General features: G+C 38.2%; 2 long non-coding RNA genes across 2 annotated transcripts; both read left to right on the forward strand.

Moving 5' to 3' along the window:
- The first annotated feature begins 15,724 nt into the window (after positions 1-15,724).
- On the forward strand, positions 15,725-19,748 carry LOC127180238 (uncharacterized). The gene is made up of 3 exons (XR_007829604.1): positions 15,725-15,801; positions 18,813-18,881; positions 19,417-19,748. It is a non-coding gene; the product is annotated as an uncharacterized LOC127180238 (long non-coding RNA).
- A 20,535-nt stretch (positions 19,749-40,283) lies between these two features.
- On the forward strand, positions 40,284-40,673 carry LOC127179295 (uncharacterized). Its single transcript, XR_007829515.1, has 3 exons — positions 40,284-40,348; positions 40,452-40,485; positions 40,638-40,673. It is a non-coding gene; the product is annotated as an uncharacterized LOC127179295 (long non-coding RNA).
- The last annotated feature ends 25,903 nt before the right edge of the window (positions 40,674-66,576 follow it).

Consider the following 66,576-nt stretch of genomic DNA (forward strand, 5'->3'; position numbering starts at 1 on the left):
GGTTAACGCGTTCTCTGCCACTCTTGCTACAAGGAAATATATTACTTCATGATCATTAATATATTCTTATGGGTCTAGTCTTTTAATTTGTCGACATTTTATGAGGTTTATTATGAATAAAGTGTTCAAATGGCCGTGTTCTCAACTGGCAGCTTATTGTAGCTTCCACTGGCAGCTCAGTCAGCCGCGAGAGCGCTCCTAGTTTAGGCGAAGCGTCAGTAAGCAACCAGTCGTGATCAGGTTCATTTGACCGCTTTAGTTGTGGAAAAAAAAACTAAAACGTCAATCATACTAAAGAACAGAGTCATAAGAATACATTCATAACAATAAAATAGTGTATTTCCTTGCAGCGAGAGTGACAGAGAACGCGTTATACTCACAGATCTAAAGCGGTTGAGACTGCCAGCCACCAGCCCGCCACTGGCAGGTCCCACCAGGTCCCACCAGAATCAGACTGGCAGCTCCCACCAGCCACTGACAGGTCACATGACCTGTCAGTGGCAGCTCCTGCCAGCCAGTTGAAGATCGAACCCCTACTGAATTTTCACGTCATAGTTTAGACGCGGGACGGGATTCGGGCCTGTTTTAGGCTTCTTCTTATTTTTATATTTTAGACATCCATCAAATATGGCGATTTAAAAAATCCGCGCTGGTGGAAACAACACGAGACTTCACTTTTGCTTTCACTTTTGAGACCGGCTCGGAAGGCGTTTAGTGTCTCCTTCAGCGCAGCTGGAAATGTTCCGCGTTCAAGCGCACGCAATAGGCTTAAGTTTGCCGCAAAGCACCGGCAAAAGGTATTACCATGAATGTGTCGGGGGAAATAGTAAGGAGATTTTTGAATTTATCATTAATAAACTAGTGTTTTCTGAGTCAGTGTTGCAAGGATGAAGTTGCCGATCCTGACTCGCCATCTCCTCCTTGGATGCGCCTTTAGAGAGAAATGCATCCTTAAATATTACATAATGAAATAGTTTTTGTTTTCGATTTGCTTCATTTCGTTAAGTTATAATTTAAATCTTTCAATATATATATGTATCATGCCTGTGAGTTATGTATTCGCTGAGTTTAGTTTAATTTTTGTGAAGCGCTGCTGTTGAGACCACAGACAGCGCATCATGTTTGTTTTCTTTATGTTAGAAGCACCATTTGCAACGTTTTGTTGATATTGTGAGTGCACACAAATAAAAGTAGTTTGGAATGATGTATTATTCTTACTTTTATCAGCAAAAATGACGGAATATTTAAAATGGTTTCCACTGAAAAAAAAAATGCAAGTGATGGCGCTGGCGCCTCCATGTTCGCAAAGGGGCTTTAGCTTCCACTCTCCACACAAAGGATTGGATATGCGCCTAACAGCACACATTTATCTAGATTTAACGTTTAAACTAACACTGATTTATACTTGAACTGTTTTATATCTGCAGATATTTTATTTTAGGCAAGTCGTGACGATTTGAGAAGGCAAAATTAAATCAAACAGACTACCCACCCAGCACCAGACGTCATCTGGACGTCGTTTTTTGGGCTAAATCAAGTCGGCCCGTCATGGACTTCTTTTAGCCCAAAAATCGACGTTGAAGATTGGTCCTTGTTTGGTCCGTCGGATTTAGGTCCAAATTGGTTCAACATCCGGGACATTTTCTCGTGTGCGCGTCTCACCCATTTGAAATATTTTTTACAGACGCCATTTTATTTCCTCGCGATGCGGAGCATATGAGGACGGGAAACAACGAAATAAAGTGTTTAATCTTACGGACAAAACGTGTTTTGTAATATCATATCGTTTTATACCGATATTAATGTGCTGTATGCCGCAAAACTTTCCTCAAAGACATTTTTTTCCACTCGCCATGCGGAACAGACGAGAGCGCTGTGCAGTTAATGTTACCCTTAAACTTTTTCTTTGAGAACGATATTTACTTTCACTCGCGATGCGGAGCAGACAGGACATTTTTATCAAGGAAAACACAGACGTGTTTTACCTTATTTACATTATGTATAATAATACTTTATGGCCACATTAATATGTTGTGTGCACCTAAATGTTTCTCACAGTGATGTTTATGTGCTGTGCTCTCCTGAACTTTTTCTCAGAGATATTTTCTTTCAATCACGACCCAGCAAACACAGTACGTTGTGACGACGTCGTCAGTTCGTCCTCCTTTGGTCAGCGCGACATTACTTTATGGCGACGTTGTGAGGACGTCGTGGTAAAGTTCCATTTTTTAGAATATTGGCTAACGTTCCAGAAACGTCGTGGGCACGTCCTCAACAGACGTCGCTAGTTGGTCCCATTGGGAACGTTGTAGGGACGTGATCCCATGGTGTCTACCCAGCATACACAGTATGTTGTGAGGACGTCGCCAGTTGGTCGTCATTTGGTCAGCGTGACATTACTTGACAACGTCATGAGGACGTCGTGGTAACGTTCCATTTTCAGAATTTTGGCTAAGGTCCCAGAAACGTCCTGTGCACGTTCTCAAAAGACGTCCCTAGTTAGTCGCATGGGAAGGTTGTAGCGACGTGGTCAGCTGGTCTATGCCGTCATTTAAAATGTATATATTTGTCATCAAATTAATGACAAAACAAAACCAAATAGTTTGTTAGCAAATAGCAATAATTTATGCTTGTGAATGACAGAAGAAATTTATTGAAAAACGGCATCCCAGCTAACAAAAAAAGGTCGCCACAACGTCCCCTGAATGGCATCTGCGAACGTCCCCTGGACGTCATCGTGTAGGGTTTTTTGGACGTCATGGGGACGTTGCGAGTTCGTTCGCGGGACGAAACGGGGACGTTCACGGAACGTCCGGAGGACGAAACGGGGACGTTCACGGGACGTACCACGGACAATTGCGGGACGTTCATGAAAACATTGTGGGGACCTATAGCGAACGTTCGCTACAGGTCATTTTAATATACGTAAACATGTCATTAGTCAGATCAGACAAAATTGATCTACCCAAGGAATAAACACACAAGCAATAGTACATTAACAATACATTTTTATTTGTTAAAATATTTTTCTTTTGTGTGTGTGCGTGTCTGTCTGTCGTCTGACGTGTGTTCCAGATGTTGTTCGTTATCCAGGTCTGATTCCACCCTTATGTTCGAAACCTAAAACAATATAAATGAACAAAAATCAGCAATGGTTTTAAACCTTGACTTCGTTTTTGCATAATGACATAATATTCTATCAAACTGAATCATTATCTGCGCGAATGACACCTGCGTAGAATTTCCCGATTGATAGCCAACCTCTTATGATTTTTAGGCCATTGTTCCTATTCTATGTGCATTTATCAAAAATGCACTTAACACAAAAGCACCAGCATATCGCTGTTTGTTCAATATTGAAGTTCAATATCTGTCAATATTGTATACGTTTAATCGTTTCAGCTTTACGAAAATCTGATATATGGCAATATATGTAAAACACATATATAATATATGTCGATGTATGGATTACACAGATATATAAAATAGCCGCTTTCAAATATGCGACATATATTTCCCTAAATACACACACATATGTCTTTATATTACATGTTCATATATGGGCAACAATGTATATGTAAATTAAATATATGTTAAATATATTTACATATATTTGAACTAAAAATTTAATGGCAAAATATAAATGGCAAAAACAGAATAAGGGTAATGTTTAAAAAACTTTTAATTAACTGATCAGCTACAAAACACAATAATATTAACACTTTTTTAAAAAGTTATTTAAAATGTATTAAAAGGGATAGTTCCCCAGAAATGAAAATTATTTAATTATTTACTTACCATCATGTTGGTCCAAACCTTTATGAGCTTCTTTCTTCTGCTGAAAAAAGACGATATTCTGAAGAATGTTTGTAACCAAACAGTTTTGGGGCTCCACTTACTTTTTAGTATTTTCCTATCATGGAAGTAAGTGGACAACAACTGTTTACAAACATTCTTCACAATACCTTTTTTGTGTTCAGCAGACGAAAGAAGCTCATTCAGGTTTGGATCAACTTGATGGCAGTTAAATAATACAACATTTTTATTTTTGGCTGAAGTTACAGTAAAACAATCAAGTGGCAATATAGTGACAACTACTTTAATTCTAATTTTTTTTTTTTTTTTTTTTTTTTTGCTGATGCAGTTCAGAGCTCTGCCATTTTGCAGTTCAAGGCTGTACCAATTTGGCCAGAAGTGGTTCCTGGGATGTATCATCATCAAAGCAACTTAAAAAAATGCAGAAAATTAAGTTAGAAGCACATTAATCCTAAAAAGGGCAAGAAATCAGAAAATAAATTCATTGCTATTTCCCATCTTTCTTAGGACACAAATAATACAATTTCATGATTTTTTTTTTTTTTTTTAAACATGATTTTTTTATTATTAAGTTTGGTTGACTAAAAATCATGTGATGGCATTATTTATGATTCTCAGATTTAAACTATCACCAACAGCACAACAACGCAAAAGGACGCTAAATTATGAAGGTTGTGTAACGTTGTTTTACTTTTCCCCTCAGCTCCCCTGCGACTAGCAACAAACCTTAAATATTGTAGAAACTGTTATAGCGACCTTCACGTCAGCACTGCATAGAAATTAATATCTATGAGAAATGTTTAGGTGCACACAGCATATTAATATCATCATGAAGAAATAATACACATAATGTAAATGAAGTAAAAGAGTTACTTTTGGCATTTCCTTGATATAACTAACTTTCCTGTCTGCTCTGTGTTGTGATTGAAAGAAAATATCTCTCTGAGAAAAAGTTCAGGAGAGCACAGCACATAAATATCACTATAAATCCATATGACGTTATAAAAAAAATATTTAAAATGAGATAAAACACTTACTTCAACTGTTTCCCTGTTAAAAGCAACCTCCACGTCAGCACTGCATAGCAATTCAGATCTATGAGAAAAGTTTAGGTGCACACAGCATATTAATATCATCATAAAGTAATATTACAAGTAAATGAAGTAAAACACTTACTTTCTGTGTTTTCCTTGATAAAACCAACTTCTCTGTCCGCTGCATCGCGAGTGAAAGAAAATATTGCTATGAGAAACAGTTTAAATACATAAATTTCGCTATAAATCCATATGACGTTATAAAACACTTACTTTCCCTGTTAAAAATGACCTCTACGTTAGCACTGTAATGCAAATGAGATCTGTAAGAAACGTTTATGTTGGTTTAGAAGCATACAGCTATAAAATATATATGTTAAATGAGGTAAAACACTTACTTCTTACGTTTCCTTGTTAAAAGCACTGCGTAACGTTAATATCGTCATAAAGTAATAACATCTTATAAAACACATATCGCAATTGAGGTAAAACACTTACTTCCGGTGTTTCCTATGCCCTGTCTGCCCCGCATTGCCAGCGAAAGGAAATAACGTTATCTCTCTGGGAAGAAGTTCAGGAGTACACAGCTCTCGTCTGTTCCGCATCGCGAGTAGAAAAAAAAAAAAAAAAATTGAGAAAGGTTTAGCGGCATACAGCCCATTAATATCATTATAAAACGATATTATATTACAAAACACATTTTGTGCGTAAGATGAAACACTTTATTCCGTTGTCTCCGCATCGCGAGGGAAGAAAATGGCCTCTGTGAAAAATATTCCAAATGGGTCAGGCGCGCACACGAGCAAATGTCCCGGATGTGGCTAATACGGATGAAAGGCCGTATTTACACTAACTAGTGTTCATCACAACAAGTTTAAATCTTTACTCTGAAAGTCCTTAACAGGCCATATATATATATATATATGTTCATATATGGCCATGTATCACATTTCTATATGGGTGCTAACGTTAGCTTCAAAAGTGTTTAGGCTAACGGCCAGCAGTCTTACACGACGGACAGCCTCAGCAAACGTTTTAAAAGGTAAACTTTTCATAAAATGTAAATATTACGAGATACGCAGTGGTTACGGTACTTAATGTCTACAAGTATAAAAGTATAAATACCTTTTCGACCGGACAAAAGCGAAAACTCAAGGCCATATCTGGGGAAATCACCATGACCGTTAACTGTCACTCAGCGTTGCCATGGATACATGCGCGTACCCTAAGTGACGTCACTCGATCACGAGCTCATTTGATTGGCTTTCACACTTTTATTTTTGCGCTGCATAACAGTCTTAAATGCAATAACTAAAAAAAAAAAAAGTAATTTTCCTTAATAACTTGTCTTGTCAGCTTACCAACAGCTTGATAGCCTATGTAAATATTAAAAAGTAAGAACTGATTTATTTGTCTTACCTGTGTTATTTTCCACTTTCTTTTCTATTCTTTATGTTTTCCTTGGCTGCATTCATCACTCTTCAGGGATTCAACCTTATTTTATTTATGTATGGGGAATACATAGGGCCTAATTGTAGCCTAGGTTCAATTACATTATTGAAGTGTATCTTGTTTTTGATGTCGAAATGCTGAAACAGACTCGTGATTTGATAATTACAGAAGTTACTTTTTCTTTTGCATAAATTAAAGTTATTTATTTTGCCACAAATTAAAATATATAGTTTATAGTATAGTATATAATAATAATAATAATAATAATAATAATAATAAAAATAATGCCAATCTTTCCATTTTTCATTCCATTATCACAGTTAAAAAAGGGATTTTGTTTTAAGGAAATATCCTTTAAAATCCAATATGGGTTTATTATTTGTTTTATTATTACTTGTCTTTAATTTAATGAACTCTGAGTTGCAAGGTGTCAGGTAAAGTCCAAGCATGGGCGACTGGATTTTTCATGTGTTGTTATGGAAATGATGAGGGGATGTTTGCAAACTGGTTCGGGCGAATGTCCTCCGAATGTCCGCCAGCGAACGTCAAAAAGAGAACCAAATGCGGACGTAAGTGAACGTCCTCAGAACGTCCGTCAGCGAACGTTAAAAAGAGAACCAAATGCGGACGTAAGTGAACGTCCTCAGAACGTCCGTCAGCGAACGTTACAAAGCGGACCAAATCCGGACGTCCTTAAACGTTCGACAGTGAACGTTATAAAGCGGACCAAATACGGATGTCGTCCAAACGTCCGCCAGCGAACGTTACAAAGCGGACGTACTGCGGACCTAAACCGACGTTCGTAACGTCCGGGGGACGTCCCCTGTTTGCTGGGATGGGACAAGTGAACATTTAAACCAGCGCACGTCACTTTTTGAGTACTGTGTAAGTGCGCGTGCCCGTCACTTTAACGGTCAACTTCCAGCAGACTGACACGAAGGAAAAGGTAAGCGCTATAAATCTATTTTTATTCAACGTTTTTGCTGATATAACGTTAGATATCATGTAAGATGAGTACTGTTTTGTATTTTTGTAGGTTTTCTATATTAATTTCGTAAATAAACACCATGTTTGGTTAGCTTATGTCGCGGTCTGAGGTAACGTCCCAGCTAACACAGTTACGTCGTGACAACGTTACTGGACCGGACCATATTCGTCGCAGCGACGTACCAAATAACATTCCAGCGACGTAACTTTGTGATTCCCATATTCGTCGTGGCGACGTTATTTCGTACGTCGCTGGAACGTGGCGAGTACGTCTCAGCGACCAAACTGGCACATTGTGAGGACGTGACTATAAAGGACCAGATTGGTCGCAGCGACGTCCCAAATAACGTACCAGCGACGTAACTTTGTGATTCCCATATTCGTCGTGGCGACGTTACAGTGTTACGTTGGTGGGACGTGACTAGTACGTCCTAACAACCAAACTACCACGTTCCTTATATTTTACATTTTTACTTCTCACCTTTAGTCTGGTCCAGAGGATGTGCTCCTACCACCTTTAAATCGGTATATAAATGACAAACTCATAAACATTTTCTGCTATAAAAAAAAAATAGAACACTTAATTCTAATGTTTTTTAATCACTATAGGAGATTTTAGTGAATATATTTAATACATACATGCAAACCATTACAAAATCATTACATTCTAAACATTAAATGAGCAAAAACAGTGCATTCATTTATTAATCAGCATTTATTCAGTGTTATTTCTACAAACACTAAGCGAATACATTTTGAACATTACACCTATTCTTTAACCATGCAAAGTGTTACCAAGTCATGAGCACAGATAATTCAACACATCAATACATAAATCATGTAAATTTTACTGAACTGTTTTAATTTTACGGAAAGGTTTCTCATTATTGATGGGTATAGTTAATGATTTTATCTGTAAAAATTAACAATAATTAATCAATACTCATTGACAACTCCCTATAATCTGGTACAAAAAAGACACTGATAAGAAAGAAAACAATTCAGTAGTGACTTCTTTATTACTTTAAGTTAATTTGTTTCCTGAGTGTCAACCATAGTATGACCATAGTACCCGAGTACTCCGATGTCAAACATGTTCTTCCTCCTCTTCGCCATCTTGAGCCTGTACTGCCAATATCATTCTCTGGCACCTGAAAGGGAGGATCACCCTGTTAATGTTGCTAATGTATGTACACAATCAGTCAAATATCTGCAGTCTTTATGTTTCAATGTTTTTCGATAGAAGTCTATTCAAGTCTATTTAATCAAACTTACAGTACAAAACTGTAATATTGTGAAATATTTTTAACTTAAAATGTTTTCTATTGTTTTTCAAATACACGTTAAAATGTGATTTCATTCTTGTGAGGCAAAGCTGAATTTTTCAGTAGCCTTAACTCCAGTCTTCAGTGTTACATGATCACTCATATGATGATTTGATGCTCAAGAAAGATTTCTAATTATCAATGTTGAAAACAGTTGTGCTACTTAATATTTCTGTGTAAATTGTGGTTTTTCAGAATTATTTTAGGAATACAAAAACAAACAAAACAAAACAAAAAAGCTTATTTTTTAAAAAATCTTTTGTAACATTATAAATGTATTTACTATCACTTTTGATCAATTAAATGCATCCTTGCTATTAATGTCTTCCCAAAGAAAAAAAAATCTTAGTGACTCCAACCTTTTGTAGTGTACTGTAGTGTACACAAAAATCTAGGCAGCACAACTGTTTTCAACCACACCGATAATAATCAGAAATGTTTCTTCAAATCAGCAAATCAGCATATTACAATGATTTTGAACACTTACAACTGGAGTAATGATGCTGAAAATTCAGCTTTGATCACAGAAATGATTTACATTTTAAGATTAATTTCAAAGTTTGACCAACAGTATACATTACTACATTTAAATGAAAACACATCTTGTAATAAACAATGCACACATTCTCAAAGAACTTACGTTTTGATGATTACTGCCTTCCCTCACGGCTGCCTTCTTCAGTGGTTCCCAGACTTCCTCATTTTTCACCTTTCCTTTGAATCTACACAAAACACAAAACAACAAAAAACCCCCCAGAATTTGGATAAGTCACCCCAGACTTTTTTTGATGGCCACAAACTGTCAAGGTGCCTTTTGAAATCTTAAGTGGTTCTCCAGCTTCTAAAGGAAAGGCAGAATCTGGGGCCTTATTCCCAGAGAATTTTATCTTACTACTATGTGTCCTAGCTAGGATATTTAGTAGGGATGAGCGAGTACAGCATTATCTGTATCTGTATCTGTATCTGTTAACCATATGAATTATCTGTATCTGTATCTGTACTCGGAGTGGGCGGGGCCTAACCCGGAAGTGGGTGGGATTTAACCTGGAAGTGGGTCATGTTGTATTGAAATGGGCGGGGCTTTAACCGGTATGTTATTTTAAGCATGCAATTGATATGGGTTGATCAGAAATTGTTATATTTATTGCTGATTAGAAAACTATTTACATGACAGCATCAGCATTGAGCTTCAGATCAGTGGTTTTGATCATGATAACAAACGAACTAAATACAGAATAAGTTTTGCAACAATGAATACAACACATGCGGTTGCAATTATGAAGTAAAATGTAATGAACAAGAGTTTTCATTTCAACATAATTTTCTTTTTTTAACCTTGAGCAGTGTGGTTTTTTTATTTATTTATTTATTTATGAAATACAGAAAGAAAGTGTCAGACACTCAGTGCGTGAAGTAAAAAAACTGGTCAGAGCCAGCTGACGGTTTAAAAAAGAAAAATAAATTCTCCGACAGGCAGAGACGCGAGTCGCTTTTACCAAGCACCACGTCTGAACAAACCCCACGTTTACCAAAACTCTACTGGTTAAAAAGTAAGTACTACAAACAAACCAAAGTAAAAAACAAAAGTGATGCTGAAGAAACCCTAAACGTTAACGGAAAAAAAACCCGCAAACCTGAGTGACTGAGGGAGAGAACAGAGAGAGAGCGCGCTGTTCTCTTCTCTTCTCAGTGTTCTGTGTGTGTGTGTGAGCAGAGCGGGACACAGCAACACAATAAATCTGTATGTGTTAGTGATGCGCGGATGGCGGTTATATCCGCGGGCGCTGCGGATAATCCGCGGGTCGGGTGGGTCGGGTAATAAAAAATTGCATTCTGATTATTTGCGGGTGGTTCGCGGGTGGATGAGAAAATCAATAATGACGCAAATATTAACTGTATTTTCTAACATATGTTTTAAATACTCGAGTAGGTTAATAAGCAGTGGTGTGTATAACCCGCGTATACCCATTTCTTTATCAGTCGGCTCTGCGCACCCACTTCTAAATCCCCTCTGATGCGCATCATTCAGTAGTGTCCTGCATTAGCCAAAATCATGACAGGCCACCATTTGTAACTAAATCGTATGTGAATAAATGCAAATATTCGCTCAAAACACCCAGCAAAGACGGTAAGGACCCTAGCGCCGGCTTCCTTTGAAATATGTTTTATCATTGCACCTGATGCGCCTGATGCGCGCGCGCGCCCGCTCCGTCCGCGCCAGCACCACATTTGCTGCCTGTTCATACGCGAGAGCATGTCAAGAGAGGCACGCCGAGTATTAAAATTATTATTGATTACTAATTTGAATCAGTACATTATACCGAAAACAATACGTCACGTCCAGATATCAGTTAACGTTATTCTTTTTAGCGTGGATTTGGCTTAAAAGCACGAGTGATTAAGCTTATAAGTGTTCATCACATTCATCATATCATCATGCAAAACTAAGAATTAGAATAATTGTAAATGACGATCGGGTGCGGGTCGGGTGCGGTTATCTAAATCAGAGAAAAATACAGGTGCGGGTGGGTGGCGGGAGGATCATTTATTTGGAGCTGCAGATTCCGGTGACGTTTAAGCTCATCCGCGCATCTCTAGTATGTGTGTAGGGGAGGGGCCCTGTGACTAGCCTATCACAGAACGCAGACACAGTAAACTACCCAATGAGAATTTTTATTCAATCCGAGCACAGATATTGACTCGTATTACTCGTATGATACTCGTACTCGGCAAAAGTGCTTTATCCGTGCCGGATACTCGTTTCAGCCGAGTATCCGGCTCAACTCTAATATTTAGTTTAAAACCTATTTACAAAACTCTTAATAGTCTACAATATCTAAAAAGAGGGTTCAGTCAATGCATAGACCAGGGATCCTCAAATCTGGCCCATGAGATCCACTTTCCTGCAGAGTTTAGCTCTAACCCTAATCAAGCACATCTGAGCATGATAATCAATGTCTTCAGGATCATTAGAAAATCACAGGCAGGTGAGTTTGAACAGGGTTGGAGCTAAACTCTGCAGTGGACTGTCCATCCTGGGTAAGATTTTAGCATTTGGCATAGACTTTCTTTTTTGTTAAATTTCCACACTCTTAATACTGAACTCTCAAAGTGCACCAGATAGACAAATTTAACTTTAAACTGTACAGTACATTATTGCTTACACAAGGCCATGGCCCCAGATCCCCCAGGCAGACCAAGGTCCAGCTATCCTCCATAGTCTCAAAAAAATCCTGTGGGAAACACAGCAAAGTGATTTTTTTGTATGATTTAGACATAGGGCTAGAGTAGGGCTGCACGATAAATTGCATGTAATTATCATGCGCATATAGTCAGTAAAGCCAATTTCTTTGATTAGTAGTAAATTTCCATCACGTGCATTCAGCTGGAACGGCAATTTATACATTTAGTCGTGAATCACTCACAAGCTTTTCTCTGCAAAATGGAACTTATTTTTGATCCCAAGTGATCAATTTTACTGTATGAAAATTTTTGGGGGTATAATATGTCACACTTTTACTTTAATTTGCTGATTTACATAAATGAACTATAGTGTCCTGCACATTAATAAAAAATAAATAAATAAAAATTATACAAGTGTCTGAATAATTTTTGATTTGACTATATCTTTCAGTTATATCTACACTTAGTTTTTGCGTAACACTTACACCTAAGTTTTCGTTACTTTCACTGTTCATTTTTTGCTCTATGGTACATCATCTTTAATTTATTAGCATTAGAGCTGCTCCATTGCAGCAGCTACTGTAATCATGCGTTTTGTTGTAATGCAGGGAACTACTTGTTATAAATCTCCTAACAGTGATAGATAGGGTGATAGAGTGATAGAGTGATAGAGACCCCCCCTCTCTCTCCCTATCTTTAGATAACTGGTGCATTGTTTTACTTATTTGTTTTTGACATATCTGACAGAACTACAAACTTCTGATTAATGTCTGTGAGAAAACGATATTAACTCATCAAGCTCGTACAGTACCTCATACCGGTATCGGTGCACCCCTAATTTTTGATCTGGAAGTGATATCTATCTAGTTATGAGTAAATTGTAAAATCCATCCCTGTGGATTACCTGCCTCTCCTCCTGAGCATTTTGTCGTGTGGGTCCAGGAAGTCTTCTTGTATGTCTGGATATCGATGCGCAACTCTTTCAACCATGAGAAATGCAGTTCCAGCGTGTCTTCACATCCAGGGCAACAGAATGGTCAGGCAGGCCTGAAATATAAACATATAAGCCACTAAAATCAATTTAAATCTATAGTTGTGCCTGAGTGTCACTGAAACAATGAGGTTTAGTTTTTCACCCAGGATTCGCTGATTCCTATGAAACAGTTTTCGTGATGGATTATCTCTTGATCCTGGATCCTTGCAGCCATTCATTTGGAGGTGGTTTGGATGATATGCAGTTATTTCTAAAGAGGAAAGAATCAACAATACAAAAACACCAATAGCAGCATTGCTGGTCCTGTAGCTTATATCAGTTTTTCAGTACTGAACAAGTCAGGATAATCATCCCTACTCATAATCATAATAGTTGTCAGCTTGGTGCTGCCCAGACTGTCTCTCCACCTGCTGACAAAATTGTTAGTTTTACAACAATGAATAAAATATTTAGTCTACTAGGTAGTAACAAATGGGCATCTTTTCTAATAAGCAACTCACTGAATCATTGTCTGGTTCATTGGCAGTCAGGACCTAAAGAAAATTAACCACTTGTTTATTAAAAGAAAATTTACCACTTATTTATAAAAAGATTTGTTAAAACGAACGTATCAGATCTATTTGTGAATGAAAGGTAACGTTAACTAGCATAAAAAGCAAGCATGTAAAAAACACCTTTAACACCAATAGTGAGCAAATGACACAATTTACAGGTCTGTTGCTCGAGGGGAAATGCGGAAATTATTGTTCCCTCATACACTGAAGGTGATTTCGGTAGCATCGGTCTAATTAAACGTTTAAACAGTAGTTTATATTCAAGCTTACAAAATGGCTAACATGAGCAACATAAAGCCAGAGTGGCAGGCAGTCAAACAAGCTATTACGGTTGAAGTTTTAATTTGACAGTGAATACTGTCTAGTTTATTGTGTTACATTTCAAACTAAACTAAAAAGAAGGAATACAAATACAAGCGTTACCTCAGACCGCGACATAAGCGAACCAAACATGGCATTTATTTACAAAATTAATATAGAAAACCTACCAAAATACAAAACACTAATCATCTTACATGATATCTAACGTTATATCACCAAAAACGATGAATAAAAATAGATTTATAGCGCTTACCTTTTTCTTCGTGTCCGTCCGCTGGAAGTTGACCGTTAAAGTGACGTGCGCTGGTTTTAATGTTCACTTGTCCCATGCCGTTTTTCAATAAATTTCTTCTGTCATTCACAAGCATAAATTATTGATATTCGCTAACAAACTATTTGGTTTTTGTTTTGTCATTAATTTGATGACAAATATATATCTACATTTTAAATGACGGCATAATTATTATATTTCTATAACAATTCATGCCATCATGCAAAATGCTTGATTAATTCAGTATATTTCTCTTATTATAGGCTATCCAAATGGTATACACCTTAAAAAGATAGGCCAAATACATGTAGTGCAATAATATGAAAAGTTATCTGCAGACCAGCTGACCACGTCGCTACAACGTTCCCATGCCGCTAACTAGCGACGTCTTTTGAGGACGTGCACAGGACGTTTCTGGGACCTTAGCCAATATTCTGAAAATGGAACGTTACCTCGACGTCCTCACGACGTTGTCAAGTAATGTCACGCTGACCAAATGACGACCAACTGGCGACGTCCTCACAACATACTGTGTATGCTGGGTAGAGACCATAGGATCACGTCGCCACAACGTTCCCCATGGGACCAACTAGCAACGTCTGTTGAGGACGTGCCCACGACGTTTCTGGAACGTTAGCCAATATTCTAAAAAATGGAACTTTACCACGACGTTGTCACAACGTCGCCATAAAGTAATGTCGCGCTGACCAAAGGACGACGAACTGACAACGTCGTCACAACGTACTGTGTTTGCTGGGGTTAACTGCTAAAATCATGAGATAAAATTGTATTCCTTCTTTTTAGTTTAGTTTGAAGTGTAACACAATAAACTATACAGTATTCACTGTCAAATTAGAAACAAAAAAAAAAAAAAAAAAAAAAAAAAAAAAAAACTTCAACCGTAATAGCTTGTTTGACTGCCTGCCACTCTGGCTTTATGTTGCTCATGTTAGCCATTTTGTAAGCTTGAATATAAACTACTGTTTAAACGTTTAATTAAACCGATGCTAACGAAATCACCTTCAGTGTATGAGGGAATAATAATTTCCGCATTTCCCCTCGAGCAACAGACCTGTAAATTGTGTCATTTGCTCACTATTGGTGTTAAAGGTGTTTTTTACATGCTTGCTTTTTATGCTAGTTAACGTTACCTTTCATTCACAAATAGATCTGATACGTTCGTTTTAACAAATCTTTTAATAAACAAGTGATTAATTTTCTTTAGGTCCTGACTGCCAATGAACCAGACAATGATTCAGTGAGTTGCTTATTAGAAAAGATGCCCATTTGTTACTACCTGGTAGACTCAATATTTTATTCATTGTTGTAAAACTAACATACTTTTTGTCAGCAGGTGGAGAGACAGTCTGGGCAGCACCAAGCTGACAACTATTATGATTATGAGTAGGGATGATTATCGAGAACAGGTACTGATTTGACTCCTGACTTGTTCAGTACTGAATAACTGATATAAGCTACAGGACCAGCAATGCTGCTATTGGTGTTTTTGTATTGTTGATTCTTTTCTCTTTAGAAATAACTGCATATCATCCAAACCACCTCCAAATGAATGGCTGCAAGGATCCAGGATCAAGAGATAATCCATCATGAAAACGTTTCATAGGAATCAGCGAATCCCGGGTGAAAAACTAAACCTCATTGTTTTAGTGTCACTCAGGCACAACTATAGATTTAAATTGATTTTAGTGGCTTATATGTTTATATTTCAGGCCTGCCTGACCATTCTGTTGCCCTGGATGTGAAGACACGCTGGAACGCTGGTTGAAAGAGTTGCGCATCGATATCCAGACATACAAGAAGACTTCCTGGACCCACATGACAAAATGCTCAGGAGGAGAGGCAGGTAATCCACAGGGTTGGATTTCACAATTTACTCATAACTAGACAGATATCACTTAAAGGAAAAGTCTACTTCCAGATCAAAAATTAGGGGTGCACCGATACCGGTATGAGGTACTGTACGAGCTTGACGAGTTAATATCGTTTTCTCACAGACATTACTCAGAAGTTTGTAGTTCTGTCAGATATGTCAAAAACAAGTAAGTTGTAACAGAGGGAGCGAGACGAGAGACGAGCGGATCCATATGCAAACTTTTATTGTAGGGACGAGACATAGACATGGTCAGGCAGGCAGGGTCAGACAACGGCAGACAAGAGTATGGACGGCGAGACAAGAGTAATCCGTGACAGGCGAGGGCCAGTCCAGCGGCGAACGATATCCGAATGAGGGCTAGACAAAGAGTAATCCGATAAGACAGGCGAGAGTTCCGAAAGGCAAAAACGAGGAAAACGCTTAGTAAGAATGCAAGGCATTTCAATACTCGGCAATGAGTGACAGGAAGACCGGGGCTTTTATACTGTCTCTGATTGGTGCAGGTGAAAAGAGCAGTGGCCGATGGATAATGTAGTCCGGGGTGTAGTGCAACAGTCCGTGTGCACAAACAGAGTGAGAGCGACATCTGGTGGTGAGCGGTCCGCGGCTCACCAACCAGATCTGTAACATAAGTAAAACAATGCGTAAGTTATCTAAAGATAGGGAAAGAGAGGGGGCGGGAGACGCAATACTGTTGCGTGATCTTTATTGATGTTTGCTTACTTAGCACACACATAATTTGGATTAAAACTAATTCAGAAATATAAAATTTATAGGGGCATTCACTATAAAGCATACACAACTTCATTGGTGGTTTTTTGAGGCCGATCACCGATCGCCGATCACAGGAAGCTGTATCTGCCGATCCGATCACCGATACCGATCTTTTTAAAGCCCTTTATTAATCATGTAGAATTATTTATAGAGATACTCCAATCAGGATTTTTAGACACTTATTCAGGGCCTGATGTTTTTGTTTTGTTGTTTGTTTTTTTGAGAGAGGGGAGTTTTTTTTCATTTTGAGGGGACACTTAATATATATATATATATGTATATATGTATATATGTATGTATATATCTCACATAAATGTTTGATCATGCAGTGCATTTTTGTTTCTAGAATTGTACAGTTATTGCACAATAGCTTACACACAGCACAAATCTGATTTCCACAAACACATTTATCCATTATTTTGATTTAAAATCCAAACATTGTTATTGAAAATACCTTTCAAGCATATTTACCGCAAACAATGCCCTGTCACTTTAATTCTGAGCGTGCAGCACAGACTCCGTGCGGAAACGATCTCTACACTGCTGCAGATGCACCGCTCCTGGAACGCACTACTAGACCGCGACCGTGTGCAGCTTGAGCTTGAACGCTTTAATCCATTAGCATGAGAATGGAACAAATACACACTGCAAACGGCGGCATGTGAACGTGGCATTGTGTGTTTACGCTTCAAGTGTGCATGAGCGCCCAGTCTCCAGGAGAGTGCGTGAGCGCTGAATCGTTAAACACAGGAAAGAATTAAAAAGAAATGCAGTTTACAAACTTTAGCGATGATGCAACACTGATTCTATTGTGCAAGTAACAATTCCTGTGTCAACTGTGCTGCTTGCTTATTGTCAGACGCGATGTTGTGATTGGAAGTCATTTGCGCACTTTCGAGAGAGAAAGAGAGAGAGCGCGCGGCCATTCACTCGCGCTGTTTGTGAAAGTACGGCTCACATAAGGTTTTCAAATTACTTTAGAAGTTATTTCATGAAGAAATATGAATTGTACCTCAGCATTATAATTGTTTTACCCGTGCCGAAAAGCGCCTGAGCATGCCGCTGCATGTCGTACCAAACCTCTCACGGCAGGCGCGTCATCAGCTTAGATCGGTTTATGAGATCGTCCTTTTTAGAGACCGCCGATCAAACATCCCCAAGGGATTATCGGCCGATAATGATCGGTAGCGGATCAATCGGGGCACCCCTATTTTTGAGGATTCAATTCAGCATTTAGTAGACTTCTATGGTGCCCCGAGTTTGTTAACGATCCCAGATATGGTTGTAAACAACCTCGGTCGAGGAAGAAGGGTCCTATCTAGTGAAACGATCAGTTATTTTCATAAAAATAATACAATTTATATACTTCTTAATGTCAAATGCTGGTCTTGTCTTGCTCTGCCTAAACTCTTTTTTCGGTACATGTCAGTTAGTGTGTGTCAAAAAACTCCCATCTCATGTTCTCCCTCAACTTCAAAATCGTCCTATATCGCTGTTTTACCTTTTTTGTTATGGGTATTTGATCTTCTTTGCTTGTTCACTTTGCAAAGACTGGGTCATAATTTCAAAAAACATAATTTCTTATGACACTCCTTACAAATATGTATACAAACACGTATACCTCAGGATGACTATTCTCCTTTAAGTATAGTACATGCACTTAAACTTTATTTATTTATTTATTTTTATTTTTTTGTTTCTTTATATTGCATTTATATTGTATTGCACCTCCCGAGCTCCTGGTCATTTTTAAACATGTTTAAAAAAAAAATGTAGTTGGCCTGAATTTGACCATTGTAAAGGCTCTCCCCTAGGGCTGCACGATACATCGCATGCGATTGTCAGGCGCATTAGTCAATAAAGCTGGTTCTTTGATTAGTAGTAAATCACCATCACGTGCATTCAGCTGGAGCGGCAATTAATACACAGAGTCGTAAATGACTGACAAGCTACGAAGAATCACACTCATAATCAAATGCGATTCATCTGTGATTATGAGCACAATTTTGCGTAGCTTGTGAATGATTTACGACTCCATATATAAATTGCCGTTCCAGCTGAATGCAGGTGATGGAAATTTACTACTAATCAAAGAACTGGCTTTACTGACTATACGCGCATGATAATTACATGCAATTTATCGTGCAGCCCTACTCTAGCCCTATGTCTAAATCATACACAAAATCATTTTGCTGTGTTTCCCACAGGATTTTTTTGAGACTATGGAGGATAGCTGGACCTTGGTCTGCCTGGGGGATCTGGGGCCATGGCCTTGTGTAAGCAATAATGTACTATACAGTTTAAAGTTAAATTTGTCTATCTGGTGCACTTTGAGAGTTCAGTATTAAGAGTGTGGAAATTTAACAAAAAAGAAAGTCTATGCCAGGGTTCCTCAAATCTTACCCAGGATGGACAGTCCACTGCAGAGTTTAGCTCCAACCCTGTTCAAACTCACCTGCTTGTGATTTTCTAATGATCCTGAAGACATTGATTATCATGCTCAGATGTGTTTGATTAGGGTTAGAGCTAAACTCTGCAGGAAAGTGGATCTCATGGGCCAGATTTGAGGATCCCTGGTCTATGCATTGACTGAACCCTCTTTTTAGATATTGTAGACTATTAAGAGTTTTGTAAATAGGTTTTAAACTAAATATCCTAGCTAGGACAAATAGTAGTAAGATAAAATTCTCTGTGAATAAGGCCCCAGATTCTGCCTTTCCTTTAGAAGCTGGAGAACCACTTAAGATTTCAAAAGGAACCTTGACAGTTTGGGGTGACTTATCCAACTTCTCTGTTATTTTTTTTGTGTAGATTCAAAGGAAAGGTGAAAAATGAGGAAGTCTGGGAACCACTGAAGAAGGCAGCCGTGAGGGAAGGCAGTAATCATCAAAACGTAAGTTCTTTGAGAATGTGTGCATTGTTTATTACAAGATGTGTTTTCATTTAAATGTAGTAATGTATACTGTTGGTCAAACTTTGAAATTAATCTTAAAATGTAAATCATTTCTGTGATCAAAGCTGAATTTTCAGCATCATTACTCCAGTTGTAAGTGTTCAAAATCATTGTAATATGCTGATTTGCTGCTTAAGAAACATTTCTGATTATTATCGGTGTTGTTGAAAACAGTTGTGCTGCCTAAATATTTTTTGTGTACACTACAGTTCAAAAGGTTGGAGTCGCTAAGATTTTTTTTTCTTTGGGAAGACATTAATAGCAAGGATGCATTTAATTGATCAAAAGTGATAGTAAACACATTTATAATGTTACAAAAGATTTTTTAAAAAATAAGCTTTTTTGTTTTGTTTTTGTTTTAAAATAATTCTGAAAAACCACAATTTACACAGAAATATTAAGTAGCACAACTGTTTTCAACATTGATAATTAGAAATCTTTCTTGAGCATCAATTCATCATATGAGTGATCATGTGACACTGAAGACTGGAGTTAAGGCTACTGAAAAATTCAGCTTTGCCTCACAAGAATGAAATACATTTTAACGTGTATTTGAAAAACAATAGAAAACATTTTAAGTTAAAAATAATATTTCACAATATTACAGTTTTGTACTGTAAGTTTGATGAAATAGACTTGAATAGACTTCTATCGAAAAACATTGAAACACAAAGACTGCAGTTTTTTGACTGATTGTGTACATACATTAGCAACATTAACAGGGTGATCCTCCCTTTCAGGTGCCAGAGAACGATACTGGCAATACAGGCTCAGGATGGCGAAGAGGAGGAAGAACATGTTTGACATCGGAGTACTCGGGTACTATGGTCCTTTGGTAATGACAATATTGTTTAGGTTTTGCTTTGGATAGTGAAGCAGTATTGAAGCACATCACCATCAGATATTTGTAGCAGGTGTTTCATACACAGGACACTCAGGAAACAAATTAACTTAAAGTAATAAAGAAGTCACTACTGAATTGTTTTCTTTCTTATCAGTGTCTTTTTTGTACCAGATTATAGGGAGTTGTCAATGAGTATTGATTAATTATTGATCATTTTTACAGATAAAATCGTTAACTATACCCATCAGTAATGAGAAACTTTTCAGTAAAATTAAAACAATTCAGTAAAATTTACATGATTTATGTATTGATGTGTTCAATTATCTGTGCTCATGACTTAAAGAATAGGTGTAATGTTCAAAATGTATTGGCTTAGTGTTTGTAGAAATAACACTGAATAAATGCTGACCCAGCTAACATTTGTATGTGGGACCCATGTGGGTTTGAAATGGGCTAAAATATGGGCTTTATATGGTATTGTCCGCGGGTTCCATAATGGCCCCATGTCAATTGCCCACATGGATCTCATATAGGATTGCTCTTGCCATTAGGTGGGACCCAATTGGGCAACACACACAAAACCTATCTCGGTCCCAGCTTTAACCCAGCTGACATTTGTATGTGGGACCCATGTGGATGTGAAATGGGCTGAAATATGGGCTTTATATGGTATTATCCACAGGTTACATAATGGCCCCATGCCAACTGCCCACATGGAATTCATACAGTATTGCACTTGCTACTAGGTGGGCCCCAACTAGGCAACATGTGCAGAACCCATCTCTGACCCAGCTTTAAGTTTTATGTGGGCTACATGGTCTTTAAAAAAGGTTGTAAGTGGGATTGTCCCTGGTCTCCATGTTGGCCCCTTGTAAATTTCCAATGTAGATTAGATGCAGGATTTCACTGGGTGTTAGGTAGGCCCCAACTATATGACATATGCAAACCCATACAAGTCCCACCTTTCAGCTTTATGTGGGTGCTACATGGTGACTACATGGACTGAAATGTGGGTAACAGGTGAGATTGTTCATGTTTTCCATAATGGACCCAAGCCAGTTGCCAACATGGATTTCCAACTGTGCAATATGCATAAGACTCCTCTGGTCCCTGTTTTTACACATTATATTACTTCTACTTCTAAGTTGGTTACATTTGGATTTGTCTATAGCCCCATGAATATTGCACACACATAGATTTCACATTGGACCTAGACACATTTACATTCAAGGTACAATTAAAGCTTCAACATCTGCTACATCAGTAATAAAAATACAAATACAAATTCGCTTACCAATTTTGTTCCCCTGATTTTCTATATTATCCACACAATTTACAAACTTGTTTGCTTGGTTTATAATTCGAGCACACAATTTAGCCTATTTTTTCTTTTTCCTTCTTTTTTTTTTTTTTTTTTTTTTACTGCATGTCATGTGTGCTTCTTTCAAAAGCTTCCATAACAGGTAAAACTGTACAGCAACACCACACAAATAAAATAGCAAAAACAATTACCATGGCAGAAAACAGTAGAGAGCAAAATGAGACTGAAATCCTTTCAAATGTAAATTTTATTTAACTAACCAACATCATATGTAATGTTTATGTCACAATGGCACAAAACTTTTAGAACCAGCCTTGAGTGTTTTGGGAAGCTTTAGCTCACTTTAAAAAGAAATGTAGGAATACAAACAGTCAAAAAAAATAAAGAACTATAACAGTTAGAAGCAGCAACTGATCACCTTATAACCTTGTCAGTAAACCTTAAACTGTAGCCATCTTTTGGTGCATTCTTGAGGCCCTCTGTCCTCCTCTGTCTCTTGCTCCAGTGAACCACTTGGACAGTGCCCTCTCAGCTTCTTGCTGGTTTACCTTTGACGTCAGGGGGTTGTTCTTAAGAGCCTCTGCAAAAACAAATGACTTTTTAAGATAAAAATATACGCGTTAATTAACATTACAGATACGGATAATCTGACCAATTGACTGCAGATCAGTATCTGCATATAATCACATTTTGTATGACTCAGTTGGCAGTAACTAAATTTGGCCAATCTAACAAATTGATGAAAGGTTAATGACACTGAACTTTTGAACTTAAGAAGAGATGATGTCAACCCCTCAGAGGACTTCAGATGATGCCAACCCTGAAACAACATACAGCACTACCGAATTCTGCTACTAATTTATAGTGTTTTTTGTCTGTTCAATTACGTCATTAATTGATCTTTACCACACATCTCTGCCATATGTACATCAAGCTACTACTACATATATTGTAAAAACATTACTTTGGTGTAAAGTTGCTTTGCAACGATATGTATCGTGAAAAGCGCTATACAAATAAATTTGAATTGAATTGAACTGAACTTTTGCACCACGGTCATGTCATCAACAGTATGGAATTGTACCAAGGTCTCAAGAAATAAAAAAAAATATATATATTTGCCATGTATTGTTAAAAGAAATCAAGAATATCATGTGGAGGAACTCTGGCTGATGAATTTTCAACAATCCTCTCTGTCTAAGGTGGGGCTCAGGCAACTCCTCCACATACAAGTTTCCATATGTTAGGCTTTACCAGGGATGTGCATATATATATATATATATATATATATATATATATTTAACCCTCTGGGGTCTGAGGGTATTTTGGGGCCCTGGAGAAGTTTTGACATGCCCTGACATTTGTGCTTTTTTCAGTATTTTAATGATGCTGGAAATTCAGCTTTTGATCAGAAATAAATAACATTTTAAAGTTTAATATTTATTTGTCCATCTCTCAATTATCATATATATATATATATATATATATATATATATATATATATATATACATACACACTGTGTGCATAATTATTAGGCATGTTGATAATCGGGTCAGATTTTTTTCCCCAAGCACATTTTACCAATTCTAAACCACAGCAATCTTAACTACTATTGATTTTGTATTTAATCATTTGTAAGTGATATATAACTGTCCGTGAACGCTGGAAGTGAAAAACTCCTTATATTAAGGTGTGCATAATTATTAGGCATGTTTTCCTTTACAGATAAAATGAGCCAAAAAAGATATTTAATCCAGACTGAAAAAGAAAACATGCCTAATAATTCTGCACACCTGAATATAAGGAGTTTTTCACTTCCAGCCTTCATGGACAATTATATATCACATATAAATGATTAAATACAAAATTAACAGTAGTTATTAAGACTGATGTGGTTTGGAATTGGTAAAATGTGTTTGGAAAAAAAATATGACCAGAATATCAACATGCCTAATTCTGCACACAGTGTATATATATACACACACACACACACACGCATTTGTGTTTTTTGTTGAGTAGCATGTTTTTACATAAGGGTTTTATGGCTCATGTATGCAATTCATTAAATCAGTGATAATTGAGAGATGGACGAACTAATGTTTCCCAAAAGTCTACTGTGTCACATTTGACATTTACATTAACATGAAAAAAAGTTTACATTTCTGCATGAGCAAAAAAGACTTAACTTGATTTAAAAAAAAAAAAAAAAAAAAAAAAAAAAAAAAAAAAATTATAAACATCAGTCAGAGGATAGAAGGCATGAAGCTGATTGTGTACAACAAGCTTTTCAGCAACGTTCTGGTCATGTTGATCATTTATAGGTCATAGAAATTGGCATATTACAGTTTTTCTCAATCAATTTGACACTTTTCTCCAATGCAATGTACTTGTTCTCAAAACAATCAGCACAGCTATCCAAACACAAAATTATCTTAACCTAACAGTTCAGTTTTACTGCAGAATTAAGCACTGTGATTTGTTCTAGTAATGCATTTATTAAAAGTACATTTTAACATCAAATCTATAGCTGTGTTCTCTATTGATTATAAAACACTTTCAGCTGTAGATAAACAAATATGCTAATGAAAATACATGTTTATTGTTTTATATATACTGTGCAAATCTAAATTAAATAAAAATTGTTATCCAACAACTGCTATCACCCATGAGGAAAAACTTATTGCCCCTTTAAACTTAAAATCTGTTTGTGCCATCATTAGCAGCAAGAACTGCAAACTTTTCTGATAACTACAGATCGGTCTTTTACAGCAGTGGTGGATATGTATATATATATACATATATATATATATACATCCTCCTCTCTGCTCATCTCTGTACCTGTTACACTCTTCATCTTCTCTTTCATTACACCTCTTACCCACACCACCACCTTACAGTCATACCCCCCCCATATGTTTTATTTGTATTTATTTTATTTGTATTTATATTGTTATATTATTATTATAATTGTTTTTTTTTTTTTTTTTGCATATTCATTCTTGCTCTTTGTATACTTTTCCTTTTATTATTACTCTAAAGCAATTTGGTAAATGTGTAAACGATTAGGCGTTCATTTGATAGAATGGCAAATGACAGAATTTTGTTTGTTGTGTTTGGACAAATGGTACATTAACATTTGTGATTGGATTTAAACCTTTTTTCATATATTTTAAAGTATTGGTTGGTTGCATTAACTATTGTGAAAACATTTTAGAGTTTTGTGCACATTGTTTTGAGAGAATTATTTGCATGATTTGTAATTTAAATGAAATTAATGAAAACATGCAATCTGCTTAGGACAATTACAAAGTGTCCACTGTGCTCACTGTGTTAACTGTTTTGAGAACAGTGACCTGACTTTAAAGAAATGTCTCAAATCAATTGAGGAAAAACTGTAAACGATATGGCTAATATATTCATACATATTCATAAATTTCTCAACAGAATTTGACAAAGAATGTTTAGTTTAAGTTATGAGAGAATAAATGTTTTAAAGTTTTGGCAAAAATTGTATCATACATACTGCCAAACAAGCATTCTTTTCACAGTGAATTTATACCCCCAAAGTGGCAACATATCCTGGGGGATAAAAAACATTAAATAAGAGTCATGTTTAAAAAAAAAAAATAAATAAATAAATAAATCATGACACTTTATTGTCCTAAGAAGATGGAAAATAGCAATAAACTAAAATTCTGACTTTTTGGTCTTGTCATTTTAAGGGTTAATTTTGAAAGAGGGCAAGGGCTCAAGCCCAGAAAGGTAGAAAAGACATTGTTAAAATAGTCCATGTGACAAAACAACAAAAAAAAAAAAAAATATTGACTTTATTCAACAACGTGCTCTTGGGAAAGCTGTCGGGGCTGAAATGGAAGTTGTTATTTTTGTTCTTTTGTTGCACAAAAGTATTCTATAGTAAAACATTACTGTTTACTTTCAGAAGTTGTTGTAGGGGTGCTTTCTAATAAAAAGTGAAACATATAAGCTAGTTCTCTCAGAATCCGCTATTCGTCAAGTGTGCGCAAACACACAAAGAATTTGTTGTGGTTTTACAGGAGCTCTTGGTACATACATAGAAATAATCATACAAGTCTAGCACAAGTCAGTTACAGAAGTGCACAGAACTTACTCAGTAACAGCTAAGTAAAACTGTGTCATCTGAGCATGTGATACATTATTACACCACATATCGAATATTGCATTATTTAATGAGATATCATTTAATGAGCATTTTTCTTTAATATCGCACAGCCCTAGTCTACAGATGTAAAAATCAAATTGGTAAAAGTTTACGATAAAGTTCTATTTGATTAAACCCTTTACCCTTTATCCTCGGCTGGGATCGTTTAAAGCCTTTTGAAGCCGCATTTAAACTACATTTTGGAAGTTCAAATTCAGGGGCACAATGCAGTCCATTATATGAAGAAAAACCCTGAAATGTTTTATCAAAAACCATAATTTCTTTACGACTGAAGACAGAAAGACATGAACATGAAGGGGGTGAGTAAATTATTTGTAAATTGTTGTTCTGGAAGTGGAGGTCTCCTCTAAGATCATGGTATTAACAACTTAAGTCACACTTACCATACACAACGTTGAAAAGATGCAAATCTTTAAACTTCTTTTTCCCATGACGACCAAACAAATTGTACTCCAATGCAAGCTCATTTGAAAAGATGTATTTCATCATTCTTCTTGTTGCGTCATCTACACTAGTGCCACCTACATCTGCCACCATGGTAACCTAAAGATGAGAGCCAAAAGGAGAAACCAAAGCTTTACATAACTTACAAAAACAATAAGCTAATAAGACTAAACAAATCAGTTTTTTTTTACCTTAAATAAGTTCCAGGAGGAGAAATAAATAATTAAAATATAACAGTAATAATAAAATAAAGTAAACTTACAACAGCAGACATGACACTACGATCCCCCAACTTCTGATCAAGAGCCTCAAGGTCAGATTGGGTTTTCAGAGGTAAGACCACTCCTTCAGGAACCTCTACCACTGATCCATCTTGCTTTTTCAGCAGGGCATTCAACATCTTACTATGAACTTGTTGTGTCTCCTTCACTTCTTCTAAAATTGTCAGAAGCTTAGTGAACATGGCTTCACAAGTAGGGCTGGTAATTGTGGCTGTGGGGCTGGTAGCTCTACGGGCTATAGGGCTGGTAACTCCTCGGGGTGTTGCGCTGGTAACTGTGGCTGTGGAGCTGGTAATTCCTTGGGCTCTGGGGCTGGTAACTCCTGGGTTTGTGGTGCTAGCACCTTGTTGGGCTGTGGGGCTGGCACCTTGTTGGGCAGCATGACTGGTAGTCCATAGGGGAGTATAGCTGGCAACATATTGGTCAGTGGGGTTCTGAAAGTGGTCGCTCACTTTCTTTGCTGGCCAAAGGAGTTGGTTCGGTGGAGTGGGTGGAAGCTCGTCTGAAGAATCTGAATGCCCACTTGATTCCACCTGGGTGCTCAGTTGACTCTGGAGAAGTTCTGCACTTGGCCTACAGAAGTTAACACAAACATATAAAGCACACCTTGCCTACTGTTTTTATATTAGGCCTGGGTGATAAAACGGTATTGATATTTATTGACGATCCACCTTTATCAATAATAATAGAAAAAATGTTCAATTTAATACAGTTTCACTTATATGCACTAAAATGTAAACAAACAAGAAGTTTGGTTGTATATACAACCCTCAATCGTACGCCGTCCCTCGATCACAAACAGTCTATCAAATGCCTTGAAAAAAGCGAGTATTACAAGTGAAAAGCAAAAAAGTTGTGTTGCTGTGTAGCTGGGTCACACAATCGTAATGTGAAATCACACAAACACATGAAACTAAGTACAGTACCTGCCGGCAACAAGGAGACTGTGAATAAATAGGACATGTCAGCTTGTCAGTGTGGCAGTTTCTTGGTTTAAAATCAACAAACTAAAAGCAAATCAGATTTTGAAAGAAATTTGGTGCTTAAAATAACACATTTATTGATTACATTGTTTCACCACCACGTGGTGACAAGTGACTGTTTAAAAAAATGTATTTGACAATGAATCTTCATTTAACAGATTCTTTCAAATACACTGATTCATCCAGTAATGAAACATAGGTATTTATGAGCAAATCATAAATTGTTTAGCTCTATCACCCAGCCCTATTTCTTATTATTTCTAGTAGGCATGGAATTTGACCTGCATTGCTTTACAAACACCTACCTTCTTTTTCTTGAGATATTTTCTGTATCTGTCAAGTCTGATGAATATTCAGCTTGGTGGAGTTTAGCCCTGGCTTCAGAATAAGTGGCTATAAAACACAATGATACACAGAAAGGCTAATTTTGAAATGTGAAAAATAATTTTTACAACAAAATATACATTGGTTGCAGAATATATGCATGTGCCAATAAATCAGATGTCATATCTTATCTGTAAAGTACTATTGTGATTGCAGGTTTTCTTTCCTACGTTGCAAGAGCACATCTGATTTGATTCAACTGTGTCATGTCTGGTGTGATCCTGCTTGGTAAGACTGAAAACCTATAGTGTTACCAGCCCTTTATGTAGTTTCTTATAAAGATGTAAGGAAATGAAGACAAAAATAAAGAGTTCAAGTACTAATTTAAGTGAGTAAAGTATAGCAGTATTTATTCTATTTATTAAAGGAGGAAAATCAGTTACCTGCATTTCCCATTACACGCACATTGCATACCATCCAGTTGCTTGCTGGTGATGTGTGCCCTTTCACTGCCTTGGTAACGTTAGCCAGTGAGACTGGTGGCCACCAGCATAACTTTCTGTCCGTGCCCTTAAACCATTCTATTGGAATTATATCCATCTTCTTACAGCCATCTGTATCGACTTCGTCCACAAATTCCACAACACTAAACGAAGAGACCCTGCAAAGTTCAATAAGTTATGTGGTGTGTAGCTGAGGCAAAGCCACAAACATTCTCTCAAGAGGCAATAAAACCATTGGTTTAGTGAAGTCTTGTACTGGAGCACTGCAAAGCTGACCAGACAATTTGGAAAGCAAAAGGACTCCCAGAGATGTGGAATCAATAGGGTAGCTGAAAAAAAGATGTCCCTGTCTCAAAACGTTCATACACCACATGTGTTCCTCCAGTTGAATGCACAATGTTCCGTACAATCCCAACTCTTCCCTCAAGTTCAAAACAGTTGGTACCAGCTGAGTTTGAGATTATCGTATCTTTGTCTTTGTACATCTTGTATTGATTGCACATGGAAAATTCTGCCAGCACTGGTCCAGATTCATGACGTTGTGTGAGTTTAGCATCTTCTGGCATTTCTTCGGGCATCTGAGCAAATAGCTGTCTTTCATAAATACGCCTGACAATTTGTTGCACAGGATTCTGTGGCCTTCTCACCATTTTTTTCATCTGTCCCAAAAAATTCTCGAATGGAAAACATGAAACTGAGTCCAGAGGGCCGTACTTTTTAGTATCATCCGCTAAATGTACAAGACTGTGTGTATTGTTTGTCAGAAATTTTGTCCCATATATCTTTGCAAAGTTGGTAACAAAACATCTTAATAATTTTTGGGCATACCCATAATATTGTCTACACATAGGAGACAAAAGTATTCTCATAGCAGATGACAAAACAAGAAAGTTTTTGTACTGTTGACGGGGTAGTCTTTGAAAAAGCACAACAGGCCCTGTATATAATAAAAACTGCCTGAATTCTGTAGCCTTCCATTGGCTGAACTCAGTCAGTGAACGTGGCTTTCTGGAGAAGTTCCGAGGTAAGCATTGCCTACACACTTTCAAGTGATCAGAGATAGCGGATAGAGCAGAAGATGAAACCCGACAACGCAATGGTCCCTTAAACCACAGACCAATTAATTTACGGACAATGCCCAAGCAAACTAAATGCATATAGTCCAAAGGAAAACTGGAAACCATGCCAATGCCTAGGCCCTGGAGAGGTGACTTAGAGTGATGGTGGTCTTCATCAGACATTTGGTCAAACTGAATATCTGTCCTTGGGCTGGAATCCAAGTCAGGAAACACAACTTTGCCATCAAGATAAATGCCATGCTGTGTGCAACGCTCACAAGAACTGTAGCCGCCATGACCTTTGATACATTTTAAAAACGCCCTTGCAGGAGTGTCGCAGATAAAAGCATCTGGCAGTGGTACATTGTAGTGTTTACCATTAAAAGTTACACCAACTGCTGTGACAACTTTTAAGTCTTCTGTAAAATCATGCATGTACTCATTTACTGATTCAGGTTTACAGGGACCTGCATAGACACCTATTACAAACACATTTGATTTAGGTAATTCAACTATTTGACCTAATATAGGCCACAACTGCATATTAGAGCTCCTAGAAAGAGGTAATCCATCAACATTCACACGAACAGTCAGCGTATCTGTTGTCAGTTCACTCTCGCTTCTAATTTTCAATTCTGAAATGATTGCACTTGTAAGGCCAAAATGGTAGTAGCTACCCTGACCCATCTCTTTCACATCACATTCTTTGAGCATTTTCATGAGAGTTCTGGGATCCTTTGGTAAATCCAGTCCTAGCTCCAGAAGTATACCTAATAGTTCTGAAAGTGCAGAATGAGACACATTTCGGTTAGCTGCCCATTCAGCCAGTTTCCTTTTAGCATCATTATGGGGTTCCTCTTCAGGATTATCAGAGCAAAAATCTTCATCAGGATCACTATTCATATACAAGTCATCATCTTCAGTATCAACATCAAAATCCTGATTTACAGCTTCCTCAGCATTGTCCTTCACATCTTCCTTGATATTTTGCACTTCCTGGTCCACAGCCTGATCTGCCTGCTCTAAAGCCTCCATTGTGAGACTCAATAAATGCTGCTGCACTCTGACTTTGATTCTCCTCCTCCTCGTCCGTGAACTGCCATCCATTTCACTACAATACACAGAGGAGACCAGGGGCAGATACAGATTGTTCAAAACTATTGGAACACTGAAGTCGAGTCATCTTATGCCAATTATATTTTGTTTTGAGATCAAAATATGCATAATGCAAGAAAGTTTAATTCCTCATATTTATATGCATAGAAATTAAACTACATAAAAACACAACACTTGTATTGTACAAGTGAATTTATATAGCAAAACTACTGGAACATCTAACTACAATGTTTTTTATACCTAGGTCAGTGCTCTGAGATTTATCGCTTAATAAACTGTTTCAGTTGTGAAGACAACATTTCCTGTTAAAAAGTTTAAGCCAACATAAAGACCAAATAGCTGTATATGGGGCAAAATTAAGCAATTCCAAAGATGAGAGAAGGTGAATCTTCAGTGAGGCATTGTACAAACATGGGCCATAACCAAAGTAACCATTTAAATTATTGTAATGATCATTTTCTAGAGATGCACCGATAGTAAATTTCCATTACTATATAACTATTCAGAGTGATATCTGCTGATACCGCTAATGATACTGGTAGTTTGGTGGTTCTGCTTTTTATACTTTTCGTGTCAGATTTTGTTGCTGATTTGAAATATGTAATTTAATTGTGACCTCAGCAAGCAGCTTTTGAGATTTCAGAATTACCCCATTCAAAAAGATAGGACAGGACTTGAGCAAGTTATTCTGAAAATGTAATTAATACCAGAATTACTGGAATTCTATAACTACTAGAATAGCCATAGCAGTCATTCTGACCGTTGATACTATCCTGAACTGAATGCCATGTAATATTTGCATTTGAAGCTTTTAGTGACATAAATAAAATGGCATATAAATGCCATTTATAAATAAAGCTCTGAATATATGCCAACAAATATGAACTAAAGCCGAATATTTCGGTAGATAAAACTTGTTGTGAATTTTAGAAATTATTACTTGTATGTATTTTTTTGTATATTTTGACATTTGTACTTAACCACGCTCTGGAGTTATTGAAAATGGTTGGATCACACAAATCTGAAACAATTCTATTTTGTCAGAACACTGAAATAGGCTATTATTGATAACAGCCACTGTGGCCCCACTTTCCATCCTCTCCCCTCCTTGCTTTAATGTGCTCGAAAGTGAAAGTAAAAACATAGCGCGCAAACGAAAGCCACTGCACGCTTTCGTCACGAGCGTCAGCAACTGTACACAATCACAGATTCCATAACCCCCACCCCCCAAACGGTTTTTGTGCTCCCCACTAGCAATTTAAATGCCCCCCGACTGAGGTGCCCTGGCGCTGGCCCTGGTTATATGATGTCTGTAATGCGAACGGTCAGTTTGACCGCTTTGGCCATTCAAGTTAGGAATACTAAGAACTCTTTTACATTGCATAATTTGTCAAAATGGCCACTTGGTAGTTTTAGTGTTAAATTACTGATTACTCATTACTCCTTTTAAAAGTAATCACCGTTCTGATTACTTATTTTTAACTAAAGCAAGCAGCTGCTGCGTGCATGGTTTAGCATCACAGAATGCCAGCAAGGAGCGCTACATTTATTTTTATCTCTAAAAGACATGTCAGTTCTATGCAATCTCACAAATATCTTTTATAAAAATAAATATATGCAAAATCAATCCTTCATAATGTCTACAATTCGTGTTATAATATATAAATAAAATATAAATTTCAGCACTGCACTCATTCAGCTGGCTATTACGTTTCAGAAATCAACATTGCTCAATGCTGCAAACACAAGTTATTGCCTAAATAGAAACTCTGCCTACGCTTGTACCTGTTAATTGTTTATATTTTATTAGTTCTTGTTGCTTTTGGGCAATAAAAGTTCTGTAACTTTGCTGTTCCATAAGCGCCGCCTAGTGTCAGAGAGTGGATTTACAGAGACTTGCATTTACATTCAGCCTGTGTGCAGTTTTTGTCTGGATAAATGATCCAAATTTGCGTGTCCTGCTGTAAATTTTTACCGGTTGATGAAAAACAAGCTTATGTGGATTCTAAACAATTTGGATAAGGTAAGGAAATTTCACATCCCTAGTTTATAAACTATCGGCCAATAAATATCGGTGCATCTCTAATATTTTCCTTTTTTATCGAACAGTCAACCAATAAAGTGCTGCTTGGCCCACTTGACAACTCAGAGAGTTGCAACTACATTTCTAATGATATGATGCATCATGATTCACGTCATCTGATTTTAATATTCTAAGCAAAACTATGTTTGGAAATAGCAAAACAATTAATTTAAATTACTTACATGGTATATAGAAGAACACCTGCCAGCTATTCAGGATCTGGAAAAAAAAAAAAAACAGAAATGTATGTACATGTATTAATGCCCATAGTAGAAAAGGCTGTTTAGGTAAATCTAATCAACGTTTGGTTAGAGGTTAGGGTTGCCACCTGGAGTGTAGTAAAACCATAGAGGTAAAACCCATTTAACATCCCTCAAAAATACATAAACAAATAAATGCCATGACAGGCTTGAAGGACAATTAGTGATATGTCTAATAATGTCTAAAAATATAATAGGTTATCTGTCTAAGCTCTGATGGTGTATGCAATATTATATTAGTATAGATTAACATGTTCACCGTGAGCAGCAGCTTTCGGTAAACCATGCAATTTGCCTTAACGGACAGACGCAATGACTATTTTTTCCCATATAAGGCCTTAACGGGCGAACACGAGTTTGTGTTTAAAAAATGCGCGGGATTACAGCGCGTGATATCCACACATCCGTCGCTTTGGAAACAAAGTTTTTAAAATGCAATCCCATGCAAACGGGCTTCTCTACTACTAATTCTGAAATAGATTTTTTTTTCCTGTTAGTCCACGCTGCACATGTGTTATTCGGCTATGTGTAGACCCTTGTAGGGACAAAATTGATATGAATTTTCCTGTATTTTACAAGTTGCTTATTAGAAGTGGGTCTCTTTAATTAAACAGCTTGCATAATATACAAAATAGCGGTCTAAATAATGCATATTAAAAGAAAAAAGCATGGGAAAATGGGCATCAACTCGAGCAGCTGTTGAATTTCACGATAAAAAAAAATCATCGTTAAGACAATAATAAAAATAAATAAATAAAGGCATATTCTACTCATAAACAAACGTTTTGTGTTTAAACTACCTGACCTGACTGTTTCTCCGCGCCATATAACGATTATACGATGTTAATTTTGTTTCACATTTCGCGAATATTCCAATGTCGAATCGAAACGTTTAGTTAATTAGCAAACTTCCCCACTGTCTTACAGCTAAAGAAACTTCTTAATGGAATACTTGTATTCTGTTATGTTAAGGAATATTCAGTTTATTAAAGCACTCTGACATCATTTAACCTAAGTCATCATCAAACATACTTACTGCAGTTGTAGCTCGGTGAAGCACGCACACACTCAAGGCCTTCCAACGTCAAAGTGACAGAAAAAGTGAGCCAAGCGGTTGCAAAATGGCGCAACTGGCAATCGCGCATGTCCGTCTGCAATACGTTTTTTTTTTTTTTTTTTTTTTTTTTTTTTTTTTTTGCTTTTAAAGTGGTATAGGACCTTAATACTGTTATAAATTACATTTTCTTTAATGGTTTATTTTGATTTATTTTACTTTATAGTATTCGTGTTGTTTTTATGTTATATTATTAATACGTTTCTCATGTCATGTCAGTTAAGTACTTTTATTTATTTATTTATTTATTGTGAAAAAATAAATAAATAAATAAATAAATAAATGTGATAGGTGAATACATAAATAAATGGCCATTGGCGCAGAAGATGATATAGACAATGAAGGTCAAGTTCCAACGAAATATCTTCACAGTCCTCTGTGATGTCTTTATATCCGTCATGTGTGTATTTTGAGTGTACGTTTCTCTCTGCAGATGATGAGGTTGTGACAGCATCTGAAATAAGGTTTAGAGTTACAGTGTGTAGCTCAGTATATGAGCATTTTACAATGTTAAAAAGAAAAAAAAAGTCTTGTCATTGTTTAGCTTTGATGTTTTTTTTTTTTTTTCAAATGGGTAAGTTTTGCATAAAGTAATAATCTAACAATATGGATTTTAATGTCAAACACTTACAGTGGAGAAGAAAAGTTTATCCCCCAGGGGTCCAAGGTTTTTTGAGGACATTTGTGCTTATTTCAGTTGCTATAATATATATATATATATATATATATATATATATATATATATATATATATATATAATATTTTCATAGCTTTATGTCTGACTGCATTATGTACAGCATAGACTCTACTACAATAATATGCGAGTATCATGTATGCAGAAGTTTGTATTTTTGAAAAAATTATGTTTATGCGTGGTTAGTAAAAAATAGTATTTTCATTCACTGAAATAACTCCATAAAATTCATACTGAATCTATTTCCAAAACACATTTGAAAGCTGCCTTTTGTAGCCTAGAATTTTTGCTCCAAAATTATGTGAAAATCCATCCATCCATCCATCCATCCATCCATCATAAAACTGCTCCACACAGCTCCAGGGGTTAAAGGCTCCTAAAGGCCTTATGACACGAATCGATGCATTTGTGTAAGAAAAATATCCATATTTAAAAATTAATAAAGCAAAACATCCAGCTTCCAGAGGACTTTGACTTACAAAGAATGCATAACGCATCTTGCAGTTCAAAACAATCAAGCATAGCGTCAGTTCTGGCAGGTCACTTTAGTCAAGCTTGCATCAGCTGACTCTCATCTGATCCACATCTACCTATAGGGATGCAACACTTATCACAGCTTTTGTGTTGCTCAATAACAAATTACTCTCCTCCATCCCCAATTCTTCCCTATGTTCATTCAGGATTCTGCCTTCTGATTCTCTTTTGAATCTGACTATTTAAAAAAAATGTTTACATTAACTTGAACATTGATGATATCTGCAATACATTTATGTTGGTTCTGTTCTGTTCACCCTAGGGGGGGTTTTGCTGCTCTCCCTACTCTTCTCCATGCTAGGCTGCATGGATGTGCATGGAAAACAGAACAATACCACCAATGCAAACTGTATGCTAATTGTCAATCATCTTTGATGATAGTGGTCCTGACATAATTGTCTTTACACTCTTCAGTCTTCACACGAGGAGGACTTAAAAGAACTTAGATTGTGTTCGCCTGAAAGAAGAAAGTCATATAAAGATCTCTAAACTCTAACACAAAGAACCATTTCTGTGTATAAAGGGTTCTTCAAGATAATGGGGTTCTAAACAGGGCTGTTACATATAAGTCCATATGGAGCCCATTTGTGTTTTCCCATTCAAAACCCACACTGACTCTACCCATGTGGGTTCTACCTTGGGCCCATGCAGGCAGCATATATGGGACTGGTTGTGTTTGCCCATGTCTGACCCATATGGGTTCACCATGCAGACCCCATATGTGTTTCCCCATTCAGAACCCACATAGATGGTACCCATGTGGGTTCTACCTTGGGCCCGTGCAGGCAGCCTATATGGGACTGATTGTGTTTGCCCATGTCTGACCCATATGTGAAACCCATATGTGAAACCCATATGGGGTCCATATGTGTTGCCCATTTTGAGCCCACGCCCTCATTTCCCATTAGTGACCCAACTAGGCCCCACATGGGAAGCCCACTTGGTTTTACCCATGTGAGACCTACTTAGCTGACCTAAGTGGGCCCCAGATAAGATGCCCATTTTGGGACCATGCCCACTTGGTACCCATGTAGCCCAAGCATATACCATGTGGGGCCCACATATACATGTTGGCAGGGTGTCTGTCTACTGACATTTGTTAAGACATTTGCTTTAAACATTACAGTGTTTACAATAACTTTTGTTAACTCTACAATACATAAATCCACTTTACCAACTAAATTACTTAGACAGAAGTGCCACTGAAATATACAGAGCTACCGCACAAATGGAAGTTCAAAGACAATATTTTAAAGATGGTGAATAAGGTCAATACTGTACCCACATAGATCCCAAACCCACTGCCCACTCTGCACCTAGTACCTATATGTGTACTGTATGTTACCCTACCACATATTAGTGATGGGAAGTTTGGGTCATTTTACTGACTCTCTCGTTTGATGTCATTCATCAAAATGAATAGATCTTCACTGAAGTCATTTCAATCATTTAAGTGGTGTTAAAAATTATACTTTTACCAACCAAATTCACCGAAAACACCTACCTATGCAATCTTGATCATATTCTAAATTAGGAAATCATTATAATGCACCCAGACATAATTTGTAGGGAACATAAATAATTGCTTTACCTTCAGAGTCTTTCATTCATTTGTCACATAACAGACGCAATAAACAGATCATTCACAAATTACCCATCACTACCCCATAAGTATTTCCCCATTCACAACCCACACAGTGATTACCCATGTGGGTACTACCTTGAGCCCATGTAGCCAACCTATAAAGGACTGATTGTGTATGCCCATGTCTGACCCATATAGTTTGGCAAGAGGGCCCTACACGTCTTTCCCTGTTCAGAACCCATACAAAGATTACTTATGTGGGTACTACCTTGGGCCCATGTAGGCAGCCCATATGGGATTGATTGTGTTTACCCATGTTCTACCCATATGGTTTGACCAAGAGGGCCCCATATGTGTTTCCCCATTCTGAACCCATATAGAGGTAGCTTATGTGGGTACTACCTTGGGCCCATGTAGGCAGCCTATATGAGACTGATTGTGTTTGCCCATGTTTTACCCATATGGTTTGACCAAGAGGGCCCCATATGTGTTTCCCCATTCTGAACCCATATAGAGGTAGCCTTTGTGGGTACCGCCTGGAGCCAGTGTAGGCAGCCTATATGAGATCGATTGTGTTTGCCCATTTTTTACCCATATGGTTTGACCAAGAGGGCCCCATACGTGTTTCCCCATTCAGAACCCATATAGAGGTAGCTTATGTGGGTACTACCTTGGGCCCATGTAGGCAGCCTATATGAGACTGATTGTGTTTGCCCATGTTTTACCCATATGGTTTGACCAAGAGGGCCCCATATGTGTTTCCCCATTCTGAACCCATAAAGAGGTAGCCTTTGTGGGTACTACCTTGGGCCCATGTAGGCAGCCTATATGAGACTGATTGTGTTTGCCCATGTTTTACCCATATGGTTTGACCAAGAGGGCCCCATATGTGTTTCCCCATTCTGAACCCATATAGAGGTAGCCTTTGTGGGTACCGCGTGGAGCCAGTGTAGGCAGCCTATATGAGATTGATTGTGTTTGCCCATTTTTTACCCATATGGTTTGACCAAGAGGGCCCCATATGTGTTTCCCCATTCTGAACCCATATAGAGGTAGCCTTTGTGGGTACCGCGTGGAGCCAGTGTAGGCAGCCTATATGAGATTGATTGTGTTTGCCCATGTTTTACCCATATGGTTTGACCAAGAGGGCCCCATATGTGTTTCCCCATTCAAAACCCATATAGAGGTAGCTTATGTGGGTACTACCTTGGGCCCATGCAGGCAGCCTATATGGGACTGATTGTGTTTGCCCATTTTTACCCATATGGTTTGACCAAGAGGGCCCCATATGTGTTTCCCCACTCTGAACCCATATAGAGGTAGCTTATGTGGGTACTACCTTGGGCCCATGTAGGCAGCCTATATGAGACTGATTGTGTTTGCCCATGTTTTACCCATATGGTTTGACCAAGAGGGCCCCATATGTGTTTCCCCATTCAAAACCCATATAGAGGTAGCTTATGTGGGTACTACCTTGGGCCCATGCAGGCAGCCTATATGGGACTGATTGTGTTTGCCCATTTTTTACCCATATGGTTTGACCAAGAGGGCCCCATATGTGTTTCCCCACTCTGAACCCATATAGAGGTAGCTTATGTGGGTACTACCTTGGGCCCATGTAGGCAGCCTATATGAGACTGATTGTGTTTGCCCATGTTTTACCCATATGGTTTGACCAAGAGGGCCCCATATGTGTTTCCCCATTCTGAACCCATATAGAGGTAGTCTTTGTGGGTACCGCCTGGAGCCAGTGTAGGCAGCCTATATGAGATCGATTGTGTTTGCCCATTTTTTACCCATATGGTTTGACCAAGAGGGCCCCATATGTGTTTCCCCATTCTGAACCCATATAGAGGTAGCCTTTGTGGGTACTACCTTGGGCCCATGTAGGCAGCCTATATGAGACTGATTGTGTTTGCCCATGTTTTACCCATATGGTTTGACCAAGAGGGCCCCATATGTGTTTCCCCATTCAAAACCCATATAGAGGTATCTTATGTGGGTACTACCTTGGGCCAGTGTAGGTAGCCTATATGGGATTAATTGTGTTTGCCCATGTCTAACCCATTTGTTAAACCCCCATTTGTGATGCCCATTTCGAGCCCAAGCACTCATTTCCCATTTGTGACCCAACTAGGTCCCACATAGGGAGCCCATCTGTTTTTGCCCATGTGGGACCTACTTAGCTGACCCAAGTGGGCCCCAGATAAGATGCCTATTTTGGGACCATGCCCACTTGGTACCCATGTAGACCCAGCAGAAACCATGTGGGGCCCACATATACATGTTGGCTGGGGATTAATAAATGAATGCACTGTTTTTGCTCATTTAATGTTTAGAATGTAATGATTTTGTAATGGTTTGCATGTATGTATTGAATATATTCACTAAAATCTCCTATAGCGATTAAAAAACATTAGAATTAAGTGTTTTATTTTTTATAGCAGAAAATGTTTATGAGTTTGTCATTTATATACCGATTTAAAGGTGGTAGGAGCACATCCTCTGGACCAGACTAAAGGTGAGAAGTAAAAATTTAAAATATACGAAGGAACGTGGTAGTTTGGTCGTTAGGACGTACTTGTCACGTCCCACCAAGGTAACACTGTAACGTCGCCACAACGAATATGGGAATCACAAAGTTACGTTGCTGCTACGTTATTTGGGACGTCGCTGCGACCAATCTGGTCCTTTAGAGTCATGTCCTCACAACGTGCTAGTTTGTTCCTTGAGACGTAATCACCACTTTCCAGCGACGTCCGAAATGATGTCGCCACGACGAATATGGGAATCACAAAGTTACGTCGCTGCGATGAATATGGTCCGGTCCAGTAACGTTGTCACGACGTAACTGTGTTAGCTGGGGATGCGGAGCGGATGGGAAAGTTGGTTTTATTAAGGAAAAGTGTTTTACTTCATTTACATTATGTGTAATATTACTTTATGATGATATTAATATTCTGTGTGCACCTAAACATTTCTCACAGATCTGAATTGCTGTGCAGTGCTGAGGTGGAGGTCGCTTTTAAAAGGAAAACACTAGAAGTAAGTGTTTTATCTCATTTAAAATATGTATTTAAGTAAGTGTTTTACTTCATTTACATTATGTATTTTATAAGATAATATTACTTTATGATGACATTTATACATTCTGCGTGACATCTGCTTGCTTTAATGGGCGCACACTGAACATTCAAGTCTGGAGCGGAAGGAGTTACCATGGAAATGGGGCGGAAACTCAACAAGCAGCAAAACACATCTCCCACTGTTGTTTTCACAAATTTCAGGTAAGTTTATTCTCTAATATTACACAAATAGTACATACATGTGACACTTTCTTTCATGTAAATGACACACTTCTGTTGAATATTTACTTTATAGAAATAGTTTATTGTCTTCAGAAAAAGTCTGTTAGCATCTGAACTGTAATGCTAACTATAAGAGGTACGTTAGGTTAACTATTGACTTGAGCTCTTGTTTATGAAAGTCTGGGCTTTTAATGTCATCTTAATTAACATTACTTGCTGTTTTGCTTTTTTTTATAAAGGTTTTGCAGGCAATTTGTCATTGGATGAAAGGAAGTAAGCTAATTTATTTAACCTAGACGTATGCAATATACCGTTAATCGGATACAAAATTAACATGGAGCATGAAAATGGGCTGAAAGTACTTTAAACACGTTTTGACCTTTCATGGTAAATAAATATTGATTCCTCTTGTCCTGTGACTTCAGCAGTTTCAGAAAAAAACTTCTACGACACAGGAAAAGTTCCTGATTTGAACATTTCTGAAGGGAGCTGCTGACAGAGATATAAAAACACACAGGTGATCTGAGAAAGCTTATTAAATAACTTTATATGTATCTTTCATAATACATTTAGCCTATATCACCACGCAACTGTAATTTTCTTTTGCAAAATTATATATATCTATATACTTTTATGTTTGTTTGTTTGCTTGTTAGTTATTTTAAAAGGACTTTAAGGTACAAACATAAGTAACACTGTATATGAGCATTAAATAAGTAAACCTAAAAATGTAAATTCTGTTATTAAATTGTATTGTTTTGTATATTCTATATATTTCTGCATCTTACCTTTGCTGTAGTTTACTTCTGATAAACCTGACATCGTATAATAAATATTGTTGGCCCTGCAACAGATTGTTTGTGTTCCTTCCTAGAATCTTCCATGCTAATGGCCGTGCACCAGAGTTGGAGCGTATCTCCTGTCAAAGAACATCTTTAGACATTATGAACCATATGACTAGTAAGTAATATCTTAAACATACACTACCATTCAAAAGTTTAAGGGTCAGATTTGTCATGTATTTGAAATAAGTCTTTTATGGCAACAACTGGTGCATTTATTTGATTAAAATACAGTAAAACAGTAATATTGTGAAATAAATTTTTAAATAACTATTTTCTATTTCATTATGTTTTAAAAAGTGATCTAACCTGATTTTTCAGCATCATTATTTTTACACTGTGTCTACACTGGACGCGAGCGGTGCAACAAAATTCAGTAGAACCCATTATAATCATTGATGCTGTCTACACTGGATGCGGCGAGGGGCAACACCACAAATCCACTACAGTAAACTACTACCGCATTCTATTGATGACGTGCTCACACACAGTTCAAACGATTTGCAATGGTCACTTTGTCGTGTCCAGTGTAGACACGGTGTTATCTTCAGTGTCACATGATCCTTCAGAGCTTATGCTGAAATTCAGCTTTGCAAAAAAACAGAAATAAATTACATTTTACAATGTATTCACATAGAAAACAGTTATTTTAAATTGTAATAATAAACAGTACTGTTTTTATTTATGATCAAATAAATGCAAATGTTTTCTTGGTGAACATAAGAGACTTATTTCAAAAACATAAACAAAACTGACCACAAATGTTAATTACATAAGGGATTTAAATATTAGTCCATTTATTCTAATAAAGTGCAAGAAGCTCTTAAAAATATTAACGTAAACCGTTTTTTTTTTTTTTTTTTTTTACCTTTGGTGATTTGTATTGTATACCAAGAATGCAATGCACAGTGACGTAGATTGTCTGTCTATGCTGGATACAAACCAAAGTGACCGTTGAAAATCATTTGAACTTTTGAACTTTGTGTCAGTACATGGTAAATAGAACGCAGCATCAGTTTGCTGTCAGGGATTTGTAGTGTTGCGCTGTGCCTCATCCAGTGTAGACAGCGTCACTGATTATAATAGGTTCTATCGTATTGTGTCGTATTTTGTATGCATTTTGCTTACAGTGTTATAACTGGTATGATGCGATTCATATCTAATAGAACTTTTCTATTTCAGAGACTGAAAATCATCAATATAACACAAGGTAATGATAACTTATTTTAAGAATATAGTAAGACTAACAAGAATAAATAATGCATCTGTGACTTCATATTGCTTCTTATTTTTCAGTGGATTGATAGCTCCAACACCAATTAAGCAGACCTGAGCAGCTGATCAAGGATCACCAGAAACTCTGCAGAACGTTGGTCCTCAATGCCCAGGACTGGAAACCAGAGTTGTAAGTCATCATTCACATTCTCAGTATTTATATGTTTCGGCTTTTATAACCATTGTAGGGAACACTGTTTCAGTACAGTTCTTATGTACTGTCCATTTAACATTTCAGCAGCTGAATTATTTTTAGTACTTGCATAGTTGTTTTAATATTACCACATTTGTGATGCATATATAGGAAGTGGCATAAAACTGTTGAAAATTCTAGAAAATTGTTCTCGTGCTGTAAGTCAGTTCCCACTCTTTTATTTTTTTTGTTTGTTTTTAACATTTACATTTTGGTTCTTGTTCTCTTTCTCAGCCAGGCTAAAGCATTTAAAGTGGAATCTTTTGTCGTGGCTCAAAAATCCAGGATTGGGATAGTGGAAGGAGAAGAAGAAGGAGAAGAAGAAGCAGAAGACCAGAGATCAGGCAGAGATCTACTGATGCCCCTGAGGGAACCGTTTAACTAATGTGTTAGTTGAACCAAAAATTTTCAGCACTCGCCTTCATGTTTTTCCAAACGTGTAAAACTTTTGGTCATCTTTGAAACATAAATGTACATCTTCTTAATGAAATCTGAGAAATTTCTGTCCCTCTATTTCACAGTTTATGCAACTACCATTTTCGAGCCTCAGAAAGGTAGTAAAGACAGCATTAAAGTAAGCCATGTGACTCAAGTTGTTTAACCTTAATTTTATGAAGGGATGTGAATGGTTTATATGCACAAAAAACATTGCATTTTTATTCACTCATAAAAAAAAAATCTTATGGTGCTTTTTGTGAAAATGCGTTGGAGATACCTAATTTATGAATAAAGACGAAATTTTGTTGATGTTGCTGTTGTTTGCATACACAGGGCATCTGTTAAACATCTTTATTTGCACAAACGTTTCTTATTGGTATGGAGTGACATGAGAGTAAGTAATTAATGGCAAAATTAGCATTTTTGGGGTGAAATATGTTCTAATGTGGTTGGAATTGGTCATTGTTCTGTTTTATAAACATTTTAAGCATTTCAAAGATAATTGTTTTGAAAAACCAGTTTCAAATAAATACTGCTCCTTTGAAATGTCTATTTGAAAAATACTGAAAATATGTTTTCCACAAAAAATATTGGGCAGCACAACTGTTTACCACATTGATGATAATGTTTCTTGAGCAGCAAATCATATTAAAAATGTTTTCTGAAGGGTCATGTGACACTGAATACTGGAGTAATTATAAAGAAAATGTAGTTCACATGAATAAATTACCTTTCACAATGTATTCATATAGAAAACATATAGTTATATTTTATAATTGTACTGTTTTTACGGTATGTTTAATCAAGTGCAGGCTTAATTTGTGATCAGGAAGGTGCTTTTTACTTGAAAGATGTATTTAATGTGTCAATAAATGTTTTAGTATTCTTTTGTGAATTGTCTTATTTTGAATATGAGATAAATATAATCATGAATTTACGGTTGAAATTCGGCCTGAAAAAGTCTTAATAACTTTCACTTTACAACCAAATTTTCACGTTGTTTAGACGTCTGGCATTGTCGTCCTTTCGACGAGTTTTTGCTGGGTGGGTAGTATCAGTCTTCCGCTGGCCTCTTCGTCGTTACTTTAAAAAAAACAAAAACTTATATTTAACGAACAAATGTTTAAATTAACTTGATTAAAAAAAAAAAAAAAAAAAAAAAAACGAAATATAATCATTTTGCCATTGCATACAAATTCTGATAAGATGTCGGACAAGGGCCGGACGAAGAACGAATCCAGTATAAATATGCAGATGTCTTTCCGAAACATTGCACCGTATAAAATGAACGTTTCATACAAATTCTGAACGGATTATAGCCTAGAAAGTGCTCAAAACTCGCTCACTTTATTATCATGTATGACTAACCAATGTCACCCATGCATTTGTGTATATGTGTATTGGGAATAGTCTGCCAGCCACCAAGATTTTTGGTAGCTTGGTGCTGGTGATTGCCTCCCTCATGGAATGCCTTTGAAGTCCAGTGGGGAGACAAGAGTTGATGTTTAGCATCTTCGTGAGAGCAAGGAGGGAACCATAGACCATTAAACACCCATATAAATGTAGAACGTGAGGCCATGTCTGTAATTTATCTGCGGATGTAGGCTAAAAGGTTTTTCACTAACCACACATAAATCTCAAAAACACAATCATGTTAATTCATACTGCTTACATATTATTGTAGCCGAGTTTGTGCTGAATATAGTGTTATCAGACTTTAGCCATTAATGTTTTTAGGACGTACGTCTACTTAAAGTGCGTCCGAATATGCCTACTTATATAGTAGGAAAAAAGAGTACGTGAAGAAAGCTAAAAGAGTAGGCGAGAAATCCCCGGATGTCCTACTACTTCAGCTCAGATTCTGGAGTGTTCATCGATGGATACTTTTCAATCCCAAGAGTCCACAGGAGATCAATACGTCATCATAGAATGTGAGAACCGCGACGAGGGTGTTTACAAATGTGAGTACTGCAAACCAAAACACGGTTCCTTGTGTTAAAATTTGTTGCGTTTGTTGACCTACTTTATAGTAAAGTGTAAAGACGTTAAACAGCATAGTATATTTGTGATTGGTGACACGTACGTCTCCAAAGTTGATTTACACAAACCATATACATATCACAAAGATGATTACTAAATGCCTTTTTAACATCTGACAGGAAAATGTTCTAAAAGAATTGCAGATGAGCACATCACAACATAAAACATACATCTGAGTGAGTGGTGTACCTTATATGTGCTTATTATGTAGAATTCACTGTTGTAGGGGATCTACAGAAGTCAATTTTGCTCAAAGGGAATCATTTAAGATTGAACAGAATCTCCGTATACAGCGGATCAATGAATCGGTCAGTGATTCATTGAGCGAGCCGTATAACATCAACACTGTACTGGATACTAATATCCAAAATATAGTGAAAACACTATTTCTTAGCACGGTAACAAGGTCGGCAGTTTAAGACATTAATTTATAAGCACAAAACACAAGATACTTCTCTTTTCAATATGAATAGGAATTTATTGGAAAAACCTAAGACATATAAACTAATCTAACACATAGACGCGCATTCACACATTCATACAAGTTGCAGAAAGAGAGAGAGATGAGGAAAGAATGAGTTTAGAAGAGTGAAAATGTGAAATCCCAAGTTTATAGCATACGTATATGCAATTGCTTAGACCTGAACAACCATCAATCATTTGATTAACCCTCGCGTTGAGTTTCTTAGTGAGGTTATTAAACGCTATATTAATGCACCAGTTCAGCTAGAATCTGGAGGTTGTACTTGCGTTGCCTTTGTGTTAAGGGGTTTCCTTTGATGACGTCGTTGCAGAAAGGGGTTCCCCAAGGTTGCTGATTGGTTGGAAGTCCGTGGTCGTTGGAGGTGATGTCTTGGGCGTTGGCTGGATGATGGAGTCGTGTACGCTGGTTGAAGTTTTGAGGCAGGCACGAAGTCTGAGACACGGCTTAGCGGCAAAACTTAACTTAGAACACGAAACTCTCAATGGAAAGAAAAGATTAAAGTAAAAGAAAGAAATGTGACGGTCTCCTCATGTTTTCGTTAGAGGAGTGGCTGGCGTGCAAGCCAGGAAGCGTTCAAAGAACGCAAAAAGCAGCGGCAAATTATGGCAAAAAGCATGGCTAAAAGAGATGGCACGAAGCACAAACTAAAAGCACAAGCTAAGAGCCTGACTAAAAGCAATGGTTAAACCAATAGCTAAAAGCTAAAGCTAAAAGCTAAAAGCATGGCTTGGAGCGATGGAAATAGCTAAAAGCAAAATTTGATGGTGTCCTGTGGTTTTAAACTCAGCTTTGGACACATCCCAAAATGGTGTCTTGACCAATTAGATGTTGTCTTAACTCAGGATATTGCTATGTTTCTCCTCCCAAAACATAAATCAGCATGTTATCTTATCAGTCACATGGTCAGAATTTTCCCGCTCTTGCAGAGTATAATTTGGCCATGATTCCTATAACATGAATACAACACATTTGACAATGAATTGATTGGTGGAAACATTCAAAGCATGAATTTTCAAACTCATACATACCAAACATGAATATAAACCCTTAAGCTATTCAATAGTTATTAAAAAGGACATACACAACGAGTGATTAGAACATAATAGACAAATGTGTGGGTGGCATACATAGCAGGGAGTTATGCAATGGTCTGATGTTCATTCATATGTCCTTTTAAGCATCGTTTTGGTGCATATTTAGGTAAAATGGACAGTCTCTGCCATTCTGTGAACTAAGGGCATGTTCCAAGGAACAAAGGAATTTAGAAGAAACTTGGTCTGGTTCTTGTCTTGGGTGGGGGAGCACCACCCAACAAAGTTTCCTCATGTGATGGTCCTGATGGGCTGCATCTTTGACCATTAATCTCGGGTTTCTCGCCCCAATATTGATAATCTCCTTCCTGAGATGGGATTATCAATAATTGTGTTCTTTTGTTTTAATGTTGCAAGTTGTTCAAAGCTGTGAAAGTTAGTTGGTTAGGCTTACTTCAGGCTGGCTGGCGCCAGGGTATCCTGGACAGATTTATGACGTGGTTCTGGGCCCCTTTGTGGAATTTGGCTCTTTGGTTTCAACCAAATGTTCTGATCGAATCTTCCATTTGTCTGATTCGCTCTGATACCCTACACTGTTGTCAATACTGCTTTAGTTGAATGCAAGTAATGTAAATAAACGTATGTACATGAAGTAACTAAACATGAGTTATCTACTTCATTTCACTAGTTTATTTTAATTGTTGTAATTTCAAACAGAGCTATTACATCACTTTTCTGATACTTGATTTCTGTGCCTTTGCTGCAGATCTTTTGTGATGGAGCAGGACCTGCAATGAATGGTGACGAAATTTGTGCTATTAAAATGACAGTTTTCAATTATATTTGTGCATCTTTGTATGATCTGAAATGTCTGCAGACTGGTGTGCACTGAGAAAGGAGAAATCCACAGCAGCATCCTGGAAATGGTCTATTGCAGGGGTGGCGAGCTCTGGTCCTGGAGAGCCGCAGAGTTCAGCTCCAACCCTAAAGCCGGCCTCACACTACAGGATTTTTAAAACCCGAACCGATTATGAAATCTGGTTGCAGCGCAGACATAAGGAGAATCTTTGCAGATTATCTTCCCTGAAATCTTAAACATGCACACACTAAAAGATTTGAAAATTGTCAAATTGTCAGTGGAGCATCACACACTACAGGATATTATTAAGATTATCATGAAGGAGGGTGTCACGGAGTGAGGAATGAAGCGTGAAGCGGGCGGATCCATTTGCAAACTTTTATTAACAGGACGGGACAAAGACATGGTCATGGCAGGCAGGGTCAGACGATGGCTAACAGGTATATAGACAGCAAGGCAAGAGAGTAGTCCATAACACAGGCGAGGGTCGATCCACAGCGAACGTTATCCGAAGGGCGAGGCAATAGAGTAATCCAGACAGTAATCAAGGCAGGCAGCGAGACAGACAAGACTAGACTAGACAACACAACTGAACTGACTAACTGGCTCCGTACAGTTGCTAACACACGACTTGTGATAAATGCAAACCAATACTCGGCAACTAGTGACAGGAAGTCCGGGGTATAAATAGGGTCTCTGATTGGACACATGGCTGGTGGGGAATGTAATCCGGGGTGTGGTGTAACAGTCAGTGAGATGTGAATGTCAAAGCGACCTCTGGTGGCAGGCAGACTGACGTTCAGGAGTGGGTTTGTGACAGAGCCCCCCCCCCCAAGGAGCGGCTTCCAGACGCTCCGAACACAAAACAATCCAAGTGAACGGTGGAGCGGGGGTGGGACAAGGCGAGGGATGGAGGACCAGGACCATGTGGTGGTCCAGGGGACTGAGGCAGGACCGGCAGAGCAGAGAACCTCCACAACAGGACAGACGGACCAGGAACCCTCCAGGGTGGTGCAGGCGGACCAGGGGCCCATCGTGGCGGAGCAGGCAGGACAGGCAGGGCTGAGGACCACCACAACAGGACAGACGGACCAGGAACCCTTCAGGGCGGTGCAGGCGGACCAGGGGCCCACCGGGGCAGAGCAGGCAGGACAGCAGGGCTGAGGACCACCACAACAGGACAGACGGACCAGGAGCCCTCCAGGGCGGAGCAGGCGGACCAGGAGCCCACCGGGGCGGAGCAGACAGGACAGGCACTGGAGGAGGTGCAGGAGCCCTCCAGGGTGGAGCAGGAGGTGTGGGAGCCCTCCAGGGCGGAGCAGGAGGTGCAGGGGCCCTCCAGGGCGGAGCAGGACCGGGGGGGCAGACAGAATAAGGAGAGAAGCAGAGAGTTCATGGATGAACGCCGCCTCCTTAGGAGGTTCTACAGTTAATGCTGACACCTCTGGAGGCATTGGCGCAGCTTCTCTGACAGGAGAGGCCTCTGGAGCTGACTCGTGGTCAGACGAGACCTCTGTAGCAGACTTGTGAACAGGCGAGACCTCTGGGGCAGACTTGTGAACGGACAAGACCTCTGGAGCAGACTTCTTGACAGATGAGACCTCTGGAGCAGACTTGGTGACAGACGAGACCTCTGGAGCATAATGTGCGGCCCACACACTGAGAATGGTGATCGCCATCACACTGGCAGACATGACGTAACGAGGCTCTGGGAGGTCAGATGAGACGTGACGGGGCTCTGGACCATCAGACGAGACGTGACTTGGCTCTGGGTGGTCAGACGAAATGTGACTGGACTGTGGGCGGCCAGCCGGGACGTGACTTGACTCAGGCTACGTCTACATTAATCCGGATACATTTGAAAACTGAGTTTTCGTTATAAAATGCTCTCCGTCCACACTAGCGTTTTCCAAAAGTTTTTCATCCACACTGAAACACAGGAAAACGTTAAATTCGACATACTGTGCATGCGTAAAAACTCATCGTTTTCAAAAGCCTCCGTTTTTATCCACTTTGGACAGCGTTTTCAAAAAGCTTTGTTTTCCTTGACCAAAAACGCCGTCTCGGTGTGGACGGAAGGCCAAAACGGAGAGAAAAAGATGCGTTTTCAAACGAAAACGTATTAGTGTGGACATGGCCTCAGAAACAACGACAAGAACTTGACTTGGCTCATTAAGAACTGCTGTGAATTGACTTGGTTCGTGGAGACCAGCTGTGACTTGACTTGGCTCGCGACAATCAACTGTGACTTGACTTAACTTGTGAAGATCTGCTGTGGCTGGACTCGGCTCATGAAGACCAACTGTGACGTGACTTGGTTCACTAAGACCAGCTGTGGCATGACTTGCTCAGCTTTAGCTTGACTTGACACTGGAACAACAGCTGTAGCTTGACTTGAACTAGGAAGAGCAGCTCTGACTTGACTTGACACAGGAAACACAGCTTTAACTTGACTTGACACAGGAACAACTGCCGTAGCTTGACTTGACACTGGAACAGCAGCTGTAGCTTGAAGCTTTGGCAGATGCTTTCATTCAAAGTGACTTAACAGTGCTCTTATTACAGGGACCCCAGCAACGACAGGTGAAGATGGGCACGAATTGGCACAGCTGTGTTGAGATGGCAGTAGGATGTGTATTCACCAGATGTAAATACATGATTGTCAGAACAATATGTTTGAATAAAGCTTTGTTCCATGTGTCATTATTTATTGTTGTGGTTACTTTTATGCATTCTTTTACTCATTTATTCATGTTTTCTGTTGTTGCCAGGAAATAAAATATAATTGTTTAATTAACTAATGCATTAATTCATGACTTGACTGAAAATTGATATGTATTCGCCTTGGCTGAATTTATCTATTGCAGGGGTGGCGAACTCTGGTCCTGGAGAGCCGCAGGCCTGCAGAGTTCAGCTCCAACCCTAATTAAAACTCACCTGCCTCTTGCTTTCTAGTAACCCTTCAGGCCTTGATTAGCTTGTTCAGGTGTGTTTGATTAGGGTTGAAGCAAAACTATGCAGGGCTGTGGCTCTCCAGGTCCGACGTTCACCACCCCTGATCTATTGTGTCAAGTCAAGTCAAGTCACCTTTATTTATATACCGCCTTTAACAATACAGAATTGTGACAAGGCGGCTGTACAGTATTAAATAGTAAAAACAGTACATCAAGGCAAACCAAAGGCAACATTAAACACTCACATTATAGGTAAAGGTAGTTAATCAAAAACAATAAAATAAAATGCAATATTGTGTTAAGAGAAAGTGTCCCCAACTAAGCAAGCCAGAGGCGACAGCGGCAAGGAACCAAAACTCCATCGGTGACAAATGGAGAAAAAAACCTTGGGAGAAACCAGGCTCAGTCGGGGGGCCAGTTCTCCTCTGGCCAAAGTTCCCGTGGTCTTGTGCCGACAGCCGTCTAGGTGATGTGGTCTTTAATGTGGATCCGTCTCTGGGGCTCATCTAGTTGATGTGGACTCCGCTGACATTCAGGGCTGTAGAGGTCGTCTCTAGGTGCTGATCCACCGTCTGGGCTGGGTTCGGACTGGATCCGGGGGACTGCAGTGACCATCTGATCTGGATACGGACTGGATCTGGTGGTTAATGTGACCTCGGAATAAGAGAGAAACAGACTAATATTAGCGTAGATGCCATTCTTCTGACGATGCACCGAGTACATCGGGTGTTATGGGAAGTGTTCCCGGTTCCGGTTGACCTAATTAGTGCAGCCTAACAATCCTTTAACGGATTTGAATTATAAGAATGTGGATTTGTTATGTGTAAGCAAGGTTAAAGAGATGGGTCTTTAATCTAGATTTAAACTGACAGAGTGTGTCTGCGTCCCGAACATTGTAGGGTAGATTGTTCCAGAGTTTGGGTGCTAAATAAGAAAAAGATCTGCCGCCCGCGGTTGATTTTGATATTCTCGGTATTATCAAATTGCCAGAGTTTTGAGAACGCAGCGGACGTGAGGGACTATAATGCGATAAGAGCTCACTCAGGTACTGGGGAGCTAAACCATTCAGGGCTTTATAAGTAATTAGCAAGATTTTAAAATCTATACGATGTTTAATAGGGAGCCAGTGCAGTGTAGACAGAACCGGGCTAATATGATCATACTTTTTGGTTCTAGTAAGAACTCTAGCTGCTGCATTTTGGACCAGCTGGAGTTTGTTTATTAAGCGAGCAGAACAACCACCCAATAAAGCATTACAATAATCTAACCGTGAGGTCATAAACGCATGAATTAATGTTTCAGCATTTGACATTGATAGCATAGGTCGTAGTTTAGATATATTTTTGAGATGGAAAAATGCAGTTTTGCAAATACTAGAGATGTGGTTTTCAAAGGAAAGATTACCATCAAATAGCACACCTAGGTTCCTAACTGATGACGAAGAATTGACAGAACAGCCATCAAGTATTAGACAGTGTTTTAGGTTATTACACGCTGAGGTTTTAGGCCCAATAACTAACACCTCTGTTTTTTCAGAATTTAGCAGTAAGAAATTACTTGTCATCCAATTTTTTAACTCAACTACACAATCCATTAGTTTTTCAAATTGGTACGTTTCGCCAGGCCGCGAAGAAATATAGAGCTGGGTATCATCAGCATAGCAGTGAAAGCTAACACCATATTTCCTGATGATATCACCCAAGGGTAACATGTAAAGCGTAAAGAGTAACGGCCCTAGTACTGAGCCTTGTGGTACTCCATACTGCACTTGAGATCGATATGATACCTCATCATTTACTGCCACGAATTGATGGCGGTCAGATAGATACGATTTGAACCATGCCAATGCACTACCACTAATGCCAACATAATTCTCAAGTCTATTCAAGAGAATGTTGTGGTCAACAGTATCAAACGCAGCACTAAGATCCAGTAGCACTAACAGAGAGATACAACCACGATCGGATGATAAGAGTAGATCATTTGTAACTCTAATAAGAGCAGTCTCAGTACTATGGTACGGTCTAAAACCTGACTGAAAATCCTCACAGATATCATATTTCTGTAGGAAGGAAGATAACTGTGAGGATACAACCTTTTCTAATATCTTTGACAGAAATGGGAGATTCGAGATAGGTCTGTAATTAGTTAATTCGTTGGGGTCAAGTTGTGGTTTTTTAATTAGAGGCTTAATAGCAGCCAGTTTGAAGGTTTTGGGGACATATCCTAATGACAGTGATGAATTAATAATATTTAGCAGAGGATCTATGAGATCTGGAAGCATCTCTTTTAGTAGCCTAGATGGAATAGGGTCTAGCATACAAGTTGTTGGTTTAGATGATTTAACAAGTTTATACAATTCTTCCTGACCTATAGTAGAGAATGAGTTGAATTGTTCCCCAGGAGATCTATAGCGCACTATCTGATGCAACACTGTAATTGACGGCTGCATAGTGACAATTTTGTCTCTAATTGTATCGATCTTAGAAGTAAAGTAGTTCATAAAGTCATTACTGCTATGCTGATGGGCATAGTCAGTGCCTGTTGGTTCTTTATTTTTTGTTAACTTAGCCACTGTATTGAATAAATACCTAGGGTTATGTTTGTTTTCTTCTAAAAGAGTCGAAAAGTAGTCAGATCTGGCCGATTTTAACGCTTTTCTGTACGATAGGGTACATTCCCGCCAAGCAGTACCTCTAATTTTGTTTTCCTCCAGCTGCGCTCCATTTTCCGGGCTGCTCTCTTTAGGGCGCGAGTGTGCTCGTTATACCACGGGGTCGGACTATTTTCCTTAATCTTCCTTAGGCGCAGAGGAGCGACCGTATCTAGAGTCCTGGAAAAGAGAGAGTCAATAGTTTCTGTTACTTCATCAAGTTTTTCTGAGCTATTGGACATGCTGAAGAATTCAGATAAGTCAGGAAGATTACTTAGAAAGCAATCTTTTGTAGTAGAAGTGATGGTTCTACCATACTTGTAATAAGGAGTTGAATTTACAGTTTTAGTTATCTGAAGTATACACGAGACTAGATAATGATCAGAGATATCATCACTTTGCTGCAGAATCTCAACGGCATTGACATCAATTCCATGTGACAGTATTAAGTCTAGAGTATGATTTCGACAATGAGTGGGACCTGACACGTGTTGTCTAACTCCAATAGAATTTAGAATGTCTGTAAATGCAGCTGCCAGCGCATCATTTTCAATATCAACATGGATGTTAAAGTCACCTACTATTAAGACCTTATCTGTAGCCAACACCAGCTCAGATATAAAATCAGCAAATTCTTGAAGAAAATCTGTATGGTGCCCTGGTGGCCTGTATACAGTAGCAAGTACAAACGTCATAGGGGATTTATCATTAACAATTGTTTCTCTGGATAATGTTATATGAAGCACCATTACTTCAAATGAGTTATACTTGAAATCCGCTCTCTGTGAAACACTAAAAATATTGCTATAAATTGTAGAAACACCTCCCCCTTTACCTTTTAGACGTGGCTCATGTTTATAACAGTAATCATGAGGAGTAGACTCGTTTAAGATAATGTAATCATCTGATTTTAGCCAGGTTTCTGTCAAACATAGCACATCTAGATTATGATCAATGATCATATCATTTACAAAAAGCGCTTTTGTAGAGAGGGACCTGATATTCAAAAGGCCAAGTTTTATCATTTGTTTCTCTGTATTATGTAAGTTTTTTATTTGTTGAACGTTGATTAGATTGTTACTCTTAAATTGGTTTGGACGTCTTTTGTATTGTCTAGCTCGGGGAACAGACACAGTCTCTATAGCATGATATCTAGGTGTAAGGGTCTCTATGTGCTGAGAATTAACTGATTTTGGTGACGTGAGGCGGCTAGCAGACGGTCGGATTAGCCAGTCTGTCTGCTTCCTGACCTGGGCTCCAGTTAGTCAAGTGCAAACTCTAAGACTATATGCCATATTACTAGAGAGAAGAGCAGCACCACCCCTGGAGGGATGAAGACCATCTCTTTTCAACAGGTCAGGTCTGCCCCAAAAACTTGTCCAATTGTCTATGAAACCTATGTTATTCTGCGGGCACCACTTAGACATCCAGCCATTTAGTGACGACAGTCTGCTATGTATCTCGTCACCACGATACGCAGGGAGGGGGCCAGAGCAAATTACAGTGTCTGACATCATACTTGCAAGTTCACACACCTCTTTAACATTATTTTTAGTGATCTCCGACTGGCGAAGTCGAACATCATTTGTGCCGACGTGAATAACTATCTTACTGAATTTACGTTTAGCATTAGCCAGCACTTTTAAATTTGCCAAGATGTCAGGCGCTCTGGCTCCCGGTAAACACTGGACTATGGTGGCTGGTGTCTCTATTTTCACGTTCCGTACAATAGAATCGCCAATAACTAGAGCACTTTGATCAGGTTTCTCAGTGGGTGCGTCACTGAGTGGGGAGAACCTGTTTGATGTTCTGATCGGAACGGAAGAGCGGTGTTTTGACCCGCGACTATGCCGTCTCACAGTCACCCAGTTGCCCTGCTGCAAAGGCGAAGTTACCGGAACCGAACAATGTACGGGACTTCCTAAGCTAGTCGCATCCAAAGCCATATCTAATGCCCTCACATTCTTACTATCCTCGATTAAAGTTTGGATGCGTGTCTCTAGTTCTGAAATCTTCTCTGTCAGCCTAACTATTTCCCTGCATTTATCACATGTGAATCCCTCGCTGCCGACAGAGATTGATAAACTATACATATGACAGGTGATGCAGGTTACCAGGAAAGGAGAAGAAGCCATTACTCACCGTAGATGTAGAATGATTTCAACTCACCACTGTTGTCTGATGAACTTGTGTAGAAAAAGGCGTAGAGAAAAATTAAAAGTGAATGGCAAGCTAACCGGCTAACACACTACAAACACGCTGCACTCGCGGTTGTAGAATAAAAACGAGCGATCAACGAGAGCGAGGGAAGAAAGGAAAGCGGTAGTAGACGTGAATAGAGACGTGAGTGGGAACGCAAATGGCAGGCTAACCGGCAAACGGAATGCTAACACACAGCGCAGCGTTGCACTGGCGGTTATAGATTAAAAGCGAGCGATCGGATTAGTTTGATGGATAATAACAGAAATCTGGTGGGGAAAAAAAGCTATATTTTATCACTTTAAACAACAGAAAGTAATAGTAAAATAGAGATTTCCTCAGAAGAATAAAACTCTAGGGAGCTACAAACGCACACCACTCTGCAACAGGAGACCGGAACCGAAAAAAATAAAATGGTTTTTCGTACCTCGTATCATAGTATGAGATTACATACGCAGAAAAAAATTACCAAATCGTTATATTTATATAATCATAATGCATTAAAAATTGTATTGTTTTTGTTATTTATAAGCCTCTGTGATGAAACCAGAGAGATATTCAACAAGAAAAAGAGGAAAACAGGAGATTTATGCCAGTTTTGCGTGTGAACGAAGAATTTCGCACATAAAATAAAGAAATTAATAACACATTACAGAAATAACATTTTGGGTTTTCGTAATAAAAACAATATCTTTAAGGATTAACCTGTGGGTCATATTAGTATTGTTAAAAATATAAAAACTTAAATCAACCGAAAATGTATTGGTTATACTACAATCAGAATAAAAGACCACAAAATGACCAATTTCATCAACCTCAAAATATTTACAAATAGATTAATTAAACCAGGCGCTCATCTCTTTTAAGTTGTTGCATTTGTTTTAATGTCATAGGTCAGATGATAACGTCAACATGGCGGATCGCATTCATACTCAGCAAGATTTGGCTGTTGAGTACCTACTCTTTTAGCGCTCGTTAAGTAAGTACTTATTGAAATTAAGTACCTACTTATGTATGCCATTTCCACGCAGCCAGTGTCACGAATCCTGTCCGATCTGCCTGCCACCAGAGGTCGCCTGTGCATCCTACTGCCATTTCACATTACACAGACTATTGCACCACACCCCGGACTACATTTCCCATCATTCATTGCGCTGATGACACATACAGCTGTAACCAGTCAAGCACCCTATATAAGCCTTGTACTTCCTCTTCCTAGTTGCAGAGTATTGGACTGCGTTTAACACACTCTGTTACTTTCTTAGTCTAGTTTGGTCTTGTTCCTAGTTAGTTTCTCCTAGTCTTGTTTTCTAGCCTGGTTATATATCGTCTCGTCTGCCTTCAGTCTGCCCTGGACTTTTCGCCTGTCGTGGATTTAACCCTTTGCCCTGTCGTTTTGGACTCTGTTCGCCCCTCGAATGAACTCTAGCCTTCTTTTCCCATCATGTTTGGACTTAATGTGTTCGTTGCCAAATTGCATTGCCAAATGCATTTTGTGACACTTTTCTAACCCTGTGTTTTGGACTATGCAAATAAATTCCACAGGAGAAAAGAAGGAACCAGCCAATCACAGCACGGAAACGGAGAAGCGCCACATTCCAATATCCTCCTCATCGGAAAAGGATAAAGGTACCCTTCCAAAAGACACTTTTTGTTCTTAGTCTGCCACCCGTCAAGGAAAGGACTGTAACAGAACAACAACGTTCCGAGTCTGCTACTTGTAAAAGAAGGGACACGAACAGAACAACCTCGTTCTGAGTCTCCAGCCTGTTACAAGGAAGGCAGCAACAGACACAACGGCTCTGAGTCTTTCATCCAGAGAGACCATAACAGCTATACCATTCTGAGTCTGCGACCCGCAAGGGTGAGACAACAACAGATATCAAGTTTGAGTCTCCAGTTTTGAGGCAGTAACAGATACGACCACGTTCTGAGCCTCCAGCCTGCGAGGAAAGAGATGCTCTACATTCAAAGTCTTCGTCTAGCGAGACAACAACAGTTGCAGCATCCTGAGTCTCCATCCTAGAGAGACAAAGCGGATTGACCAAGTTCTGAGTCTCTAGCCCGGAGAGGCAGAAGACACATCGACATTTGCAACAAGGTTAAGCTCTGGCGAGCAAACCTTCACTTCAGGTACTTTTGCTTGCGTGTTCCAAGCTAAGAACCTTCAGCACCTACTCCAGGGCCACATCTGTGTGTTCCAGATCTTAGGACCCTTTGGTGCTCCAGGAGATCAGCATCCTACAGCGCTTCATCTTCAAAGCTGTTGAAACGGATTCCTGCTCCTTTCCCCACTGTACTGCCACCAGCGCAACCAGTGGAAGAAGTCGCCGCCACCAGACTGCTCACTCAACCACAGAGGACAAAATATCACTTCCAAACCTCTTCCAGAGACCTTGGCATTGTTGTATATTATCAGTATATGATTTTCTAATTTACAGTAGGTATTATATAGCTGATTTCAGTTGATAACAAATCTTACACGTATTTGTTTGATGCATAATAAGGTTCTTCACTTTATTTGTTTCAGAGTAGCAACAGTTTATCTTTCCAGATAACGTAGCTCTGACATAGGAACACCCAACATAATCACTTGCATTTTGTGCATCTTATGCACTTTACTCATTTTTCATTCATGGTATTGATTCAGTAGTTGTTGATTACTCTTGTCTATCTTTTGTTAATAAAATTTATTTTATTACAACTTGTGTATTCCTTGTGTTGATAATACAGTAAGAGGTTCTACAAGTTAGAGAACCCACCAATCTTTAATATGTGATGTATTTATAACCACACATTAATTGACACATGATCCAACAATCATAACATCATCTGTGACGTGAGTATCCATCACTACACTATTTCACCTCCCTAGGTTGGAAAAAGTGAAATTCACTACATTAATTGGCGTCCCTGGGTGGGCTAACTTTGAGTGAAATTTGACAATAAAGTTATATCAGTGTCAAAATCCCACTCATCCACCTTTGTGTAGTCTACTATGTTTGATGATATAAAAATGTAACATGGTGCACTAGATGAAAGAAGCCTGGGTTAGCCACACTAGATGGACCTTTGGACCTGGCCTACTCATCCAGCCATTCCAGGCCCAGACCCTCTCCACTGAAAGACTTTCTATTCACACTATAGTCAAATTTTAGCTGTGTCCACACCGATGTCTTTCAGTGCCCTGAACAGGACGACATCCCTGTCCTCTCAATCCACCTTTAAGACACAGTGAAGGGGCTTCAGGTTGGGCCTCTTAGAAGAATGGTTAATCCTTCTGGCGATCATGTCTGCATTGGGATGGCACTCACAGGGGAACGTCTGAGCATCGATGCACAAGTCTCTCTGCCCAGCTTTAAAGAAGACCAGGTACCCAGGTTCATCATGTATGTCCTGCATCATGGCTCTCCCTGCTGCAGCTGTGATTACCTTCCCATGATAATCGCAGACAAAGTCGGCTTTAGAAATTGCAACCACTCCTGTGATCAAGAGAACATTACATTTTAAGTACAAGAACTGAACATTACATGTAGGCAAACTTTTCAGTAATTTGATTGTAGCTTTTGCTGCAGCTAATAGTTGCTAAAATGTACATTTTAGTGACTGTATTTTCTGCCCTTACAAAAAAAAAAAAAAGAAAATAGAAGATAATAAGACTTACTAACCTAAACCTTGCTGAGGAGCAAAGACCTTAATGGCAAGGACTGTCCGGGTCTGCTGAGAGACGTTCTTGATGATAATTTCATTAGCCTCAATGGTGACCTTGGGAGCTGGTTTCCACAACCGCTCAATGTCTTCAGGCTTTGGATTGTTGGCCCTTCACCCCTCCTTCACAATAAGCCTTGCCACCTTTGCAGCTGAAAGGCTTGCGGTGTGTGAATTGTGCTGAAAGAAAGGATGGCATAACATTATGAGTCGCTCATCTCACTAAATGAATGGCCTAGTTTGAATGGTATATTGATTTTCAGTGCTGTATTTACGGATTGGGGTATTTACACAGCAAATATTCCTCTATACTGCACTGTAAAAAATAAAAAACACAATTTATTGAGTCAGCTTAAAATAATTTGTTACCCTGCTGCCTTAAAATTGTAGGTTCAGTCAACTAAAATAAGTTTATTCAACTTGAAATGTTAAGTTGTACTAAGTAACAGCTTAGATATTTGTGTTTGCTAAACTTAACATATGGGTAAGTAACCCAGCTGCCTTAAAATTTGAAGTTGATTCAACTCAAATATCTAAGTTGTCACTTAGTTTAATTCAACATTTCAAGTTGAATAAACTTTTTTTGAGTTGACTGATCTTAAAATTTTAAGGCAGCCAGATTACAAATTATTTTAAGTTGACTCAAAAATTGTTTTACTGTAAACCCAAACGTTCAAAATACTTAAATAGATTAAGTACAGTAAACTTAATTTTCAAAAAAAGTTCTACTTAGATATTTTGAGTTCCTGTGACTTTTTTTAGTTTTTGAGTTAATAAAACTTATTTGTTTTAATTAATCTGAACTACTTGTTGATGAATGAGGCACCACTTTAATGTATAATTTTACTCTACTTATTTTTTTAATTATTTCAACGTTAGTGCGAGCCACTGATGTGACTTTTGAGTTTATCAGGATTGATAGAATATATTACTCGACGAAGTTTCAAAGCAGTAGGTGCAGGTAACGAGCTTCAGAAGAAGCTCCCGCCGGGTGACTGAATCTGCAACAAGTTGGATCTCTGCACTTATTTTTTCGACGATAAACATCACGGGTCTCAAAGTAAGTGTTTAATATGTATTTTTAAATGTGTTTTAAGAGGGTTTTTGAAAAAAATGTGGCAGTTTGTAGTCTTTTTTATGGAGTAAATAAAATGGAGAAATAAACTTACATGACAGCGGTTGTACATCTATTAATGTGCTAACGAATAAACGAATAATAATAAATACCATGTGGTCGCCTGAAGGTTGTGTTATAAGTGTATGGGAGTGCAAATATGAGTGACGAGTGAACGGTCTTTACTTGAAAGAGCCATTTGAGGCGAAGCTGCTTGAAAAGAAACGTTTCATATACTCAAATGACATCAAACGACATCCATTTTAGTTTGGTCCAGTTAATGTATAATGTCTTTTTGTCTCATGTTTACCAGAACAGAAGCATATAACTTAGCAACAGCTTCTCTTCTATTTACTCTGTCATTTAGAAGGCGGGAGTTCCATTACTAGAGCGTTGCAGTTTTACTGCACTGTACTGCATTACTGTACATTCACAGTAACAGGAGTGACACATAAAAGTGGCACATCCATTTGTAAATTGAATTGAAAATGGTCTGTTTTGATACTGGTTTGATACTGCAAATAGGTATTTCTTTGTTTAATTAATTTATTATTCTATATATTGCATGCTGGTTTGCAGTGCAGATATAGTTTTACCCTAGATTGCCTGTAGTAGCTATTGAAGTCTCTCACATTAAAAAAAAAAAAGTGCCATGTTGTAAAATTAGGATGATATTGTGGCATGTCTACATAGTAATGGACTCTACTGTAATATAAGGAATTCAGATTGAGTGTTTTTGATGGAGGATTAAACTTTGACATTTTCTTTTCTTTCAGGTTAGGCACCAGCATGATTTGGCAGTGTAAGTTGTGTTTAGTCTTATTTACTTCCTGATTATACTGCCTTCTGCACATGTGTCCTCTCTTGCTGTTGTAAACAACAATGGCATCAGTTCACACATGATTTTCTACAGATTTTTTTATACAGTACTTGTCAGAAGTATTGAAACATTATGATTTTTTTAATGTTTTTAACAAGTATCTTCTGTTCACCAAGGCTGCATTTATTTGATCAAATATACAGTAATAGTGTGAAATGTTACAATTTGGATGAACTATTTTCTCTTTAAATATATGTTAAAATGTAATTGATTGCTGTGATCAAAGCTGAATTTTCTGCATCATTACTACAGTCTTTAGTGTCACATGATCATTCAGAAATCATTCTAATATACTCATTTTCTGTAATAATGCAGAAGTTTCAGCTTTGCTTCACAGCAATACATTACATTTTAAATTGTCTTTTACAAACATTTTAAACAGTTATTTTTAAAACTCTTTGACACTATTAGTGTTTTTACTGTATTTCTGAGCACATAAATGCACCCTTGGTGAGCTGAAGAGTCTTCTTTGCGAACATTTACAAATTGTAATGTTTACAAACTAGACAAGTACTGTATGTCATTATGTGAGTAATGTAGTAAATAATGTTTAGTTTCTTACACAGACCAGTTGTTTTGTTTCAGAAGACCTCACTACATCGCCAAACACCAGTGGACCACCAAGGGTGTTAGTGACCAAGGGATCATGGGTCTTTAGTGTTTTACTAAAGAAAGTAAGTTTCTAACTTTTATTTAAGGAACTAGAATAAATTTTTTATCGGTTCCTAGGTGTTTAAGTTTAATGTACAATGATCATGTACAGTTGTGCTCATAAGTTTACATACCCCTTGCAGAATATGCAAAATGTTAGTTTTATAAAAATTTATATATAGTTTTATAAAATTGTATTAGTTTAATCATTTAGTACTGACCTGAATAAGCTATTTCACAAAAAGATGTTTATTTAAACTTCACAGGACCAAATAATGACTGAATTTATAAAAATGATTCCATTCAAAAGTTTATATATGCTTGGATCTTAATACTGTGTGTTGTTTCCTGGATGATCCATGACTGTTTTTATGTTTTTGAGATAGCTGTTTATGAGTCCTTTGTTTGTCCTGAGCAGTTCAGCTGCCTGCTCTTCTTTAGAATAATCCTCCAGCTCCTGCACATTATTTGGTTTTCCAGCAGCATCTGCATACTTGGACCCTTTTCAGAAGTGAATGTATGATTTGAGATCCATCTTTTCCCACTGAGGACAACTGAGGAGCTCATACATAACTATTACAAAAGGTGAGAACATTCACTGATGCTCAAGAAAGCAACACAATGCAATAAAATGCATATGAATTGGATAATTAGGGTAAATTGTACTTGCATTGTCTTTTGGGAGAAATGCAAATATTTATGTACCTTCTGAAGTACAATACTAAATGAAAAAAAAAAATCTGCAAACAAGAAAAATGTACACATTCAAAACATTCCTGTTCAAAAGTTTACACCACCTGGCTCTTAATGCATTGTGTTGCCTTCTTAAGTATCAGTAAATGTTTTTTACATTTTGTAATAGATATGTACGAGTCCCTCAGTTGTTCTCATTGTAAATAGATGGATCTCAAAATCGTCACATTTGGAAAGTGTTCAAATATGTAGAAGATGCTGGAAAACCAATTGATGTGCAGGAGCTGCAGGATTTTTCTGAAGAACAGCAGGCAGATGAACTGCTCAGGACATTAACTCCTGAACAACTATTGCAAAAGATAAAAATAGTCATGAATCATCCAGGAAATGACACACAGTGTTAAGATTCAAGGGTATGTAAACTTTTGAACAGGGTAATTTAAATTAGATATTATTTTGTCTTGTGGAGTGTATAAACATCTGTAGTGTTAAATTGTTTATTCAGGACAGTACAAAATAAAAATAGCATACAGTTTTCATGATCCCTCTTATTTCGTTAAAATCAGCATTAAACAATTTCTGCAAGGGGTATGTAAATTTATGAGCACAAGTATATATGACATTTTCACCAGCATTCAGTATGGGATTTGTCTGTTTGATTAATATGAAGTGGACCATTTTTCTTCAAATGTTCTGCATAGCAAAGTGTTATCATTACATTTGTACTACTTAAACTTTTCAACCCAGCACTTGCTCAGATTTGTGATCATGTGTTAAAACAGTCTAATTCCTAACCTTGTTTTCTAGCCTAAACAAATTTAACATGATTGTACTAAAAGGATTCATTCACTTCCAGAATCACAATTTACTGATAATTTACTCACCCCTATGTCAGCCAAGATGTTCATGTCTTTCTTTCTTCAGTCAAAAAGAAATTAATGTTTTTGATGAAAACATTCCAGGATTTTTCTCCGTACAGTGGACTTCAGTGTTGTTCAGTGGACTGAAGATTAAAAATGCAGTTTAAATGCAGCTTCAAATGGCTCTACACAATCTCAGCTGAGGAAGTCATGTAGGAAACTTCATGTGCAGTTTGTTCGTCATTAGTGCACTTAGGTGAAAAATTCGTTTTTTCACCGCTAACTTCACAATCGTCCCATTTTCTTTGCATGTTCGCTTTGTAAACACTGGGTCGGAACTTCTGCCTATGTCACACGTGCGTGATTACGTAAGTTGGGTCTAGCTAGTACAAGACAAGGTGTGGTTAACAGTGGTGGACGAAGTACACAAGTTGAGTACTTGAGTAAAAGTACAGATACGTATAATAAAATATTACTCCAGTAAAAGTAAAAGTGCTCCTCTTTCAATTTCACTCGAGTGAAAGTACAAAAGTACCCGATTTTTATGTACTTAAGTAAAAAAGTACTGATAGATTTATTTTGCAATTTTATATAGGCTACTTAATTGAATTTTATATTAGCACATATTTTTTTTATAATCCTACTGCTCAGAATACCTGGGATTTTCCCCAAAAAATACATTTTTGTTGTTGATATGGACTATGTTGACGAGAGTGATATAGTAATATTCAATGTGAAGCTTACACTGCAATGTACCTGAGAGAAAACAGAATTATCTCAACTTAGCACCAGCAAGCAGCTAGACAGTTAGCATTAGCTAACAATATTTACTTAATCATTTTCAGTATGGTTGAATAAACGTTCATATCTGTCTACTCTAGCTGATCCAAACAATATAAAAATTTATACTGTTGCTAAACAATATAAAAACAGACGTCACGTAGGGCTACATGCGTAGCATTTTAATAACTGCTAACGTTACATCAGCGAGGAATATGAACGTGCAAGAGTTATTTTATTTAAGCTGTTATTTAAATTTTTCGTTTTTGATGTGTCTGAATTCAAACATTTCAGTGCGCTTAAACAGACAACTTTTTACAGCAGATGTAATTCACAAACAACGGACAGCTTTGACCTAAATATGATTTTCAGTTATAATAATTAATCCTAAAATTCGACATTAGTAACTTACTTTTCGCAGCATCAGTCGTGCGCGCACAAGATCTCCCGGTTTTTACTTGTGAATTCAGTTGACTGGAGACTCGCTCTAAACGGATCATTTGAATCAATGAGTTGTCGACTCGAGAACAGCTGCAATCGGATCATTCCAATTCGTGAATGAATCGTCTGGTGCGATTGGCGAATCAATTTAACAGGTTCATTGAAAAGAATCAGTTTGTTCATGAATCAGACACCACTTGTGCGTCTCAGAGCACGTGATATATTATAAGGAGTAACAATATGTTTTTTTAAATGTAGTGAAGTAAAAAGTACGATCTTACGCTTTGGAATGTAGTGAAGTAAAAGTGAAAGTTACTCAAAATAAAACTACTCCAGTAAAGTACAGATACTTGAAAAATACTACTTCGTTACTGCCCACCACTGGTGGTTAAAGTATATACATATTTATTTATGTTTTATAGAAAATGACTGATCGTTTCGCTAGATAAGATACGTATTCCTCAACTGGGATTGTGTAGAGACCTTTGAGGCTGAACTGAAAGTGCAATTTTGTACCTTCTACCCGTTGGCCACCTTTGAAGTCCACTGTATGGAGAAAAATCCTGGAATGTTTTCCTCAAAAACCTTAATTTCTTTTTGACTAAGGAAAGAAAGACATTTACTTCTTGGATGACATGGGGGTGAGTAAATTATCAGTTTTATATATATATATATATATATATATATATATAATTTTTTTTTACCACGTGATCCACGTGATCAGATTATGCTTTAAGCACTTCTTGTTAAAGATATTGGTTTTTTTTTCTCCTAGTGTTTTTTAATTGCAGGTGATTTGTTATTTATTATATAAAGACTATGTTTGTTTCATTTATATTTTGTGTAAAAGTCTAATACCGAAACACTCGTTCAAAATAAAACTGCTGACTATATTTGGTCATACAACTATGGTGAATGTATTTCTTCAGACAATAATTTAATCCGATTTGAGTTCTATGCTGATTTTTTGAGTGCTAGCTTGATTTTATGCTATACTTTATACTACAATTTATTTTAGACTCTTCTCAGATATATTATCATTAACAACTAGAATAACTTAAGATGTATCATCTAGTCTACCTGATTATGATACTAAACTTACCTTGAATTGAACCTTGTCAGTAAGTGAAACAAACTGATTAATTTGTAATTAGGTCAAATGGACACCAGCTTGGTCAGGCTGGGAGACCAGCTAAAACCAGCTACTTCCAGCTAAAACCAGCCTGGCCAGGCTGGGAGACCAGCTAAAACCAGCTAATTCCAGCTACTTCCAGCTTAACCAGCTAAAACCAGCCTGGCCAGGCTGGGAGACCAGCTAAAACCAGCTAATTCCAGCTACTTCCATCTTAACAAGCTAAAACCAGCCTGGCCAGGCTGGGAGACCAGCTAAAACCAGCTACTTCCAGCCACTTCCAGCTAAAACCAGGATTTGGAACAGCTGGTGGAAGTGATCCGGCAGCAGGCTGTGGAAATTATGAGTCTGCGGCAGGAGTTGGTGAATTTCCGGACGGAGATCACCGCGCTGCGTACCGAGACCGCGGGTCTTCGGGCGGAGTGCGAGATCCTCCGTTCGGATCTCACCGCCCTGCAGGCGGACCATGATGACCTGGCCGCTGCTCAGGCTCCTCCCGCCGAACCAATCCGCCAACCCCCCCCTGCCAGTCATCCCAAGATATCGCTTCCGGACAAGTGGGATGGGTCCGGAACCAAATGCGATGTTTTTCTCACTAATCTCAGTCTGGTTTTTGAGTTTCAGCCATCACGTTACCCCACTGACCGCAGCAGGATCGCTCTTCTCACCTCACTTCTCACGGGGCAGGCAGCCGAGTGGGCTACGACGGTTCTGAAGGCCGACGGGGACATTGCTCATTCCTATCCTGCATTCACCACCGAACTCAGAACCGTCTTTCAACATCCTGAGAGCGAGGTGGAGGTCGACTCGCGTCTTTACCACCTCAAGCAAGGGAGTCGCAGCATCAGCAGATACACAACTGAATTTCGCACTCTTGCTGTACAAACTACCTGGTCAAACTCCGCTCTCCGCACAGCCTATTACAAAGGACTTTCCACCCGTCTCAAAGACGAATTGGCTGTGCGGGAGCTCCCTGACACCCTGGAGGGCATGATACAGCTGGCCCTCCGGGTGGATCAGCGGATGAATCACACCACTAAAACTGTTTTCCGTTCTCTTACAGGATCCACCAGCTATCAAAGGACTCCAGAACCATCTACCTCCCATGCTGTCGCTGCGTCTCCACCACCTCCACCA

This window comes from Labeo rohita, chromosome 17 (assembly GCF_022985175.1).
Source record: "Labeo rohita strain BAU-BD-2019 chromosome 17, IGBB_LRoh.1.0, whole genome shotgun sequence".
NCBI lineage: Eukaryota > Metazoa > Chordata > Actinopteri > Cypriniformes > Cyprinidae > Labeo > Labeo rohita.